The sequence below is a fragment of the Heteronotia binoei genome, chromosome 15 (assembly GCF_032191835.1).
Source record: "Heteronotia binoei isolate CCM8104 ecotype False Entrance Well chromosome 15, APGP_CSIRO_Hbin_v1, whole genome shotgun sequence".
Taxonomy (NCBI): Eukaryota; Metazoa; Chordata; class Lepidosauria; order Squamata; family Gekkonidae; genus Heteronotia; species Heteronotia binoei.
The window spans coordinates 41,397,910-41,469,998 of record NC_083237.1 but is presented as its reverse complement, the minus strand read 5'-3'; the positions used below and the strand labels follow the sequence as shown (position 1 = coordinate 41,469,998).

The window sequence follows — 72,089 nt, the reverse complement described above, 5'->3', positions numbered from 1 at the left end:
GTCAAGGTCTTTTGAATAAATAATGATGTCATCCAGGTACACGACTATCCCCTTGTACAAGTACTCTCTTAGAACCTCATTTATAAAGTTCATGAATACCCCCGGGGCCCCCTGTAATCCAAAGGGCATCATTAAGTACTCAAACTGTCCCATAGGAGTGTTAAACGCTGTCTTCCACTCGTCCCACTCTTTGATTCATATTCTAAAGTAGGCGTCCCTCAGGCCCAGTTTTGTAAATATGGACCCCTCTGACACCGTGCTTAAAAAATCTTTGATCAGGGGGATGGGGTAGGTGTTGGACATCGAGATCCCATTTATCCCATGAAAGTCTGTGCAAAGCCTGAGGTTCCCGTCCTTCTTCTTCCGGAACAGGACAGGGGCAGCGTGTGGGGCAGTGGTCGGCCTAATAAAGCCTCTTTTTAAATTCTTGTCTATGAATTTCCTTAACTCTGCTTTTTCGGCCCACCCCATAGAGTACAGTTTAGCTTTGGGTAGCTCTTAGCCAGGGATAAGTTCAATAACACAGTCGGTGTTCCGGTGTGGGGGGAGCTCATTTGCCTCCTCCTCACTGAACACCTTGCGCAGGTCCCGGTACTCCCTGGGGATGGATTGAACCTCTTCCAAGGATACACACATTTTTTCGTTCCTGGGGGGTGGGTTAGGTCCCCAATCCCCCAGCCACCAATGGTGGGTGCACCTTTTGTCGGTAAAGTCTATGGTTTGATTTCCCCATTGTATGTCCGGTTGATGCTTGGCTAACCATCCGACTCCCAACACTATGTCAAAGGATGAGGAGGGGGCGATCACAAAAACCTCAACTTCCCAATAGTCTTCTATCCCTACCGGTACGCCCTGGGCCTCCTCTACAAAGGGCTCCCCTCGCATTATGGACCCCTCCATTTGTTCAAATTGGACCGGGTGAGGCAGGGGTTTTCGGGATAGCCCAAGGGCATCTACTAGCTTTGGGGTGATAATTTCCCTTGTGCACCCGGAGTCAATTAGGGCTCGGGTGTTCATGAAACATTTGAGTTTCCGATTTAGCAAAGTCAATGGAACAAAAACCAGGGATCCAGTTATTCTCACCCATAATGGTGCCGTTAGATCCACGACCTGCCTCCCGGCACCTCTCAGTGCAGGTTGCTCTCATTTCCCACTGGCTCGGCTCCCCACGACTCCTCACTCAAGTCGTCCAAAATTATAGTATCCTCATTTTGCACCATCGATGTTGCGGTGCTTCCCTGACTCGATTCTTTGGGTCGTGTTGCTGTCTTCTTGGGGCCCGTTGTGGTTGGCTTTGGGGCGAGGGGGGGGCTCGAGGTTTCTCCAGCCAGTTGGCTGCCAGATGGCCCGGGTCGCCACAGCGGAAGCACTTACGACTCGAGGGAGGTTTGGCAGTTCCCCCTGGGGTCGATCCCTTCTTCAACTCTGCTTTGCCCCCTGACCAAGCCTCACCCCCCCCTTTCCCCCCTGCTGCAGCTGGCATTGGAGGGCCACTCGCTTCATGTTGGTGTCTACCTCCCCGGCTAGTTGTACCCATCCCATGAGGGTTGTGGGGCGAGCTTGTTGGAGGGCCTGATCCAGAAGGCTGGCATTCAGGCCCCGCTGGTATGCCTCGATCTTCATCATTTCGCTCCAGCCTCAGAAAGTCGGCCGTGTATTCATGTACCAATTTTGACCCCTGGTGCATGTCTCACAGGGCGGTGATGGCCCGGGTCTTTTGGAGGGGGGTCCTCATACTGTACTAGTAGGGCTTGTAGGAACCCTGTTACGCTGTCGAGTTCAGGACCCCATGTCTCGTGCAGACTCACGTACCGGCGTCTAGCAGCCTCTTTTAACTTGGATTCGAGATAGTCCACTCGTCTGAAATCGTCTGGGAACGTGTTCCCCCAATAGTGCATATAACTATTGGCTTGGATGGTGAAATATTCCACCTCTTCAGGGTTGCTGTCGAAGGTGGCGTCCAGCTCTCGGCCTCTCCCGTAGTCCCGTGGCCTGGGGAGCGCCAGCACTGGTGCTGGAACCCCTGGTGGGGCTGGGATTGCTGGGACCGCGGGAGCTGCCGGTGGGGCTGGAGCCACTGGCAATGGCGGTGGAGCTGGTGGAGCTGGTGGAGCCCTTCCAAAGTCATGTAGCAGCAGCCGGTCGATTTGCCTCTGCATTTCTCGTGCCATGAAGGTGTTTTTTGCTTGGATTTTGTCTTGCAGCTCTCGAGCCATGGCCGCCATCTCTCCCCTTATGGTCTTTAGGACCCCCTTTTCATTCGGGGGGCTCCCATTATCTTCCTCTGAGTGTGACCCCTCGCAGCAGTACTCGTTGGATCGTGGCCCTCCTCATTCCACCTCCTCTCGGCTGGAGCCTTCGTCCCCATGCTCCTTGGCAAAAAATGGTGGCGGCGGTGGAAGCCTAGACGCTGGGGCTCCCGCCGTTTAATAGCTATAAACAGCTAAATAGCTAATAAACATTAACACCAACAACAATCGAAATAATAATAACAACTACCTGAAACAACTATGGAACAGCAGTGGCGAGGAACAATGATAGAGCGATAGAGCGATGGACCGGGAGCAAAGGATAAACTCACCGACAATTGACGGGCCTGGCGCTGTGGTGGAGGTGAGGTGTGACCACGGACTGCCGTAAAGAGGCTGCTCCAGCGAGGCGGCAAGGGCGTGGAGTGAGACTCGGCCGAGAGCGCCGCGGACGAGCTGCGGGCGTTGGCTAGGGGGCCGGGGAGTGGCGGAGCTGCGTAGAGTGGAGGATTTGCAGAGGAACAACAGACGAGCAGCGAGCCACCCCAAGACAGAGACTAGGTGGGTGTCCTCTAGCCCCCGCCTTCTGCCCCCCCTTTTTCACCAACCCGCTCCCACCCCCCCCCCTCCCTCCCCCTCCTCTGCCTATAAATGCCACACAACACGGCCGGCTAGTGGCCTGGGCAACCCCAACAGAGAAGCCCTGTACGGGGCTCAGGGGAGCTCAGATCGCATGCCGAACGAAAAGATCAGAAGCGGCGTGGATGAGGACTGAATTTCTTGGCGGAGTTAAGAGGGGCAAACAGCTGATTAACTGAAAGATCATAGAAGGGACCTTGCCTTCTCCATCCCCCCCAGACTGCCAGGCCATAGACACCTCACATCATCGAATCGCACCCGAGGCTTACGAGACATCCGTAACATCTGCACCTGCACTTTAGTAACAACAGAGACTGACAAAACCACAGTTATGGATAACTCCCATGGACAATGTGCAATACTTACCCGATAGAATAACTGGACTTACACTCCAACGATTGACCAACGTTTTGACCACTAATAGAATTTATCATAATTTATTGTTAATTAATTTATTGGATAAACTTAAATCAATCAATTGGTAATTAGACCTTTTATAATATATATATTTTTATATATTAGAACGTATTTATATTTATGATCTCTTAGCTTATTAATAAGGACGGGGTGGGAGGGATTATATTTTTAATAATGCTGGGAAGGAATAAATTCATAGGCATTTTGTAACTAATTGATTGAAGTAGATAGGGAAGGGTAACTAAATTAATTAATTTAAGACATAGGTAGTGGGTCTAGCGGTTGGAAACCGGAGGGGTTGGTGAGGGGGGGTAAGTTAGAACGGCAGGTGGAGATAAATCGGGGAGTGATATCGGAGAATCTTATCTTGGGCAGGTGCAAATGCTCGGCCAAGGGATTCCAGTGCTCCTGGGGAGGGGAAGATATGACGGTGGGAGTAGACAGAAATACAAAGGAAGGAGACAGAGACAAAATGGGGCTCGGCCACCTACCAGTCTACTTCCCATCCCAACGGTGGCAGGTAGTGGGACCAAGAGGAATTGCTCGCCTCTGTCATTGGTGTTATGCAACACCAGGTCCATAAACAACAAGACCGCGACCCTGAGGGAGTTTTTGCTTCAGCAGGATGTGGACCTGGCTTGCGTGACCGAGACCTGGGTGAGGGACGGGGAGACAGTAGCTCTCTCCCAAATGTCCCCCCCGGGATACTCAGTCTTCCACCAATCACGGATCAGTGGGCGGGGGGGAGGGGTGGCGCTACTCATGCAGGAGGGTTACTCCTTTCGGGCCCTCCCGGACCCAAAGATTGATGGTATTGAATGCACCCTCCCGGACCCAAAGATTGATGGTATTGATGGTATTGATGGTCTGGCGTGGGATGTTGGAGAGGGGTTGGCAGTTTGGCTGGTGTACCGTCCACCTAACGCACCAGCCAACGCCTTACCATCACTATTGGAAGCAGTGGCGGGCTGGGCGTTGAGGTTTCCGGGGCTTATGGTTCTGAGTGACTTCAACGTCCATGCTGACAACACGGCCTCCACTCAGGCGATGGACCTAGTGTCTTCCATGGCGACACTGGGGCTCTCTCAATTTGTCACAACTCCCACGCATCAGGCCGGGCACACACTAGACCTGATCTTTGCGTCCGGGATTTTGGTGAACGATATCGCCCTAGAAGCGGTACCATGGTCGGATCACCTAGCCCTTAAGGCCCGTGTGGGAACGCCACCCCAACCCTGTATGGGCGGAGAGCCTATTTTGGCTTGCCCCCGGGGCCTATATATACAAACCCCTAAGGGAGAGATACATCAATACAATTTAACTACATGGGCAGATCAGAATTGGATAGTTACAAAATCTGAATTAGAAGTGCAGGGTCCCCCAGACTGGTTTATAATGTTAGACCATCTGTGCCCAGGGGAACCTGTAACTGCCATGAAATTTACCAAATTAGGAACTTTTAACACAGAGCTTTATTCTGAGGAAGGAACTACATATTAACCATAGGGATGGCCACATAGCTACAATTCCAACCACTAATAACTGACAGTGGGATTACATCAGATATCAGCTCTCACATAATTGGCTCACATGTAGTGAAACAAGACATAAGAGAGCAAGTTCTGATTCACCCGCAAATGATACCAAAAGAAATCCGGGTCAGTTTTACTGGGCTGAATACCACGAAAAGGCTACCACAATGTGCTCCATATTTGGAACCCAGTCAAAAAGGCTTGGAGGCTTGGTTACAGTTATGGGTAGGAAGCACAGATCCAAAAGGTCTGTAGGAGGCTGGTTAGCACCAGTCGCAGGAGGAGTGGCTGTTTTAGACTCTATGAATATAGAAACTTTGGCCAACAAATTTGCTTATGCCACTTCCTATATATCACAACTGGGAAAGCCCATTAATGACTCCTTCCATACCATATCTGAAGTCCAGCACTCTATCAGCTCTGTTCTTGTTAATTGGGAAAGTCAAATTGAACGAGAATTTGCCCTCCTGCTAAGAGGTACTCAATCCCTACAGGTTAATATATCTCTGGCACTAGCATGTACCCAAGCTCAGTCTATGAATTTAGCAATGGCTATGGGCATCATCAGGCAGGCCACAGAAGGACATATTCCTCTAGAGATTAAGCAATTAATTGGTCCCAAAATTTCTACCATGGAATTGGAATTAGAAGCATGGTGGACTCTAGTAAACACCTCTTTTTCAATGGACACACAGGAACTGAGACTCCTATTCCTGGTGTCCACTGCAAAAAGGTTCTTTTATGTGCACCCCATCATCCCACTAGGGTTACAAGTGGGACCCAATGAGGTATTATATTCTCTAGACTCAGATAAACGGGCTAGAAATAATGAAGGGAAATGGGAAGCAGTAAGTCTGCAAACATGTGTGCATAAAGATAACTTAGGCTTCATTTGTGAGGAGCAAACTTTGCAAACTCACCACCCCTGCGTAAACCCCTTAAGGGACTCCCCGCAAGATTGCCAGTACACGCTAAGGCAGGAGAACACATCCGCCTTTTTATACTGGGAAAAGGCTGCGCATGTGTGAGAACATATTGTGAATATGTAATTATCAACACCTTTCAAGTTCAGCCTATGCTGCCAGGAATCAATAGATGTTTTTGCAATTATGGGTTGTGACCTCCAGTTCACAGTTCCCATCTGGACTAGAGAGGAAATTCTAATAGCTCCTAGTCTATTTAAATTTGTTCAGCCAGTCTTCCTAGGAATGGGACTGCAAGCAATCCGATCATTGCTAGCCCATCCCCTATTAATGCAAACCCTACATGAAATTAAAAGGACTGGAGACACCGCATCCATGGTAATAAAACACGATGGGCAAGAGATCTCCAATCTATTAACTAAAATCAAGAATACCGGGAAACACTCGTTCCTTGACACTCTTTTAGGCTGCAGCCCGACCTCGAGTGCAGTTCTGAATGTGCTATTGCATCCCATTGTCATAATTTTGGCTTTTCAAATAATTTTCTGTCTAGCACTGATTGGCCTTGGGTGCTGGTTAAGAAAACAGCTTAGGAAAGTAGAAGACCTCCAAACATTGTGGAAATACCGACCCTTGGCCGCAGAGAAACAGTAACGCTCAAGTTCAAGCCTTGCTGTGTCTCCCCCAAAAACTTTTTCATGTAATTTCATTCTGTTTTTGGTATTCCCTGATTTCCCCCTTTTTAAGGTCTTTTCTTTTACTAGAATAAGGAAGGGCTAAAGAGCCCTAGAGATATGGGTCCGAACCAGAGATTATGTCAGCAAGAGGGAGCCAAACTCCAAATGTTGTGTCATAGAGCCAACACACAACAAACAAACATTTGCTGGGCTTCCAGCTGGGTGACCATGCAACGACTGTCCTGACCCTTTGAGTCAGCCAGAGTCAAGTATCTGAAGCTAAACAGTATCCCATGAAGGGTTTGACTCGGGAAACTAAGCTAACCCTTTAAGACCCTGGTAATGAAGCCCTTGAGTGCATAACTGCACAAGGGACCAGATTGGCCTTAGGATCAAGTCAGATAGCCAAAAATGTAGCAGCCTTTCTCAAGCGACCCTACTCTATCAACTGACTGTAAGGTCATAAGTAGGCCAAGGCTATGTCGATTCCTTATTAAGTATGAATTTTCCCTATCTTGCCTAAAGGTTTTGGGAACTTTCTCCTTTTTATTTTCACCCCAAAAACAAAATGTTTTTAGTGTAAAACTATTGTTTCACCACTCCCAAGTGACCACAGGTTTGAGGCATTTGCATGATCCCATTCTGCACATGCTCCAACTCTTGGCCAGGGTGCAAGTAAAGATGGGAAATGAAGTTCTTCTCCACTTTCCCTAGTATTGTGCTCTTCAGTCTATCTTTCACCAGGTGAAGGGTGGGCTTAATAACCCAAAGAGGGAGGGAAGTGGGAAGTCCACAATAGTCAGCACAAACCCCAGGCGCCATTGTAGTGAAATAGTTATGTTTGGTCTCCGATGGCAAAGTCGGAGACCCAACATCCAACAAGTAATCCATCACTAAAAGGTCTGGAGTTGACACCGGAGCAGAAACTGTTTTGGCCCTTTGAGTCACCCAGTAATCTGGCATACAACTCCCTAGTGTTCCATCATCCTGAAGTATTAGCGGGATCTGGAGAGAGGAAGAAGTTGCACCCAAAAGCGCCAACTAAAGGGACATGGTAGAAGTCTGTTCTAACCCATAGAGCCATCTGGATGTGTAGCCCTTGCCTGCATAACTGCAGAAGGTCCGGCCCCTTCCCAGCCGAGCCAGCTCGCTGGCGATAGGCTGGGGGCCGCCTTTGCATCCCCGGAAGGAGGGAGTGGCAGCAAGATCACCCGACATACGGGTGTTTTTTGCAAGGCGCGGAGTCGGGGCTATATAAGCCCCGGCTCCCTCCTTGCCACGCAGTTTGTTTTCGGCTCTCTGTGTGAGAGCCACGTCGTTTACTGCTGCAGGCGAGGCCTGGGCGACGGGGGTCTGAGCTTCTTCAAACAGCTGATCGGCGGCTGGGGTTTTGGCGGCGGGTGCGCTTGCGGAGGCGTGTTCAGCAGCGCGGCGGACTTCAGAGGATCAGCTGTTTGGCGCGGCGAGGCGCGCTTGCGAGGCTCAGAATTCTGATCGGCGCGGCGTGGAGGCTTCCGTTTGGACGCGTTGCGGGGCTGAGTAGCGCTGCGCACGGCTATCAGTGTTTGGGGGCTTGGGGGGGAGGCTGGGACGGGTTGGCACGGCCTTCCCTTTTTGTACAGGCCCCTTGGGCTTTCCACCGTCGTTGGCTCGCCTGGTGAAGCGGCCCCCTACTTATTGGGAACGGGGGGCTGGCTAGTTCCGAGAGGACCCTTCTTTTGAAATTGCTCCTTGGGAGGCTAAGCTGGGTTCCTTGGCCTGAACGAAGGGAGAGTTGTCTGGATTTTGGTGCTCGGGGCTCCTGCCTGTAGCAACCCCCCTCCCCCCCCTTCCATCTTCATTACCTCTTGGCAGTTTGGGGTTGCCCCATTAACAAAGGGCATACATCTCCTCTTATTTCCTTACCTGTGGGTGGGAATTCTAGGTGTGTGCCTGTCCTGGGTGGCTACTGGTTACCTGGTTTACCCCACTGACAAGGGAGTATACTCTTCCTAAGTTTGGGTGGGTAGGACCAGACGGGGCCTTGGGGTCATTTGTAAGTACTTGGCCTATTTTGTCACTAGTAAGGATGGCACCAACAAAGGGGCAAGGCAAATCTAAGGGCAAACAGCCCGCTCGCCCACCCCGGGGGCGAGGTCAGCAAGGAGCCCCTGCTGAGGAACAGGGCCAGAGCGAGCGGGTTCGTCTCGCCATTATTAGTCAATTAGATGCCCTGGAACAGGAACGGGTGGCCAGGGGTGCACCCATTTGGGAGGGCCACCGCCGTGCCACCGGTCGGTCGGCGCGGCTGACTTTCGAATCCGAATTGCTTGCTAGGCTGTCTGCTTTACAGGGTGGGCAGCCGGAGCCCGAAGCGCCGCTGGAACCTGACCAAGACGAAGATCCAGGTGAAGGCCCATCGGGCACGCCATCGGGCGGGGCGTCTGGAAGTGGGGGGATGCAACCCCCTGGAGGTTTGGGCGTCTTTCCGGGTGACGGCGGTAAGCCCCTTACTCTGCCTGTTCAAGGTTGGCCTTGGGGTCCTGCTCAGCCAACCCCCCACATGCTAGGGGCAAGCGGGGTAGGATGGGGGCCCGGGTGGTTTGGTGCCGGGGAACAGGTGGGCCCCGCTCAGCCATGGGCTTGGGGTGCTTATGCACCCAGTTGGCTGTCCAGTGTAGTTCCTACCCCTCTTGGTCAGCAGGTGGGCGCCGGGGCCCCCCCTGCAGCCTCTTCCTCACTGCCCACGCCGGGCATTTTGCCATGGGGTGGGCAACAGGGGGCGCAGTCACAGGGGGCACGGTTTGCAGCTCAAGGGGGTGGGTGGTTCTATCCACCAAACCCCTATGCAAGTATTCCCTTTCATGCTCTCCCTTATGGCGACACTTCTTTGCCTTTGGGGGAGCATCTGACGGCGGCCACGCGTGAAAAAATCCTCCGTGGGGAGTATGTTGATGTTTTTGGTCTCTTGTTTCGGGAGCTCGAGAAGAAAAGTAAGGATGAGCTCGACGACAGGGACAAGGAAAAGATAAAGCGCAGGAAGGTTGATAGGTCCTGGTCAAATTGGTTGCCCGGCTTCCTGATCTATGCCGGGGTCATCGCAAGGGCACAGCCGGCTAGGGCGGCCGCCCTTTTTCAATATATAGATATAGTCTACAGGGCTTACACGGACTTCGTCGGGGCAGCATGGCTGCAATATGACGAAGCCTTCCGGATGCGGGCCGCCGTCAATCCCGGAATGCCATGGGACCAGATAAATCAGCAGCTGTGGCTGCAGCTGATGGCCCCGGCAAAACCGAACTCCGGGGATAGGTCCGATAGTGGCCATCTGGTGCAGAGAGCACAGCAACAGGAGCCTACCCCGGGCGCCCGCGTTTCCGCGGGCCAGCCGGATCATTCACGGTTGTTGTGTTGGGAGTTTGCCTCCAAGGGGGTCTGCCCCAGGGAGTCTTGCAAATTCCGTCATGAATGTCCGCTGTGTAGCGGGCCCCACGCGCTTTCGGCCTGTAGTAGGTCAAAGTCTGGAGCGGGCGGTAAGCGCCCCGGAGGCGGCGGCGGCGGCTCGCAGCCACCGGGAAAAGGGGCCCAGCCCCATCCGCCTGCCGGCTCTCAGTAGGTTAATGGCGACATGCCCGCCAGGGCCGACGCTAGCCAGTTAGGGGCTATATGCCCTCTGCCATCCAGCATGTTGGCTGATGGCGGTCGGCGGCTTATAAGTTCTTTTTTGCCCCCCCCCCCCTTGGTCCCTTTGCAGGCTGTCGGGTGGTTGGTTAATTTTGTGCATGTTGCTGACTGTGGTTTGTTTTTTTTCAGGTGCTGTGCTCGGGGTGAGAGAAGGTGGGTTCTCATCTGCGGGCACGGCATGGTTTCTTGGGCTGCCCATTACGCTAGGCGGTCTCCTGTTGGTACCCAGCTCGGGCTCAGTGCTGGGTTACAGTGGAATTGCTGGGCTGGCCTGTGATCAGGCTTTGTTGTTCAGGGAGCGAAGGGCGTTGCCTCCTCACATTCTTGTCGTTCACTTGGGAGGGAACGACTTGGGGTTGCTGCGTGGAAGACTCTTTCCCAGCAGGCGTTGGCCGACCTCCGCGAAATTCGTCGCAGGTGGCCTGGGGGTTACATTGGGTGGTCGGCACTGTTGCCACGCAGGGTGTGTAGGCACGTCATTTCACTGGCCCAGACGTAAGGCCAATAGGGCCACTCAGAAGACTATAGAGGGTGGACTTGGAATTTTCCTCCCTCATCTGGCCATACAGGTCAACCAAATGGACCTGTATCGGCCGGATGGCGTTCATTTATCCAATTTGGGCAACCGGGCCTTTTTAGATGAAATTTGGCAGGGGGTGCGGTTGGCTCTGGGCCACCCGTTGGGGCGCTAATGCCTAAGCAGAGGCTTGGCATTGGCGGTGGCTGGATGAGGTTTGGCCACGGGTTTTCCAGGGGAGCACCTATGGCCTTGCACCGGTGGTGCGGTGGTCTGCAGGAACCGTAGATGGGCTAAACGGCTCAGTGCGGTGATGCAGATCACAAGAAGCCTCACCTGGGTGGATCTTTCCATGGGGATTGATGCCAGCCCGGTTGGTGATGGCTGGAGGCCTGGCTGCTCAGTTACAACCCGATGACGGCGGGTTTGTGCTGGGGGCAGGGTGGCTCGCCCTTTGGACAAGGCGGGGTCCAGGTGTTGACCCCAGGGCTTGTCTGGTCTGGTTTCCCCCCCCTGCCAGTTATATTTGTTAATCCTAATAAAGCGGCCCGGTTTAAAACCCAACAATTGTGTCTGCCTCTTCATTCCGACTGGGGGGGCAAGGTCCGGCCCCTTCCCAGCCGAGCCAGCTCGCTGGCGATAGGCTGGGGGCCGCCTTTGCATCCCCGGAAGGAGGGAGTGGCAGCAAGATCACCCGACATACGGGTGTTTTTTGCAAGGCGCGGAGTCGGGGCTATATAAGCCCCGGCTCCCTCCTTGCCACGCAGTTTGTTTTCGGCTCTCTGCCCGCCCACCCTTCCCATTGGCAGTACAGGTTCATGCCGGTCGCCTTTTGGGGCCAGGTAGGAATTTTTTCACTCCCGCACAATTGGCCTACGCGGGGGTGTTTTTCGCCTACCTTGTACTGCCTAGTAGGTTAGGTTTTGTTGAGTATTAGTTAGGTCGCTGGCTGGATGAGGTTTGGCCACGGGTTTTCCAGGGGAGCACCTATGGCCTTGCACCGGTGGTGCGGTGGTCTGCAGGAACCGTAGATGGGCTAAACGGCTCAGTGCGGTGATGCAGATCACAAGAAGCCTCACCTGGGTGGATCTTTCCATGGGGATTGATGCCAGCCCGGTTGGTGATGGCTGGAGGCCTGGCCGCTCAGTTACAACCCGATGACGGCGGGTTTGTGCTGGGGGCAGGGTGGCTCGCCCTTTGGACAAGGCGGGGTCCAGGTGTTGACCCCAGGGCTTGTCTGGTCTGGTTTCCCCCCCCCTGCCAGTTATATTTGTTAATCCTAATAAAGCGGCCCGGTTTAAAACCCAACAATTGTGTCTGCCTCTTCATTCCGACTGGGGGGGCAAGGGACGCAGACTGGATATAGGGAACCGAACCAGAAAGTTTAGCATAGCTGCTTTCTTCCGACGGTCCGTATCTGCCAACTAGCTTTTAGGTTAAAACAAGGTCACATGAAGGTAGTTCCTCTGCCTAACAGGTTTTACAGGTCCAAAGACTTCAGGGGAATGTTTCCTCCCTGAAGCAAGATCTAAAGGTATGTTCATTTTTGGGTGAAACTGCCATCTGCTCCTCGTTCCCGACCCACCTCAGTTTTGGCTCATCTGCATGATTCCACTCTGCACATGCTCCAACCCGACGTGAAGGAACAAGGGAAGCCGGGAAATAGAGTTCTGGCACCATGTGTAGTATTTGATTTTTGTTTTATTTCTATTTTTCACCAAGAAGGTTTGGGCCGTACCAGTGGCCCTGAGGGTTAAAAGAGGACAGGCAGTGACATTTGCCCTCCGGAGCATAGCACTCCATCTAAAAGTTCCGCTCCTCCAGGGTCTCAGAGGGCCAGAACAGTCTCTCCACAATTGCTGAACTGCAAGGGCGCCGGGAGTTTGGACTGGCACACGAGCCCTCGAGGGGGAATAATGGTTGGGTCCGGTCACTCCAAGGGAGGCCAAGCCATAAAAGGTCCTTGCCTGTCACAGTCACCCAGAACGGATGTTTAATGCTCTCTAAAGCCTTTCACACAAGTCAAAAATCACTAATTCATTCACAGCCTAGCTAGCAAGACTTTCTGGATGGTGTATTCCCACGTCTGGCTGTCTGAAGACACGTGTCGACTCACATGCGTTCACACAGTCAGGATTCTGCCTAATGCTTTCTCCACCAATATCTGTAAGCCAAAATGCCCTCAAAACGAGGTTGGGGAATTGACAGGTGGACACCTGGCTTAAAAAGGATCTTGACTCTATGTATACAGGATACATGTCCAGAAATTATTGCTTAAAATTGCCAAGGACACTAATTAAGTAAAAACTATTAAAATTTATTGGGAGCCTTAACAATTGTAGTGCATGGAGTAAATTTGAGAATTAGCAAGTTAAGAAAATGAAAATTGGTATTCATACTGGAGCATTGGGTGATTACTTAAGGAATAAAATAGTACCTAGAGGATTATGTATAAGGAAAACACCAGGCATGTTTCCACAAAATATGGAATTTAAGGATAAGTGATATGCGATCCTAAACAAATATTCAGTGGATCTCATGGCCAATAAAGAGATGTCTATTATGCAGCAGGAGATTAAATCTCTAAATATGGAAATTAAAAATGCAACTGGGGAGAAGTCTATGGCAGGTAAGATATCCATTTTAGATAGGAATTTGGAAAAAGAGTATATGTCCATTAAAGAGGATAAATTTATTAAATTTCAAAGGGACCTTAAGGATTACCAGGAGACTAGGGTATGTGAATGGTCCCAGGACACTAGAAGCAGCTCAAAAAGAAAATCTGTTTCTTTTAACACCACTCTTAATACCAGCTCTGAGGTTGAAGCAGCCTCAGCTCAATCAGTGCATAACAGTTTTCATAGGTCCAATTCTCCAGTGCCTCACACTTCCAGTGATACAAGTTTTTTAGACAGGCAACACAGAAAACAAGGCAAAACAGAATCCAGGATATTCCACAAGAAGAAAATACAAAAAACTCACAGTAAATTTGTCAAGGAGATTTTTTTCTCAATCAGAATTGGCAGTTCTTATGAAAGGTTTCTCCTTTGTTCCCACTCCCAAGCATAATTAATTTCAACTCATGATTGAAATTCAACACCTTTTCAGGAAGATAAGACTAGCTGATCACTTTAAGAACAATTTAGAACCAAGAATAGATACAGAGGTACAATTTAAGCTAAAATCCACCTTTAATCCTCCTTCACAAAACCCTAGAGTTATGGCATTCCAGGAGATGTATAATGAAATGTATAAAATAGAGGTGAGAGTATGGCATAATTTGACCACAGTGGAAGTAGAGGCTCTGAAAAAACTTATGTCTTATGAGGATGTAGTATATAAACCAGCAGATAAGGGGGGAGCAGTGGGTATATGGGATAGAGTGGATTATATTAAAGAAGCTGAAAGGCAACTGAACAATAGCCTTCACTATAGGATTAGCAAGGAGGACCCTACTTTGGAAATCAGGAAAGAAATTGTGAAGGTATTAGATGAAGCCTTACTTACAGGGTATATAACAAAATCCATCTATGATTTCCTGTTACAGTCAGATAACAGAATTCCACAATTTTACCACTTGCCCAAGATTCATAAGAGGACCATGCCAGTACCTGAGAGGCTCATCATCTCAGGATGTGGCTCAATCCTTGAACCCCTAACTTGTTTTCTTGATAGTTTTTTAAAACCTTTTATTTCCAAAACCAGTACTTATTTGAAAGATACAATGGATTTTTTAGGACATATCTGTAAAATAAGAATGGATTTTGAAGATATGTTATTTGTGACTTTTGATGTTAGTCTCATTACATACTAATATATCTCAGGGTGAGGCCATGGATGTACTGCAGATAACACTTGATGGGAGAGAGGATCCAACTAACCCTCCTACTGCATTCCTATGCCAAATAGCTGAGATATGTTTAAAGAGAAACTGCTTTCAATTTCAAAATAAGTTTTTTTGGCAAATATCTGGGACAGCTATGGGTTATAAATTTGCACCAGAGTTGGCAAATTTGTCTATGAACAATTTTGAAAACAAGTATATTCTGAATGATAATGATATTTATGTAAACAACATCATTATGTATAAAAGATTTTTGGATTATATATTTTTAATCTGGAGAGGCTCAGAACAACTACTGATGAATTTCAGCAATTCATCAATAGTATATATGATAGTATTAAATTTCAGATGAATTGTGATAAAAATACCATTAATTTTCTGGATGTGGTAATGAAGAGAGTGGGCAATGTGACTGAGACTGACACTTATAGAAAACCAACTGATGTTAATTCCTTACTTGTCAATGACAGTTTCCACCCCCAACATTTAAAGAAGAATCTACCATACTCTCAAATGCTGAGACTGAGAAGGAATTGCAGCCAATACTCTGATTTTGTTAAAACAGGCTTTTTTATTGATGAAACAGTTTAGGGAAAGAGGTTGCTCCTCCAGAATAGTTGAACAAGTTTATCATGAAGCAAAAAATACCTGCAGGTCATCCTTATTGGCACCTAAAACTAGGCAAAGTCAAACTGAGATGGCAGGTCAAGACAGGTAAAGGAAATTATTATGAAACACTGGCATCTCCTCACCAAGATTCCCAGATGCCACTCTCCTCCCCTTTTTACATATAGGAGATCTAAGAACTTGAAAGATGTTTTAGTTAACAGAAGATTAAAATCCATTCAAACAAGACAGATGGGAGTGAATGGCAGGGACAGACCAGTAGATAGCTTTCCATGTGGGGGCTGCTCTGTTTGTAGTTTAATGCATCACACTGATTCTTTTCTTGACTCTACCAAGAGAAGAAGTATTCCATTAAGTCATTCATTAATTGTAATTCCAAATCTGTTATTTATTGTATAATCTGCTGTGACTTAATGTACATTGGCTACCCAACTAGGTCTGTGAAAACCAGGATTGGTGAGCATAGAAGTAATTCTGTCTTCAAAGGAAGAATGCTCCCTTGGTGAAACACTGGACTTCATCAGATCACTCTGATAAGCACCTGCAGTTCTTTGTCTTGGAACAAATACATGTGCCAAAATTACAGCTTGTGCAACATCTGAAGGCCAGAGAAACATTTTGAATTCACACTCTAGGGACTTTAACACCTCATGGTTTGAATGAGGAAATTGATTGGTTTTGTGTATAATGTAGAGAAAATTTTGAAAATATTTATTGTAACTTTTTAAAAGTTTTCCATTTTACCTGTAATGTACCTGTAATTTCCAATTTATCTTCCCTCATGACCTTTGTTCTAATTACATCATGTGCTTTGATTGGGCCAGGATTGCACCATATGGTTCCTAGCATTTTTAAGCTGAGCACCAGCTCCAGTGCACTAAACATAACTCTTGGCACATAAGCTCTGACTTTACTTGATCAATTCTGGACCATGTGGTGAGGCAATCAATTAAAAATTTATGGTTTTATTCAGTATTATTTTTAGTATGGTTTAACTTTTACGTTTGGGCTAATATTTTGTTCTTAGGCATACAACAAAACACTGAATGCTACAGGTATGCCCTTGATTAAGACATAAGGCTATAAAACAAGAGGCCTCAAGAATATCTCTAAGCCTTTGTCACTTCACTGTAAGTAATTAATTCTAAATATTATCTTTAAATAGCATGAAAAAATATTTTTACAAATTTATAATTTTTCTCTTTTATATTACAGATATGTCCTTGTTGTCCAGCATTGTTCCATTGTTTTATTCTGTTCTGTATTATGAGCCAATATGTGTACTTACCTTTCTGACCTCTGAAGAAGGCCAATCTAGGTCAAAATGCATCAGGTCAAGTTGAGTGGGTTCCCATTGTGGTTTTATGATATTACATAGGATAGAGGCTTGTTAGGGAAACTGCTCTCAAAATAACTTGGGGAATTAGACTGAGAGACAGCTAGCCCCAAAAAGGAATCTTTGTTATCTGTGTATATGAGGCTCAACCATTCAGAGAGTCAATGCTCAATAAAGGACTCTAATTTAATAAAATCAATTGTAGTTTATTTGAAACAATAGTTCTTTCATTCAAGGTACAAAATCAATCACACATTCACACAGGTCTAAGAAATATAGAGAGATCGATAGGGGAACATAAAAGGATGGACATACAGGGTAATACTACCTCTCGCAGACTCCAGGGAAGGCTCCGATGGCGACGAATGAGGAAATGGGGGAAAGGTCCCGAAACTGATCAGGAATCGGGGGTGTAACTACACAGCGGGAATGGGGGTTACTGAGTAGAAGGCACACCTGTGGGTAGCTAGTCCACAGGTTATATAGAGTCACCTTAGTCCTGAGGGGATGGGAGGTGACTGGGAGTGGTAATGGGAGGTTCTGCTGATGACCAAGAAGGCTGGACATCGGCTGGACCAATGGCGAGTCCATGGCGACACCTGATTGGGTGTATGCTTCAACCAATGAACATCACCTTCATCCTGGGCATCCTGGAAACTTCCAGGTTGCGACAGGGCCTGGGGCGGCTCCAATGATATCAGTATGTAGATAGTTGGGTGATTGAGATGAGATGGGATTAACTGGGAATGTGACAATAGAGAATCAGATATGGACCTAGGTATCCCGGTGTAGACAAAAGGGCTAGGATGTATCAGGAGAGATCCTTCCTCTTTCTCATCACCTCCTGGGCGAAGCCTGTTGTTCAGGATATTACTTGGCAATCAGGATTAATAGCGGAGCCATTAATCCATTTATAAACTAGATAGGTTGCTTGCGGGTTAGGAATGACTCAAGGTGTGTACGTGAGGTTCCCACTTAGAAGGAATGAAACCCCACCAGGCAGGAAGATGGCTACATGTGGTGTAAGCGAAACACAATGGTTTCCATGCTTAGCGCTTCAACACCGTTCGCCTGGACAGCTCCGTTGCGGCGTAGCCTCCTCCTCGCCATGGCGGATTCCACGCGGTAGCGGGGAAATGTTTGTGTGCGGCTGCAGACACTCTGTGCCCGTCTCAAGCACTTGTATACTTATTAATAGGTACACGGGAGTCTTACACAGTCCCTGGATAGCTTGGCTCGCATTCACTGGCCAGGCGGATGCAAGCTTACTTCTCCAGGCGCCCTGGCAACCATGTTTGTGACAGAGGGGTCATTTTCTCACAGGCTTATGATGGACCCTTATATGGTTTTAGCTTTCTACAATAAATACATGTATGTTGATTTACTATTTTTTTTACACTTTGTTTTTAATGTTCAGCTCTTTAACTGCATATTAACTTTTTAGGTTTCTTACTTATTGCAGAATCTGATTGGCCATCCATCAGCAGACAGAGCTGGGTGTCATCTGCATATTGATGACAACCCAGCCCAAAACGTTGAGCAATCTGGGCAAGGGGGAGCATATAGATGTTAAACATCATTGACGAGAGAATAGCTCCCTGTGATACACCACATTCAAGCTGGTGAAACATGGAGGTCTGCTCACAAAGAACCACCCTTTGTTCCTGACCATGGAAAAAGGAGGAAGACCACTGTAAGGCAACTCCCTGTACGCCAATGTCAGCAAGGCATTAGATCATAATTGACCATGTCAAATGCTGCTGAAAGATCTAACAGTAACAGCAGTGCTGACCTGCCTTGATCCAGATGCCTTCTGAGGTCATCTGTGAGGGCAACCAAAACAGTTTCCATCTCATGACCAGGACAAAAGTGGGACTGGAAAAGGTCAAAGATAGAAGTATCCTCCATGAAAGCTTGAAACTGCTCTGCCACCACTTTCTCAATTACCTTGCCCAGAAACGGAAGATTTGAGACTGGGCGGTAATTGGCCAGGACCATAGGGTCCAAAGATGGCTTCTTTAAAAGTTGATGCACCACTGCCTCCTTGAGCCTAACTGCAAACATCTCTGATGACAGGGACAGATTGATCATGTCATCCAGTGGGCTCCAGCATCAGCATCATCTGCTTTACAAGCCAGGATGGGGACAGGTCCAGAGAACAGGTGATAGGCTTCACTGCAGCCAAGATCCTGTCATCATTCAGAGAAAGTTGACTGAAGTGGTCCAAAAAAGGGCTGAAGGATGGACAATGGGCTTCCAGTTCCCATCCTGTATCAACTGTGGCTGGGAGATACTGGCAGAGAGTCAGAACTTTATCTGTGAAATAAGATGCAAAAGCCTTGTAGCCAATTTCCAATTCCCTAACCTTTTGGTTGCCTGTCAGCACTGTAGTTAATGACTTAATTGTCCTAAATAATTGGGCTGGGAGCAATTTTGCAAACAAAATGGAAGCCACATAGAATTCCTCTTAGCGGTCTTCACTGCCTTCTCATAGACCTTCATAAACATTCTATAAGAAGTTCTTGACTCCTTGTCATAGGAACACCACTACACTCATTCTAGCCATCTAAGTTGCCTCTTCATCCTCTGCAGCTCCAGGGTATACCATGGACCTGCTTTGGCGTGGCAGCAAAGAGGGCTCTGGGGAGCAATGTCATTGATGGCTGTAGAGAGCCAGGCGTATCAGTCCTCCACATGCTCATCTAGTGACCCGCCAGGGGGCATTGCATCTCACAGAGCTTTCCAAAGCCACTCAGGGTTCAGTTGGCTCTATGGGCAAGCATAAATCCACTCGCTGTCCAAACAGGAGGAGGGCTGCAGGTCCTATCAGACTTTCAGGGCATAATGATCTGACCATGAAACTGTATCAACAGCTATCAGATCCAATGTTATCCCAACCCTAAAGACCAAATCCAGCGTGTGACCAACCTGGTGAGTGGGGGCTGAAACAATGTGGATGAGTCCTAGTGTCTCCATGGATGACACTAGATCCATAGATGATGCTAGGTATTGTGCCTGGAAACTACTGGGCAGGTAGTACTCACCTTTCATTCTCTAACCAGTGAGATCAACCTTATTGCTGCTGCTTTTTAAACTAATTTAAGATTCTGGACAATCTTCAGAGACAGAACCCAGGCCTACAACATACCTCCTCTATTATCTCTAAATAAATCTGCAGATAATGGTTTATGCCTGGAAACATTGGGCTTTTTTCCTCCTCTGCTTTTTTTGTTGGTTTGTTTTTAGCAGCCTGGCTAGCCCATACTAGCCTAAGCTCATCAGAGTTTGGAAGCTGAGTAGGGTGAGTCATGTTCTGTACTTGGATGGAAGACCACCACTGGTGTTGCTATGCAGAGAACAGCAATGACAAACTAGCTTTTTTATCCCTTGAGAAACCCCATGAGTTTGCAACTTGATGGCTGATATTTTTATTTCAGCTGGGTAATTCAAAAGTTTGCTTGCTAGTTTGTGACTTACAACTTAACAAATGCATTATATTAGGATGGCTTGAGGATTTTTTTTTAAAATGAACCAGCATGTTTGACAGCTGTTTTTAAAATCTATTTATTAAGGCTTTGGAATGAAAGTAAAAAATCAGAGCTTGCTAGACTTGCAAAAATTAGAAGCTTTCACTGAATTGTTATCCACTTGTGCTTATTGTTAATTTATTAACCATCAAAGAACTTTCAGAAACCAGATTTTTTTTTCCTGATAAGTAACTAAATTGTAACCCTGAAGAGAGATCCAATAGTTCAGTTTCTTCAAGAGAGAGAAATTATGTCATCTAAACTTTTGTTTCAGGAGCTTATGTTTTTTTTAAAAAAGAATAAATTACTTTTAAATGATAATAGATCAATGTACAATGAAAAGGAGAATAATGGAATATCGAATTATAGGGGAAAATGTGCTTAGTTTTTCAGATTGGTTGCAATTTTGTTTCATATTTTATATTGTGTTACTAATAGCATCTTTTGTGTTGCTAATGTTTCAAATATTTTTTTAAAAAAAATCCATCACAGGATAAGTTATTTATTTATTTATTTATTTATTTATTTATTTATTTATTTATTTATATTAAGATTTATACCTGTATACCATATCTGTATATGAAATACAGAAGGTGTCAGTTGACTAACCTTGTAACGTATTGTTTGAATTTAATTTTATTTCGTCACAATATTAATCTCAGAGTCTTAGAAGAAGAAGAAGATAGAAGATTTTGGATTTATATCCCGCCCTCCACTCCGAAGAGTCTCAGAGCAGCTCACAATCTCCTTTACCTTCCTACCGCACAACAGACACCCTGTGAGGTGGGTGGGGCTGGAGAGGGCTCTCACAGCAGCTGCCCTTTCAAGGACAACCTCTGCCAGAGCTATGGCTGACCCAAGGCCATGCCAGCAGGTGCAAGTGGAGGAGTGGGGAATCAAACCCAGTTCTCCCAGATAAGAGTCCACACACTTAACCACTACACCAAACTGGACATCCTTTTTCATTCTATTCAATTTTCATGCCACCTTTCCTCCAAGAAGCTCTGGGAAATTTATTTGGTTCCTTCTTCCCCATCCTGTCCTCACAACCACTTGTGAGGTAGGTTAGATGCACAGGAGGGTGACAGATCCTTGATCATCCACTGACCTTCATGGCAGCATGAGGATTTGTTGGACTAGTTCTAGGCTGACATGCTAACCACTAACACCATAAGAGCTCTTCAATATCAGTTCTCCACAAATTCATCCTACAAAACACTGGTTTTTTAAAAAATCTATAGATGCTTCAAGTATCAATCTGCTGGCTGTAGATGTAGGCTTTTTAAAAATATAACCAGAAAGTAGTAGGATATACCTGAAATATCACGACAACCAGGAGCTCCTCCTCTGAAGAGAACCCTACATGCATTAGATTTGAGTCCAGCACCTTAGAGGCCAATAATATTTTGGAGGCATAAGCTTTCAAGATTCAAAGCTGCTACTGGACTCAAATCTACCTGTTCTACATGGCTTTTGAAACTATCTACAAGTGTCAGAAGCATGGCAACAACAAAGGGTTGCATTTACTTCTTGAATGAGAATCAGGCAGATTTCCCCCCACTGAAAATATGTATAGTTACCCTTTGAGTATACAAAATGATTATGGATCACATAGCAGGAACCCAATGGATAAAAGCCATATGGGACAGATATTATAGTGAGGCACATTGGCCATGCTCTGTCCCCTCACTTTCAACATAAAGTGGCTAGAATTCCTGTTTATCTCTTTTCATAAGAATTTTCAGCTTTCAAGAGGCAAACAACAATGAACATTTCAATCCAAACACTGTAATTCTTTTACATACTAACAGCAGAAAGCCCAAAGAGTTCTTCTCCTGCATACCAACCCATTAACCTTTCTCTTAGAGTATTGTCAAACTCTCTGGGTTGGATACATCTAGTGTGGGTTTTTGTTGGTTTCATCTTGCCCAATTATCCTTTTAAATTATTCCTTCTGATCCACATGTGTTTTTGTTCTATGATGTCTAATATAGCCTTTATGGATTGTCTAAGACAGGGTGGCCAAACTTGCTTAATATAAGAGCTTCATAAAATAAACGTTATATATTTGGGAGCCGTGAGACATGAACGTCAGATGTTTGAGAGCCACAAGGTGGAAGGCAGGCAGGCAAGCAAATAGATGGGGGGGAAGGAAAAAGAGATGTAAAGAAAGCAACTTTAACTTTAAATGCATTCTCCAAGCTGCCAGCTGGCTTGGAGAAATGATTTAAAGAGAGATATGCCTTCTCCAAGCCAGCTGACAGGGCAGTGCGGGCTTTGAGAGCCACACAATATGTGTTAAAGAGCCACATGTGGCTCTCAAGCCACAATTTGGCCACCCCTGGTCTAAGAGGGCTCCCTCCTCCCCTTTTTACTAGGAGAAACACTCATTGTGGAGCAGCATTCCATCAAACTCATAAGTTTTAACAAATGCAAAACACAGCAGTTTGCCTGTTGATCAGTATTAAGTAGTATGAGCATATTTCTCTTGTGTTTAAACAGCTTCCCTGCCTCTTAGTTTGCTTTTGGGTTCAATTCAAGGTGTTTGTCTTACCTTTGTGACTGGGAAAACATACATTTTGCCAACAGCAATTATCCTTGGAGGCCCCCTTGTGCGTCTCATCTATGATTCTTTGAATCCCCAAAATAATGTGCTTTTCCAGTCACCATTGTCCTTCTTTGGAACACTATCAGAAGATGCTTGCAAAGACCTCATTGACTTTCAGGGTCTTGAGCAGGATTTTTTTTTTTTTTTGTAGCAGAAACTCCTTTACATATTAGGTCACACCCCATCAATGCAGCCAAATCCTGGAGCTTACAGTAGGCCCTGTAAGAAGAGCCCTGTAAGCTCTTTGAGGATTGGCTACATGAGGGGTGTGGCCTAATATGCAAAGGCATTCCTGCTACAAAAAAAACCCTTGCCTTGAGTAAAACTCTTCTATTTTTGAGGACATTTTCCAATTGCTGATTGCTGATTGCCAATTGTCTTGCTTGGTTTTCCCTAATAATTGGGTGTTGGCAGAAGAATCTCTGTATTATTATGCAATGATTCTAGTAATTTCTATATAGATATATAACAAAGCAGAAGTCAAGGTCTTAAAGGTGATACTTGACTCCTGCTTTGTTCTACTGCTTCAGACCAACATGGCTGCCTACCTGGATCTATCTATATAGATATATGTTCATAATATTGTGGACAGATACTGCAGATATGAAAAACAGTAGAACACTATTGCTTTACTGTTTGCATGAGCTCTAAAATATTATCTGCCCCATTAGTTACTAAAGGAGAGCTTTAAGACATTGCAATTTTTTTTTTGGGGGGGGGGGTCAAAGCCATAGAGAGTGAAATCCTGTAAATCATTTTTAAGAAATTCTGGTTGGATCCAGCTAGATATTTCACTCAATCTTGTCTATTACCATTCTTGCCAATGCATGTTCCATGATCCATGTTCCATGATCCCCAGTATAGCTTTCTTGGTGGTCAAAAGAGACTCCCATCTCCTTCATTCACCAGCGGAAAATCTAGTTGGATTGAATTCCTTTCCTTTAATTTTAAAGTTTTGAGATTTGAAAGCTCTTGGACATCCCAATACATTTTATTTTCCAACTCAGCAACCGATTCAAGGCAGCCTTCATTTCCTTGTTCCTCAAGCTATAGATAAGAGGGTTCAGCATGGGTGTTAAAACAGTGTAAGAGAGAGAAAGTAACTGTCTGGTTCCTGGGGAATAGCTTGATTTAGGTTGAAAATGAGTCAGACTAGTTGAGCCATAAAACAGAGTCGCTACAATGATATGTGAAGAGCAAGTGGAAAAGGCTTTCCATCGTCCTTCAGCAGAAGGCATTTTGAAGATCGTGTTGATAATATGAGTATAAGAGACCAGAAGCAGTAAGAAAGGACACAATATAATTAGAAGAGTACCTATAAGAGAATAAAGTTCAAAGTTGGAAGTGTTTCCACAGACCAAGTGTAGAATTGGTGGACCATCACAGAAGAAATGGGGAACTATAAGGGATCCACAGAATGGGAAACTAAACAGCCATGTAACCTGCAGTGTCCCAACAGGGAATCCTGAGGTCCACACTGCTATTACCAGAAACATACAGAACTTCCTATTCATTATGACAGTGTACCTTAGAGGATTGCATATGGCCACAAAGCGGTCATAAGCCATGGCAATGAATAGGAAACACTCCATGGTGACAAAGTAAACAACACCAAAAATCTGTGCCCTGCATCCTGACCAGGAAATGGTCTTTTTCTCTACAAGAAGGTTCACGAGCATTTTTGGGACAATAAGTGTTACGAAGCCAACCTCTGCAAAAGCAAGATTTTGAAGGAAGAAGTACATAGGGCTGTGCAAGGCAGTGTCTATTTTTGTTATTAAGATGATAACAGAATTACCCATCAAAGTCACCACATAGATAAGAAAAAACACAACAAAGAGGATAATCTGGAGCTGTCTTAGGTTAGAGAACCCCAAAAGATTAAATTCTTTTATCCCAGTTTGATTTGACCAGACCATTGTTTATGTCCAAATTAAAAATTGTTTATTTAGAAAATGTCCATGTCCCCTCTCTGGAGAACCTGCTCGAGGCAGATTCTATCAGCTCTTCATTTGATGAAAGATGAAGTCCCCCCTTTTGACCATCAAAAGGATTTTTGTGGGAATTGTGGGATCTGTAAAAACAAAAGCTGTGTGTGATGATGGGATGCTGTGAAGAAGGGAAGTGCAGTGAACACTTCAAGCAGAAGAGCAAGAGAATCCAAACACAAAATTACAGACTTGACCAACACTGGCCATTATATCCTTTTCTCAGCATTGTGCATCTGCTTTGACTCAGTGTAGAGAGCATTCTTGGTATTCTCCATGATGGCAGTGCATTGTTGATTTCTGAGCAATAATTGGTACAAAATCATGATGTTCTGTTAGATTCATAGCGCGATCAAAGAGTCCTAGAAAACACAATAGCTGGTCAAAATTTATTTCAGAGATATTTCAAATCAGAAGAAAATCAACAATCAGGACTTCTGTCAATCATAGTTCTGTTGTGTTCAATGGTATTACTTTGAAATCAAGCTTTTGGAAGACAGCAACTTAATTGCTTAGCACTCCAGTACTTGGCGTTTTGATTCTACAAATCCACATGGATTTTTTTCTCAAGTTCACTGAGATACCATGCATATGAACATAATTTCCCTATTGGTGGTCAAATTTCCCACTTTCAGAATCATATTACAAATGGAACTGATGTTTTGGGGGTACAGCTCTTCCCTGTTTTCTTAATTTTTGCTCATTGTAGCTTAAAAAATGTACAAATGGCATAAGAGGGAAACAGCTCAGTTAGGACATCTCTGATATTGCATAGCTCCTTCTTTGCCTCTGAAGTTCTGAAGCTTCCTGAGCATTCCGCAAAGCCATTTCAGGCAGTTTGTATAGTTATACTTGAACTTGTATATATAACACATTCTACATATATGCAGCAGTAAAGTGGAACTGTCCAGGAGAGCAATTGCAACAAAAATGAACAATGCACTACAGGGAGATTCATATTTCAAGACAAGCAATAATGAACACATGAAGCTGCCTTATACTGAATCAAATCATGGGCCCATCACTTTTAGTATTGTCAACTCAGAGTGGCAACAGCTTCTCAGGGACTCAGTAAAGATCTTTCATATCACCTACTGCTTGGTCCTTGTAAATGGAGCTGCCAGGGGCTGAACCTGGGACATTCTACATAGCAAACAAGTTCTTCTAGTAAGCTACTGTCCTTCCCCGATTAATCTCCCCAATGAGGGTAATGAATCTTGTGAACACTAATTTTCCCCATTCCATTCTTCTTATATAGTTCTCAGAATTCTCCTTGAACTGATTTTTACTTTAGCAAAGAGAACTTCAAAAATCAGTTTTCAAAATGTATGCACATACCATTTACATTAACTTTAAATTCCTCTAGTTAATTCACATTTTCTCCACCACAGTAATGAAACACAATAATGGTCATGAACATTGATCCGATGCAATGAAAAACATCTTCTTATAATCCATAATGCTGGGTGTGTAAGGGGGTCAAAGACAAAATGCCAAAAGCCTGGTGGAACTAGATTTCAAAAGTATGACACATTTAAATTGTATCAGTGCCACTTAAAACATAGTGTTTTGGAATCTCAAAATCCATGGGAAATTTAGAAAGTAGAGTATTTTTAAAGCTTCCTTAGAGAAGATGTAAGCAATATAGTACATCCACTCATTTATGGCCACTGATATAAAATTTCCTTCCTACATATGTTTACCAGTGATGTGTCCAGACAAAAATATGCCAAGAAGACAGAAAATCATTGCTTCAGTTTTATGAAACAAATAAAAATACTAATTATTTCTGAAAAACATTCCTAGAAATCCATTAATATTCTTTTTTCTCTCTCTGTCTCTCTCTCTCTTACACACCAAGAACTGCTGTCCAGGTTGTAGAAAAATGTTTGTGCCTTAACTTGATTTTATGTTTTGGAGACTCTAGCTCCTAAATCATGTATCTTATATAAAGTTTAAGAGCTTTGAATTCATTACCTGGCTTTATCAGTGGCTCCACATGGATGTCTAATGAAAGAAGCTTTTGGAATGCTACCTGTGAATCCCTATTTATTACTTCTCTTTCCCCATTAAAAACCTGACATCTCTCTTGGATCTTAACTACTGTGAGATAATTGCTATAAGGATAACAAGAAAGACAAATCAGAGGACCATTGCCAGCAACCAACAAGCACAGGCTAGAATGTACACTTAATTATGATCCCCATCAGAGGGTTCCTTCGCTTTCCTGACTATTGTAGCAGATTCTTGTTTCTCATATTATAAATGAATCTTAACAGGATAAGCACTTCTTCTTTTTCATCATCATCATCGGTATTTTATGTCCTGCATTACATTGTATTAGGCCTCTTGAGAACTACTGGGGCATAAACAATGGGTCTGCATAATAGATGGGCAACTTGATTATGATTAATCTTGCTTTAGCAAAATACATGTTAATTTATGAGATGTGATTAACAATAAGTAGGACACACTGGTTATGGACGGCAGCTTATAATTTCTATGTTCAAAAATGAGATTGACAGACCCAATTCTAATCATTAGGAGTCTGATGCAGAGCTGTACTAAAGTTCTCTTTCATGATTTGGAGGTAGGTATATTTTTGAGTCAAGATTCATGACCAAAATCTGGGTTTGATCCAATCAGCTGTTTTCACTTAATCTCACTCATTTACCATGTGTCCTTCTAGTCTACAGTCCCTGCCTCACATGTCTTTTGTGCATGCAGGACTTATGATCCACAACATGGGGTGGGTGGGTTTGATGGTCAAAAAGGACTTCACCTTCACTTTTTATCAGCAGAAATGATTACTGAATTCAACCCTTTATCTTGCATCATGTTGATGACATGATTTTAATGGCAGAACAGAATGGGCTCTATTCTGCATTGCATTTGCAAGAGAAATTAACTCTGAATAACACAAAGATCATGGTATTTGCCCACAACCTTCCCCAGTATTAAATCAAATGTGGATGGATACTACAATTAGCCAAGTCTTTTCCTTTACATTTTTAATGGGAAGCAATAAATGAGAGAACCAAATTTAAGAGTTATAAACTCAACTCAAAAACAATCCTCTGCTTCCCTGGCAGTTTCTCTACTGCTCTTTTGCTTTCAAGATCACATACATTGGGATGATCCAAGTTTTCTCTTCTGGTTCTGGAAGCAGAAGAGGAAACTTAACCCCTGCCAATTTATGTGGTTTTTACAACTCAGAGTCATGCCTGGTGCTTATTAATTTATGCTGTGATAAATCTAGGGTGTGTGTAGGAAATTGAGAACCACAAAATTGGATCCAAAATAACAAGATTCTAAGATCATTAAGGCTGTGCTTATGAGGAAAAGTATCATCAATACTTTGATGTGAAGTCAGTCTAATTTCTATTACCAGTAATGTGATGAATACTGTGAGAAACTTCTCATTCACAGGGAATGGGAGGTTTTTTCCAATATACACTTGAAGGCTATTGCCTGTATGGGTTACATCATATCATTGGGAGTTTGGGGAGTTTTAGAGGCTACAAAACCACACATTCTTTGCTGGTATAAGTAAAAAAAAAATTAAGACAACAGTTAATTGTTCTTAGGCTTCCCCATCCTGCTGATGGCTCTCTGGGTGGGTGAAGTTGCCACTCAGCCTTCAGTCTCACTCTGTGTGACTTTGCAAAAGCCATTTAAAGAGAACATGTAAGCTAGATCACTGGTGACTACTAGATCACTGACTGCTAGATCACTGGAAGGGCACAAATTATTTAAAAGTTGACCCCACAAAGTCTAATTGGAGTGAAAGTGGGTGACATGGGCATAGCCTGTAAATGGTGACATGGATGTAGTACTAGGAGTGCTGACCCCTTAGCAGCAAATACTCTAATAGACCAGCTGGTAATGGCACAGATACCCAGAGAGAAGCAAGGAGCCCTCTAGGAACTGGGTACATTCAGGAGAGCAGAGCACTGTGGGTTGTAAGCCAAATCGCTCTCAAAACGAGGTTGGGGAATTGTCAGGTGGGCACCTGGCTTAATCAGGATCTTTTTACCTGTGTATATAGGATTCCACGTCCAGAAATTAATGCTTAAAATATTAGGGACGCTAATTAAGTAAAACAATTAAAATTTATTCCAGAAAAATATAGGCTTCCATACAAGATAAAATACTCATAAAATCATACATACAGTCCTAAGAAAAATAGAGAGAGAGAGAGACAACACATGGGTAGACAAACAGGGTGATAATTACCGATCGTAGTCTTCAAGAAGGCTCCAATGGCAATGTAAGAGGATGGGGGAAATGGACCCAAAACTGTGGCCAGAATCGGGGATGGATCTAGACAGCGGAACTGGGGTACTGCTAGATGCACACATCAGTGGAGTTGGGTCAGAGGTTAAATAGACTACCTTGGACCCTTAGGGGATGGGAGGCACAGGGGTGGATGACAGGTGGTCAGCTGGTACATGTCCTCAGAAAGGGGGAGGCTCTGCAGTGACCATAAGGGCTGGACTTCTGCAGTAGCCAATAGCAAGTTAATTGGTGGCACCTAATTGGGTGCCCATGACTAACCAATGAACAAGCTTGGTCCAGGGGTATCTGGTAGGACTTTCAGGTTGCAATGGACCATGGTGAGGCTCCAAAATGGGAAAAGAATGGGGGAGATTACTGGGTGGAGGTGTGCTTGAGTTTACCAAACTTATCTAAAAAGGTGACAATAGATGGCCAAATTGCTACCTAAGGTAACACCCAGTTTACACAAAGGAACTTGGCTCTGCTGAAGATGGTCTTCCTCTTGTTCCGTCTTCTTCTTGGCACCAGTCTTTGTCTTGGGTTTCGTTGGACAAAGGCTTGGGTGGTCTGGCAGGATCCATGTCTGGATAAGCTTGATGGTTCCATGGGTGGCTCACATCTGTTGTGTATGTGTGTTTCCCACTGTCCTGAAATGGAGTCTTGGTACTGCTGGAGAATAGCTGGTGTTAGCCTCCCAAAGTGGGTTCTATGGTGAAGGCTAAAAACCGCTTGGTCTGGATAGCTCCTAATGGCGTGCTTTTCTTTCGCTCCAAGATAGAGATGGTGTTGCTAGTACTCTTCCCAGAACACGGAGTGCTGCTGTAGCATTGTGGCTGTTAGTAGTCACAAGTCCTTTCCATTCTGGTAGGCAAACCCACGTCCTTCTGTCAGATGTGTGAGAGCTCTGTCTCCAGACCCTCTGGCACCCAGACGGGTGACTACGATGTTCTGGAAATTAGCAGCATTTCCTTACAAGGTAGGGAACTGGGACAGTTACTGAGTGTCAAAACATCTCAGAGAGTCAAAAGTGGAATATCTGGGGCATTCTGCAGCATTAGTATGCTTCAAGCATGGGTTTATCCAAGAACAAGCTGACGTTTCAGACCATTCAAGAGATATCCATAGCAGCAGAAAAAATAACAATATTTAAACATTGCAGTTAACTTCACCCCATCCCTACCCATATGTGAGAATGCATTTAGTCCTGATTTTTCATATCACTTTCAGAAGTATGACGCACAGTGAAGGAAAGTGTCAACAGAGTCTTCAAGGCAAGCGACAGAAATTGTTTGCCATTGTCTGCCTCTGCCAGGACTTCCTTGGTGGTTTCCCATCCAATCACTAATCAGGGCTGACCCTGATTACTTTCCAAGGTTTGACAAGATTGGGCTAGTTTGGGCCATCATGCTCAGGGCTTACAACATAATACAACACAACCACTTCCCTCTTCAGAAATTTTTCACTCAGCACTCCCTACCTATACACTGGTAAACATAGCAGTCAAAGAAATTCCACTCAACAAGAGATCCACAGAGGAAGGCTTATGTACTATTATCTTTCCTTGGGTAAGGAGAACATGAAAACTACCATTGCTGCATTTATTATAAGACACTTGTAAAAAAAAATCTCTCACATTATCTTCCATCAAAATTCTGATACTGATTTCCCCAAAGGACACACACAAACACACAAAATAATATTCGTGGTTTCTTATAGCATCATTCTTTTTTAATACAACCTTTTGTAATATGAAAAACTGTTGTACATCCATCAATTCATTTTTCTGCTCAGCAGCCTACTGAATGCACCCCTCATCTCCTTGTTCCGTAAAGTATAGATGATTGGGTTTAACATGGGTGTGAAAACAGTATAGGAGAGAGAAAGCAATTGTTTGATCTCTGGAGTATAATTTGACCTCGATTGAAAATAAATTAAGCTGGATGTGCCAAAAAACAGAGTCACTGCCATAATATGTGAAGAACAAGTGGAGAAGACTTTCTGTCTCCCTTCAGTAGAAGGCATCCTTAAAATTGTGCTGATAATCTGGCCCTTTCCTGCCCGCGCTGCCGTCAGGCAGTTTAGGGCGGGGGCCGCGTTTTGCCTCCACGGATGGAGCGAGGCAAACGGTCCCCGCCCATCCGGGTGTTTGGCAGGGCATGGTTTGGGGCTTTATAAGCCCAGCCACGCCCTGGAGCACGCACTTCGCTGCGTTTGTCGGAGGAGCGAGTGCGTGCTCTTCAGTTGTGCCTTTGTTAGGCCTGCGGCAGTGAAGTCGGGAGGCGCAGCGCCTGTAGGCGCGTGGTCTGGATGGCTCCCCTGATCGTCGGTATCTTCAGCTCGGTGCTGGTGCGAGCGCCGGAGCGGGTGGTCGCTTTCAGCCGGCTTTTTCAAGGCGGTAACAGCAGCCTGCGAGCCGCGGGCAGGGCCGCGGAGCGCAGCGAGGGTTCCCTTCTTTGTCTTGGCCTTTTGGCCTGGGGGGCATTCCAGGCTTTTGGCCTTTGCAGCCCCAGAGGGTGGTAGTCCCTAGCGGGGGGGTGGTTGTCTTCAAGCCCACCCCCGCCTCACCCCTTATTAATACTGGGCCTGTTGGGCCTTGGCTGGCTATCGGCTGGGTCGTTGCCCCCTTCCACCCCCCCTTTTTTTACTCCTCATTCACATTGGGGAGGGTTGGAGGCTCAGAGGCAGTTTATCTGCTGGGCGAGCAGTGAGGCCCAGGTTCAATCCCCCGGCTTGTCCAACTGAAGGCCTTTGGCTAGTTGAATATAAAACCTCACTGGGTTGGCAGCTTTTCTGGGGTTGTGAGCTTGTGTTTTCATGATGGCTCCCAAGGCCAGGGTACGTCCAAAGGCAAGCAGCCTGCTAAAGCCCCTAACAGGCGGCCTGTTCCAAGTAAGCCTGGTGAGGAGGAGGAGGCTCGCACCAGACAGGCCATCGTGGAAAGATTGGAGGCTTTGGAGCATCAACAGGGGTTAGACCCTGGCACAACTGGGCTACCTCGTGGGCGGAAGGCTGCGCGTGCATCCACCAGGGCCTTCGAACAGGAGGTCCTGGCTCGACTTTCTACTTTGCTGGACATGGCTGCCCGCCCTGGCCCGTCTGGTGAGCCTAGTCAGGCGCCTGCTAAACCCATATCGGACTCTGAGAAAGGGGGCATCCCCACGGAGGGCCCTGCTCATGCGGATGGTCGGGGCGGATATGCACCCATCGTGCTCGCGGTGGGCATGACCGACCAAGAAGGTAAGCAGGGTGGGACTGGGTCCTCCGGGGCGTGGCCTTGGGGTGGCTGGGGCCCACTTTACCAGCCTGCAGCCCCCATGCCATCCTCGCTGGTTGGCCCGGCATCGGCAGTGGGGTCGTTGACCTCAATGGCACCTTCGTGCAGCTGGGGTCCTTGTGGGCAGGGCCAGATACTGCCTTGGGGTGCCACGCCCACTGTGGCGACTGCTTGCGCCCCCTCCACATCCCAGGGCACTGTAGGTCAGTCGCCACAGGGTGGATCGTTGCCGTGGGGACAACTTTGGGCGGGGGAATGGCCCATCGAATGGCCCAACACACAGTGTGGTGTTGGAGGTTGGGCCCCAGCCTCTTTGGGGTCGGTCCCTTTTCAGTGCCGCCCGTTTGGCGACACAGCCATGCCCTTAGGTGACCACTTGACGGTGGCCACCCACGAAAAGATACTCCGGGGCGAGTATGTTGACGTCTTTGGCCTTCTCTACAGGGAGCTGGAGAAGAAGGACAAGGACGAGTTAGATGAGAGGGACAAGGAAAAAATCAAGCGTAGGAAGGTAGAAAGAAATTGGGCCAATTGGTTGCCGGGATTTTTAATCTATGCCGGTGTGATAGCGCGTGCACAGCCTTTATGGGCGGCACCGCTATTCCAATACTGCGATATAGTCTACAAGGCCTACACGGACTTCTCTGGCGCTGCATGGCTGCAGTTCGACGAGGAGTTCCGAATGAGGGCTGCTCTCAACCCGGCTATGCCTTGGGACCAAATAAACCAGCAGCTGTGGCTGCAGCTTATGTCCCCCGCTAAGCCCAATGCGGGGGACAGGTCTGACAGTGGTCACCTGGTAAGTAAGCAGGCAAGCACGTCTGGTCCTCGCACTGGTGCGGGGCAGCCGGTTCAACCCCGGCTTCTGTGTTGGGAGTACACGTCCCAGGGAGTCTGTAACCGCAAGACTTGCAAATAAAAGCATGAGTGTCCGCTATGCGGAGGCTCGCATGCTTTGTCTGCGTGCAACAGGTCCAAACCTCGAGCGGGACCCAAGCAACCAGGGGGAGGGGCCGGCGCCCATGGCGCTAACAAAGGGTCCCAGCCCCATCAGGGTGAGGGTTCTTAAGGAGATGTTAGCTGGTTGTCCCAGAGTAAGGGACCGGGCATACTTGCTCGATGGTTTTCTTTTTGGTTTTCGTATCCCATTTCAGGGACTGCATGGACCCTGTATGGCTAAGAATTTGCTGTCCATCAAAGGGATGGAACATGTTGTCAAAGAAAAGATCTTGAAGGAGTGCAATGAGGGCCGGGTCTTGAGCCCTTTTGACTCTCCTCCAGTTCCCAATCTGCGGGTATCCCCTTTAGGGCTGGTGCCTAAGAAGGCGCCGGGGGAATTTCGGCTGATTCACCACCTCTCTTATCCGAAAGGGGGGTCCGTGAATGATGCCATTCCGGATGTCCTGTGCACGGTCCAGTATACATCCTTCGATCAGGCAGTCAGGGTTGTCCGAGGTTGTGGGATTGGTGCTGAGATGGCGAAATGTGACATAAAGTCCGCATTTCGCTTGTTGCCGGTGCACCCGGACGACTTTGAGCTCCTGGGTTTTTCGTTCGAGGGAAAGTTCTACATGGATCGGGCCTTACCTATGGGGTGTGCTATTTTGTGTTCAGCTTCTGAACGCTTTAGCACTTTTTTGGAATGGTCTCTCCGTTGAGCGGGTTGGTTCCGCCAACACCATTCATTATCTGGATGATTTTCTTTTCGTGGGCCCCTGGGCTTCGGGGTTGTGCGCACGGGTTCTTTCCTCCTTTTTGCAACTAGTGGAGGACCTTGGTGTCCCACTTGCCCACAAAAAGACAGAGGGCCCCGCACTGGTTTTGACTTTTTGGGGCATCAAATTGGATACAGTTAGGCAGGCTTCTCGCTTGCCGGCTGAAAAGATCGATAGCCTCCGTCGGAAGCTGGCTGAGGTGAAGGGTAAGCGTAAGATTTCGCTTCTCGAACTTCAACAGATTGTAGGCCACCTCAACTTTGCGTGCAAAGTGGTGGCCCCCGGGAGGGCATTTTTACGACGCCTGTGCAATGCTATGGTTGCATTGCGGCTTCCCCATCATCGAGTCAGGATCAATCGGGGTATGTGGGATGACCTTGAGGTTTGGGAACACTTCCTTTCCGACTTCAATGGGGTTTCATTTTGGCGTGAGGACATGCGGATCGAGGCCGATCTGCAAATCACATCCGACGCCATGGGCTCTATTGGTTTTGGGGTCTATTTCCGCGGACGGTGGTGCGCGTAGAAGTGGCCAACTGAGTGGCTGGATACGGACCTTTGCCGTAACTTGACCTTTTCGGAATTTTTTTCCAATAGTGGTTGCAGTTCACTTGTGGGGTAAAGATTTAGCAAACCACGTTGTGCACTTTTGGTGCGACAACATGGCGGTGGTTCAGGTGATTAATACTCTTACGTCTAAATCAGTTCCGGTTATGCGTCTGGTGAGGACTTTTACCTTGTGTTGTTTACGATTAAATATTTTGTTCCTTGCCAAGCATGTGCCCGGTGTGTGCAATGGGGTCGCAAACGCTCTGTCTCGCCGGCAGATGGAGCAGTTTCGACTTCTCGCACCGGAGGCCGACCTCCTGCCGGCTCGGATGCCCCCAGAGATGTGGCGGCTTGGAGAGTCGAGGCTGACCGGGCAATGAGGCTGGCTTTGGCCCCCTCCACCCAGAAGGCCTATGATCGCTCCGTTGAACAGTTCGCGGCTTTCAGGGAGCAGGTAGGATTGGCCGATCTGTGGCCGATTCCGGCAGCACATCTTATGCAGTTCTGCGTGGAGTTGAAATGTAAAGGACTTGCAGTTAAGACCATCAGGGCGAAGCTGGTGGCCCTGGCTTTTGCCTGCAAGGTACGGGGGCTAGCGGACGCATCCAACGACTTTAGGCTGCGTAAAATGTTGGAGGGATGGTCCCGTGAGCAGGGTCCGCGGCCTGAAGCTCGGCACCCCTTTTCACCTGAGGTATTGAAAGGTTTTCAGAGAATTTGGCCCATAGTTTGTTTTTCTAAGTTCGAGGCTTTGTTGTTTCAGGCAGCTGCCATGGCTGCCTTTTTTGGCGCGCTTAGAATCAGCGAGCTGGTGGTAAGCTCGCGGAAGGACTGTTCGGGTCGTGCACAGCACACGGGAGATGTAAAAATTGTAGGTGATTGTGCGACCATCAAGGTGCGCAGGTCTAAGACTGATCAGAGCCATAGGGATGTAATGATCAACTTAGGTCCATGCCACGACTGTGAAATTTGTCCGGTTGTGGCTCTGAAGGATTACATCTCCGTCCGGGGTGATGATGCCGGCCCCTTTTTCCTGCATAAGGATGGGTCCCCCTTGACCAAATTTCAATTTTGGTCGGGCACCAGCCGGGCCTTAGATAAGCTTGGGCTGTCTGGTTTTCAGTTTGGGACCCATTCATTTTGCATTGGGGCGGCATCGACAGCAGCAGCCATGGGATACCCGGGGCCGGCCATTCAACAGGTCGGGCGGTGGCGGTCCTCAGCATACAAGGGCTACGTCCGTCCTATGTTGCCCAGCAAGTGTTAGCTAGATTGGTTTATAACATTGTTTGTTTTGTTCTTCTGTTTTAGGTGCTGTGGTGCATGGTGAGAGGCAGAGGATACTGATCGCCGGCCACAGCATGGTTTTTTGGGCTGCCCACCAGGCCCGGGGCTCACACATTGGATCGCAGTTGGGGCTCAGTGAGTGGGCAGTCGTCGAGTGGCAGGGACGTCGGGGCCTTCGCTGGGACGGGCTCCTGCCACTCCTCTTTCGGGGGAGGATTGGTCCTCTGCCCCATGTTTTGGTCATTCACCTTGGGGGCAATGATTTGGGCCTGGTGCAGGGGAGGGCCCTGTCACTTCAGGTGATCGAGGACCTCAAGGTGATCGGAGCAGGTGGCCCGAGGTGCGCATACTGTGGTCCGCCATCCTTCCTCGCCGGGTGTGGAGAGCGGCTTGGGACCCCGCGGGGTTGGAGAGAGCCAGGCGCAAGGCCAATAGAGCAATCAGGAAGGCTCTTGTTGGGGGCCTTGGCGTGTACTTACCACACCCGGCTATTAGGTTGGATCGGACGGACCTGTATCGACAGGACGGAGTCCATCTGTCCGTGTCGGGCAACAGGGCATTTTTGGCTGAGCTGAAGCTGGGGCTTCGGCGGGCTTTAGGCCAGCCGGTGGGCCCAATTGCCTAAGCTGAGGCTTGGCTTTGTGGTGGCGGGTGTTTAAGTAGGTGTACAGGTTTTGGTGAGCACCCACGGTTTTCCTGGGTTTAAGGGAAGTAGCGGGATCGGACGGCAGCAGGGCTGTACAGCCCTCTGCTGTCTTGCCCACTATCGGGTCACCTCTTCTGGCGGGCCGTTCCTGGGTGGGCGGCCGTGCCGTTGGGTGTATACCTGGCCTGTGCCGGCCTGGCAGCAGCCGGCTTTAGCAGGCTGCTGCCGGGGGCAGGGTGGCTCGCCCATCCAGACAGGGAAGGTTCCGGTGTGTTCCCTTGGCCTGTCCGGTAGCAGTTTATTTCGCCCCAGGCTGTTCAGTTCAATAAAGTTGCCCTGTTTTTCACCCAATCTACTGTGTTGTCTCGTTCTTCCAACTGGGGGGGGGGGGGGAATCCGGCCCTTTCTTGCCCGCGCTGCTGTCAGGCGGCTTAGGGAGGGGGCCGCATTTTGCCTCCCCGGATGGAGCGAGGCAAACGATCCCCGCCCATCCGGGTGTTTGGCAGGGCGTGGTTTGGGGCTTTATAAGCCCAGCCACGCCCTGGAGCACGCACTTTGCTGTGTTTGTTGGCCCACCCTCCCGCTCTATAATAGTACAGTTTTTTTTCTGGTCGCCGGTTTTCGGGGCCAGGTAGGAATTTTTTCATCCCAACTGATTGGCCATTGCTGGGATGTTTTTCGCCTACCTTGTACTATTTGTTTTTAGGTTGGGTTCCGGTTGGTAACTTTATTGGCGGGTGTTTAAGTAGGTGTACAGGTTTCGGTGAGCACCCATGGTTTTCCCGGGTTTAAGGGAAGTAGCGGGATCGGACGGCAGCGGGGCTGTACGGCCCTCTGCTGTCTTGCCCACTATCGGGTCACCTCTTCTGGTGGGCCGTTCCTGGGTGGGCGGCCGTGCCATTGGGTGTATACCTGGCCTGTGCCGGCCTGGCAGCAGCCGGCTGCTGCCGGCTGCTGCCGGGGGCAGCGTGGCTCGCCCATCCGGACAGGGAAGGGTCTGGGGTGTTCCCTTGGCCTGTCCGGTAGCAGTTTATTTCGCCCCAGGCTGTTCAGTTCAATAAAGTTGCCCTGTTTTTCACCCAATCTACCGTGTTGTCTTGTTCTTCCGACTGGGGGGGGAATCTGAATATAAGATATCAGGATCAGTGTGAAGTGAGACAATATGATGATAAAGGTGTCTATGAGAGAAAATCGCTCAAACTTAGAAGTGTCTCTACAGGCCAACTCAATAAGTGGAGGAGTATCACAGAAGAAATGAAAAATTACATTGGTCTTGCAAAATGGAAAACTAAAAAGCCATGCGCTCTGTATTGTCCCAACTGGAAAGCCTGAGGCACATGCCGCCAATGCCATCAGCCCACAAAACTTCTTGTTCATTAAAGCTGGATATCTCAGAGGCTTGCATATGGCAACAAAGCGGTCATATGCCATGGCTATTAAAAGAAAGCACTCCATAGTCCCGAAGAAGACAAAATACGTCTGCACTCAGCATCCCAACAAAGAGATAGTCTTTTTCTGTGAGAGGTGGTTCACAAGCATCTTTGGGACAGTAGATGATACGAAGCCAACTTCTGCAAAGGATAGATTTTGGAGGAAGAAATACATAGGACTGTGTAAAGTAGGGTCCATTATGGTTAACAAGATGATGAGGGTGTTTCCTGTCAGAGTTGCTAGATACGCCACAAGAAATACTCCAAAGAGGAGAATCTTGAGTTGTCCTAGATTCGAAAACCCCAAAAGAATAAATTCACTGACCACAGTCCCATTAGATCCAGTCATTCTTTGTATAGGACAAAACATTTAAAATACTGTCTTGGAAATAACACACAAACCAATACTATCAGCAATTACAGATTATGTTCAGGTGCAGAATTCTTTCCTCACATATGTTGCTTTTTCTGAGTTTGGTGCAGAGAAAATTCTTGGAGCTCTCTATTTTAGCACTGTTGATTGTTTCAGGGGAAATATGTAGAAATCTTTCTATCTTGCTTGCTATTTTGAAATATTCATTTTATTCTGTTTTCCATGTTGTCAGGCAAAGACCTCTGAAAAACAAGCTAATTCAACAACAACAAATGAATGCTGGTTAAATCTGAAAGAGAAAAGAATTCACTGTTAGTGACATTAAAGTTAATAAACCTTCAAGCTACGTACTCTACAAATATAGCCCTGACAGTTTTATAGTTATCCTTCCAAAGATACAAGGATAACACATAAATTGTTTACAGTTCTACTACAGGGCAACTGGCATCTGCTACTCAAACTTCTCAAAATAAGTTATTTTGAATTGCCATCTTTTGACTCTTCATAACCAAAATTCTTTAAATAGTTTACAAATATACAATACAATAATATAATCAGATTTTTGCACCCCCAAATCTATTATAAAATTACCAGATTAAATCTAAATTAGTAAACTAGTAATAAAAATTGTCCAGTTCCAGTAAATGCTTTCACTTAACCTCAGCCATATTCCTTTCAGCAGCCCCAATCACACTTGGTTTTTGTCCATGTAAGATCCCATGATCTCCAGCATAACTAGGGTTGCCAGGTTCTACCTGCCTGCTGCTGGGGGGGGGGGGGTAGGGATGTGCAAAAAAAAAAAATTCGGAAGTACACGGATTCGGAAGTATACGGGGGGGGGGGATTTTGAATCCCGTATATTTCTGAATTCCGTAGTCGGAATAGTCGGAATATATTCCGTAGTCGGAATATACAGTAGATGCGCGGCTATTTCCGAATATACGGCCCCATTATACCCTATGGGCCATTGAAATCAATGGCAAATAGGGTATATTTGGTTTAAACAATTTTATTAATAACATATGGTAACAATGTCTGTTTATATCATTACTATCCCTAACCCATATGATATTTTCTAATCCCCCCTCTTTCGGTTACTAGACTCCCGCCAAAGTTATATACTTAAGTTCACTTATAAAGGTACCCTTAACTATCACAATCAAAGTTCAATTTCTCCCTTTTTCTCATACTCATTATTAAAAAATTGTCCAATGTCTTTTTACATTCCACTCTTTCTCTATATATCCTCTAAATTTCTTCCACTCCCTTTTAAACAATTCCAAATCATAATCTCTTAAAGTTCTTGTTAGTTTGTCCATCTCACTCCACAATAAAACTTTCACAATCCAGTCCCATTTCTCTGGTATTTTTTCTTGCTTCCACAACTGCGCATACAGTGTCCTAGCAGCTGAGAGCAAGTACCAAATTAGAGTTCTATCTTCTTTTGGAAATTTTTCCTTTTGTAATCCCAACAGAAAAGTCTCTGCAACTTTCTTAAAGTCATATCCCAGAATTTTAGATATTTCTTGTTGTATCATCTGCCAGAACTTTTTTACTTTTCCACAAGTCCACCACATATGATAAAAAGAACCTTCATGTTTCTTACATTTCCAACATCTATCCGACATCTTTTTACTCATCTTTGCCAGTTTTTTCGGAGTCATATACCACCTATACATCATCTTGAAACAGTTCTCTTTAATACTCTGACATGTTGATATTCTCATAGAGTTCTTCCAAAGATATTCCCATGTATCTATCTGTATTTCCTTATTTACATTAATTGCCCATTTAATCATTTGAGATTTTACTACTACTTCTTCTGTAGACCATTTCAACAGTAATTTATATATTTTCGAAATTAATTTTTCATTATCTCCAAACAGAACCTTTTCCAATTCCGTTTGCTCACATCTGATTCCAACAGATTTAATATCATTCTCCATCAAACTTTTTATTTGTTGCATTTGAAACCAGTCATACTTGTTGTTTAGCTCTTCGGCAGATTTTTATTCAACTTTATCACCTTGGATCTTTAGCAGTTGATTTTATGACAACCCTCTCTCTTCATCAGATTCAACTGTAATTTTTATTACATCTACTGGCACTATCCATAATGGCTTTCTTTCATCACCATATTTCTTGTACTTTATCCATGTATTTAACAAGTTATTTCTAATATAATGGTGAGAAAAAAAACCATCCATCTTTTTTTCCCCATAGTACATATAAGCATGCCAGCCGAATTTATTTCCATGAGCTTCTAACAATAAAAGCTTTTTATTTAACAGCATCATCCAATCTTTTATCCATGTCAAACAAACTGTGTCATGATATAATCTTAAATCTGGAAGCTGAAGTCCTCCCCTCTCTTTAGCATCCATTAAAATACGTTCATCTTTGGTTTTTTCCCAGCCCATACAAATTCTGAGATCTTCCTTTGCCATTTATTAAATTGTTTACTATCTTTCACAATTGGAATAGTTTGGAACAAATACATTATTCTTGGCAAAATGTTCATTTTAATTGCAGCAATCCTACCCAACAAAGACAGATTAAGTCTATTCCATTTCATCATATCTTTATCCATTTTACGCCATAACTTTTCATAGTTATTTCTGTTTATTTAGTTGCATATTTTTTACATAAAAATTTCGATTTCTCTTTATTTACATAGAGTCCTGCCATTTCTCCATATTCTTTTATCTTAGCTAGCAACAAAGGTATCACTTGTATCGGATTTTCAGTTATAAACACAATATCGTCTGCAAATGCTCTATATTTATAAGAAAATCCTCTAATTTTCAATCCTTCTATTTCTTTGTCATCTTGTATTTGCATTAGCAGAATTTCAAGAGTCATTATAAAAAAAAATGGTGAAAGCGGACATCCTTGTCTTGTACCTTTGCTCAACTTCATTTCATTTGTAAGCTCTGCATTTATACACAATTTTGTGTGTTGTTCCATATATATCGCTTTTGTCATTCTTATAAAATGCTCTCCAAGATTTATTTTTTCCATTACTGCAAACATAAAGTCCCAATTCAGATTACCAAAGGCTTTTTCTGCATCTACAAAAAATAACGCCACCTCTTTTTCTGGATGTTTCTCATAATATTCTACAATATTTACAACAGTTCTTACATTGTCTCTTATTTGCCTTTTAGGGAGAAATCCCGCTTGATCTTCCTTTATAAAATTAATCAAATATTGCCAAGATTCTTGTATATATCTTATAGTCATTGTTTAATAATGAAATTGGTCTATAGTTCTTTACGTTTGTGACATCTCTATCTTCCTTGGGAATCAACAAGATTACAGCTTCTTTCCAAGTATTTGGAATTTTCCCTTTTATTCTTATCATGTTCATCATTTTTTGCAATTTTGGTACCATCTCATCTTTGAGAGTTTTACAAAATTTGGTTGTATATCCATCCGGCCCAGGAGCTTACCTACCTTCATTACATTTATTGCTGCTTCAATTTAATTTTTTTCTATTGGATCATTCAAAATCTTTTTCATATACTCAGTCAGGGGTGCTATTTTAATATTTTATAAATACTCTTCCATTTTTTTCTTTTTTTATTTTCACACCCTTGAATAAATTTGCATAATATTTTAAAAATTCTCTTTTAATTCCTTCTTGGTCTACTATCTCTTTTTCGCCAGCCACAATTTTATTAATAATTTTATTTTCTTTCATTTTCTTCAGTTGCCAAGCTAAATACTTCCCAGGTTTATTTGCACCTTCAAACGATTTTTGTTGCAAACTTTTTAAATTCCATTCTCATTCTTTATTCAACAAATGTCTTACTTGGGCTTGTAATATAGGAATTTCCCTTATTATTTTCTTTTTCCCTGGTCTTTTTCTTAGTTCCCCTTCTTTTTTCTTTATTTCATTTTGAATGTCCAACATCTGCTTTTCTTTTGCCTTCTTATCTTTATTATTCAATGTAATCAATAGTCCTCTCATTACTGCTTTGTAAGTATCCCAAACCATCTGGAATTCTATATCATCAGTATCATTTATTTGTAAAAAAGCTATGGTTTCTTTTTCTAGAAATGTCACAATATCTTTATCTTGTAACAAATCCTCATTTATTCATCTTGTTTTCTTTTGCAATTTTGTAGCCCAAAATATTGGATTATGATCTGCGCATATCTTTGGTAGAATCTCTACTTTTCTAGTTATGAGGCCCAAACTTTTAGAGCCCCATAACTTATCAATTCTAGAAAAAGTATTATGTCTTGCTGAAAAGAAAGTATAGTCTCTTACTTCAGGGTTAAATTTTCTCCAAATATCCTCCAAACTTTCTTGTTTAACCAACTCAAAAAATGATTTTGGCAGTCTCCCTTCTTTATTATTGCTCGTTTGGCCAGACCTATCTATATTATTTTGTATTGTTCCATTGAAATCACCCATCATCAACATCTGGTCATAGGAAACTTCATCCAACTGTCGATTAATGTCTTTAAAAAAAAATCTTTTGCTCCATTTGGTGCGTATAGTCCTAGTAACAACATTTTCTTTGCATCCATCATCACTTCCGCTGCTATATATCTACCATCTTTATCTTTCAATATCAATTTTGGTTCTAATTCAGAATTTGCCCTGCCATATCTTTTGTCCTTAGTTTTATAACTATATCTTTTGGTAAGCCTTTATCTTTTGCATATGATGAATTAACTCTATAGATACTGTCAAACATGTTTCTGAACCTTTCAGGATCTTCCTCTAAATAGTCAGTGATTATTTTCACCATATAGTCCATTAAATCAGTTCCCTCTGCTTCAGGTATTCCTCTCAGACGCACCTGAGTTTCCATTAATCTGCAGTCATGTACTGTTACCTTCTCTTGGAGCTTTAATAAGGTGGAAGCATGTAAATCAACTTTCTCTTCAACATCCTTGACTCTGTTTGTAACTATAACCAACTCATTTTTGAAATCTTCAACTTCTTTTTTAAGGTCTCCAATATCCTTCTTAAGCTCTTTTTTACAAGCTGTTAACATCTTCTCCACACACTTAATGATCCTGGCCTCCATGGCATCAAACTGACTTTTCATTTTATCCAAAGAGTGGGCTCTTGCACAAGTTTGTCTTTTTTCTGACATGAAAAAAAACCTTCAAAAAATCCAAAGACTCCAATTCTAAATCCAACACCTAGTCTAGTAGCTTAGAACTTGCTCTTTAAAATAAGACTAATTTCACCATTCTCCAACCTTCCTGGGCTTAAATATTGATTTTTAACAGTTTTTGGCAATTTTCCCTTATTCAAAATGGCGATCGTAATTTCTCTATGGTTAAAATTCCTAGCATAGGCCTTCTTCTTGCTCCTCTCACCTTCAGCTTTTACTTCCTGGTTCACTAAGCCCAGTTCATGTTCTCCAAATATCGCGGTCTTTAGAATGCTTGTGGTGATTGCAAGTGCAGAGCCATAATACCAAAGCATACGTCAGTGACCTCAGGTATTCAAAACAACTCTTTTATTTCCCAGATTCTATCAAAGTCTTTGATTTAACAGAGTCCAAATTTCAAGTTTCCTCTTTCTCCCCTCTCTTTCTTTGTTATTCGATTTTCCCACCTTCCAATGTTATTTAGATTAGCTTAGAAAAGTCCCGGAGCGAGAGATTGTAATCAAATACCTTTAACGGCTATGTCTCTTAAACTTCGGTCTTGTCACTTTTCAGATGTTTATCAGTCCCAAAAGAGAATGAGATCCAGACAGGCTTATGCCAATTAAATGGCTCTTTAATCCTTTGTAGATGTTGAACGATGCCACTTTTCTCCGCCAGTCCTCAAAGCCTCAGAAAGACCCCCTCCGAGATCTATCAACAGCTGAGGTTAACCGCCTCAAAGTTTTCTGTACATAATCCTGGACAAATCTCTATCTGAGAAATGTAGGCAGGAAGCACAAGAAAGGCTTCTTACTACCCTGAACAAAGAATTTTTTCCCCTTATTCAGGCAACGTCAGCTCAGCTGGAATCTCAGACCGAAAGTCTGCAAATAGGGTATATTTGTCGTGGAAAAAGTGGCTCTGGGGAGCAAGAGGTTTTGAGGAGAGCACCCCAAACTGCTGTGCAGCTTCAGGGCACTGTCCCACACAAAACCCACAAGGCCAAAAAAAATTGGACCAGGGGGTCCAATTCCTGGGGCACCCAAAGCCAAACCTAACTTCACACCAGATAATCTCCATAGGACCCAAATGCACTACATCCCTCTATCTACTCTATGAACCCTGCAGGCCTGGAACCAATATAAACCCAGTTGCCAGCATCACTGCCACACAAAACATAATCTGCTCAAGGCTGCAGCAAACCCAGATGCCAGCTCTCCAGCCCTGCCCCAAACAACACGGGGAGAGCTGGCCAAGCACAACAAGCCTGCTGGTTCTGGGTCTCTCACCCAGAACCAGCTCCCCCCCCCCAAACCAGAACCAGGAAAAGAGACAACAGAAGAAGGCCAAGAAACTCAATTGTTTAAAAAGTGGCCTTTTAAACAATGAAAATTAGGCCAAACAGCCAAGAAATTCAAGCCACCTAAATCAGAAAAAGTAAAAGGACACTGCATTTTTAAAGTAAGATATGGGCAAATTGGCAAAAAAACCCCACCCCAGCAGAACCCCCTAACCCCAAATAAGCTAGTACCCACCACCCAAATCTGGACAAGGGACTCTGAGTCTTAAAAAGTCCTTTTACCAACTAAAATAAAAACAAGAACCCCAAGACTGTCTTACCTTGTCTTCTCTTACTCCAAGGAAGTCTGGTAAGGCTGAGAACTGCAGCAGCAGATGCCTGAGGCCAAGGGCCAGCAAAGTACAACCACTCTCACACACAGACAAAAGATCAACATTGTTGCTGATGGCTGGAGGATCAGCTACACAAAAGCCCTTCAAAGCATGCATTTGCAATGCATTTTGCAAATGCATGCTTTGGATTGGCTGCTGGGGCTCCTCTTCCCCCTCCCCCCCTCCCTGATCCCAGGGAGGCTATGGGAGACGCGGCAAAAGGCTACCAAAGGCGGGAAAGGAGGCAAGCAGCTCCCCTGAGGCTTCAGAAGCCCCTTTCCCGCCTTTTGCATTGACTTCCGTATACTTCCGAATATTTATACGGAAGTATACGGGGAGCTATACTCGGCTCCCGCATAATGGACCCCAATTGGAATCGGCTGTATGCGATTCCGCATACAACTGAATCAGGGGTGATTCAGCGGTTGATTTGGTTTGGCCAAACCAAATGCACACCCCTAGTGGGGGGATCCTGGCATTGCTCTTGGAGTCTTCTGGGTTTGGGGCAAAAACTTTCTACAAAACCATAGCATCACTGTTTCAGGGTGGGGTTTCCTCAACTGGCCAGCTGGGGGGGGGTGGATTGGATCCCCCTAAGTGGGGCAACTCTCACTGGGACCTGGGGGTTAGGAACCCTAAGCACAGCCATTTCTGGTTATCAGAATCACTCCTCCATTTTTCTTCAGAGGAAAAACTGGCTGGATTCCACTCATAATCAATAGGACCAAGTGACTCTAATAAGACACATGCCTGCCTCCAACTTGTTTCTCCCACATGTTTTATATATGTAGATATTTTGTATTGTCTCCCATAATTAATTAAGGATTTGTCCAAAACACAAATGATCTAAAACACAACTACAGTATAATACCAAGCAAAACATGACATAAAAATTGAAAATAAGAGGTTATGACTCAGTGGTACATCACATGCTTTGCATGTCAGTCACAGAATCATTTTTTTCCAGTTAAAGGATGTCAGCTAAGAGATTTTCTTGGATATCTGCTGCCAGCCACAGAAGACAAGACTGACCTAGGGACCAATGGTCTGACTTAATCAGGAAAGTTCCCTAGCTCAGTGGAGAAAAACATGCTTTGCATGTAGAAAGTCTTGATGTCAATCCCTGTCCTCTCTGGTGGTAGATGCCCAAAAACTCAACCCAGAAGGGAGATATATTTTTATAAAAGGCAAAATTGGCTTGCAAGAGCTAACACTAGCTTCAATTTATGCACCTAATATAGCTCAGCTATCCATCTTAGAACAAGTATTTGAGACTTTAAAGACATTTAGTGTGAGTCATTTAATTTTAGGGGGAGATCTAAATGTAATCTTGAATAAGATTTATTTAAAACATCCAGCGCCTACTTAAAGTTTTAAATAAATCAAGAAAAAGAAGAAACTTTCCAGAATCTATAAAGCAATGAAAAATAAAATCAAACAACAATAACAAGCAAAGGAGAGAGCACGCATCCACATACCCAATAACGATCACCAATGACTCTAGAAAATACAACAGATTCACCCCTTTCCTTGCATTTGTGAAAGAAAGGAGTTTTTACCTCCTCTAGCAAATTGTTCCACAGTGAAAGTGCCATAACAGAAAAGGTGTGGGCTCTAACAGAAAGGGTGGACAATGTGAAAGGGGAAATAGAGAGTATGTCGGGTAGATGAATGCAGATGGTGCACAAGTTCTTCAAAGAGCTAAAGCCTTTAAACACATGGCTCCCAGGTTGGGAAGACAAGGATCAGTAACATAAATTGACCACAGAAACCAATTAGCAATAGATTCACCTTTCTTTTTAAACACAATTGTAACATGTCCATGCTTGCCACCTTTGACAACAAATGGATCACTGTACTGTTACTGGAGTTCCATATCTACTGTGTTATAGTAGCACAACTGAAAGGTTACACAAGTATCTATCAGAGCAGTCAGAAAAATAAGTTCCAGACAGTTTGTTTTTATGTACTGAGAAATGTGTTAACTAATGAGCTCATGGTAATAAACAAATTATCGGCAGACTATGTCATCTTTCTATTATGAGCTGCACAAAACCAGTAGTCCTTTTTTACAGTTCACCTTGGGGAAAGGCATTTGCATTGGACTCTATTAATTGCTAAACATTTCTATTACAGAAAATTGCAAGGGCTTCAGAGTTGTGTTTTCTTTTCTTTTTGAGGGGGTCTGGCTCAGAAACTGGTTGTGACCCCAGAGGAATGTCTGCTGCAAACTCTCTATGAAGCAGCTATTCTGTCTTCATTTCTCCCATGGGGAAACTCGCAATGCTGCACCCTTGAATTTTAATGCTTTTCCTGATGTATATGTATGCAATCGTTCCGTTTTATCTTTTTTTTTAAACCAATTTGCTCTGATATATACATCTATATATTTTATGCCAATAAAGGCTGACTTGACTTGACTTGAATTTTAATGACTCCACTTGGAATTTAATCAGCAAAATTACAGCAAAGAATAAAAATTAGCACACAATAATTTTGATGACTTTTGCAATAAATGATATCTAACTACCTGGTAGCATCTCATCAGCACTGACCACAACACCTCTGTCCTACTAATCATTCCTAATAGAATCCTAATAGAAACTGCTTCCTGCAGTAACAGCCCTAAATCATCATCTGCTTTTTAATGCTCACCTATCCAACCCACCCTATTCCTGCCATCATTAGTTGTGACCTAATCAGTCCAATTTCATCAGAATTCAGAAGCTAAGCAGAATAGTCCTGGCTGTTATTTGAATGTGAGACCTCCAAGGAATACCAGGAGTATGACATGGAGGCAGGCAATAGCAAACCACCTCTGAACTACCTCTCTTGCCTTGCCTACAGGATTGCCAAAAAGTCAGCTATGACTTCATAGCACTTTCTGCCACCAACCAGTGCAAAGATTAGGTCTATTTGTAAGCAACATGAAGCAGAAAACTATATGAGAATGACCATCTTATAAACTCAGTGGACCTAGGTGATATTCTAGGGAGAGGTAGTCCAGGAGAGACAAAAGAGGCTTCCTGGTGGCAAATAGTCCTGAACAGTGCTTCCAGAATTGCTACCTAGGTGTATATCATGATCTACAGTGGCACTGGCTGCTGGGACATGTTCACCCTGACTGATTTCCCCTGCCCTATATTCACGAAGAAGGAAGGAAGGCAAAGAAAGAACAGAAGAGACAACTGCAGGCTCTCAGTTGCTGTGTTGCCTTCCCAGTTTGCTTAACCACCTGACTTTCCCTCCCTAATCCTGAAAAAAGGAGGAAACAGAAAGAAGAACAGGATACTGTCAGTACCTTTGCTCCAATCACAGCACACTCAACCATGTGCTTTCTCATCCCACCCCCAATAAGGGTGGGGGGAACAGGCAGGCACCAGCTTACCTGGGTCTGTGAGAGCTTGGGTTGCAACAATTTGGGCTGTACCCAGATTGAGACAGTTCACATCTACCTGCCTGGGAAGGCACATTCAGTTTATGGCTGGCCTAGGGTGCCAAATATATTAGCTCTGCTTTAAGTGTCCCTGCCTTCTGAGACTAAGCCAGTATAGTGTTGTCAACTCTGGATATTTGGGGGTGGAGCCAGAGAAAGGAGCAGTTTGTGGAGGGACTGCAGGAGAGCAAAATGCCATAGAGCCCAGCCTTCAAACAGCTATCTCCACCCCTGGAGGACTGATCTCGGTAGTCTGGAGATCAGTTGTAGTTCTAGGAAATCTCCAGGCTCTGCGTGAAGGTTGGTGGTGCTAAGTGGGTGGTGTCATGACTCCCTTCAATCACCCCAGCAATGTGGACACAGAATCCTCAGGGGAAAGCCCAAAAATACAAGGCTACTGGCTAAGGATGACCAGCAGGACCAGGAAGGAACTGACATAGGGTTGCCAAGTCCAATTCCAGAAATATCTGGGGACTTTGGGGGTGGAGCCAGGAGACTTTGGGGGTGGAGCCAGGAGACACTGGGTGGAGCTAGGAGCAAGGGTGTGACAAGCACAATTGAACTCCAAAGGGAGTTCTGTCCATCACAATTAAAGAGACCTCAAAACTTTTAAAATGCCTTCCTTCCCTCCACCCTCCCCTTCTCTGATTCCACCTCAGAGGCGGAGCGGGCGACACCGCTACGCAGCTGCCGCCTCTTCTCCGCTTCACCGTAGCTGCTCCTCTAAGATGGGCTCAGCCTGAGCCCATCTCGGAGGAGTAGCTACGGTGAAGCGGAGAAAAGGCAGCAGCGCAGCAGCGTCGCCCGCTCCGCTCTGCCTCTGAGGTGAAATCAGAGAAGGGGAGGGTGGAGGCAGGCCAGGAGCGTGGCGAGCCGCGAGTCCAGGTCCTAGAAGGACCCAGATTCGCGGCTCGCCATGCTCCTGGCCTGCCTCTACCCTCCCCTTCTCTGATTTTACCTCAGAGGTGGAGCGGAGTGGGCGATGCCGCTGTGCTGCTGCCGCCTCTTCTCCGCTTCATCTTAGCTGCTCCTCCGAGATGGGCTCAGCCTGAGCCCATCTCGGAGGAGCAGCTACGGTGAAGCGGAGAAGAGGCGGCAGCCGCGCAGCGGTGTCGCCCGCTCCGAGATGGGGTGGCTCGCCACGTTCCTTGGCACCATTTCCCCCTCCCCCCACTTCCTTTTTTTGGGGAGCGGGGGAAGAGGCTGGAAATCCTGGGGTCCCTTGCCAGGGCGGGAGGGTTGGGAAGCCTAACCTGACAAGGCAGATGCTCCAGAGGACCTGTCAGAACCTGCAAGGGGGACCTTGCAGCTGGCTCCTGAGATAGCTACAATGCCACCACTGTGCAGATCTCAAACCTGGGTCCACAGCACCCCTGGGCCCCATCCCTTCTCTGCTAGAACAGGAGCAACAAAAGGCCCTGGCTAAAGCAGCCAAAGGAGGTAAAGTGCCAGACTAGCTGCACACAACCCGATGCCAAAGCCATGCAGCAACACTTCTACTTCTTTGCAGGATCCTGGCCAAAGCGATGTGCTTTTTCATGGTAAGAATATGATTCTAGCTATAGAAGCTCAACACCTGCCAGCAGTGCAGCTGAACCTGATTGCCTCCAAACCAATTTAAGCTGAAGCTAGGGAAAGTTACCTTGCTGGTTCAGCTGGTCCATTTGGCGCAAGCTTGTGTTGCAGTTTCTTGCCTCCAGTTTCTGTCAACCATTCCAAACAGTGCTACCTAGACGTGAGGGTGCTGCTCCAGAGAAGACCTGACTGGGCATGCTTATAGAGAACAGGATAGGTGGCATCCTGCAAGATGACTTTCTAGGTCATGGTACCCAAATCAGGACTTTTTAAAAGCAGAAATGCACAAGACTGCAGTTCCAGCTGGCTTGGTGTCAAGGGGTGTGGCCTAATATGCAAATATTTTCCTGCTGGGCTTTTTCTGCAAAAAAAGCCCTGACCAAAACTGAAATTCTTATGGTTGGGACGCATCCACCTGGGATGCCCTAGTTTGGTGCTCTTTGCTCTCCTGTTTAGGTGTAGTGAGACTGCTGTACTGGATGTATTCTAATCATATTCTAATCCTACATATGCTAGCGTGCCATTGGAGATGATGCAGCTGGAGAAAGCGAGCAACTCTCAGGTGTTTGCTCTACTAAGGAATAAATATATTCTTTAATGGTACATGGGCCACTTGGGATTCATGCAACAAAGCTCTGTTCTTTAAAACACCATAGATGAGTTTCTAATTAAAATCAAAAAGAAACCCTGCCATCACACCATGGCTTTTCCTAAGTACTTCCTGAAAGTAGCAGTCATGCTACCATTGAACTAAATATAGCACTTTATACAGAAGCAAGACATTAATTTTCCTCCATGCAACAACTGTTCAATGCTTGGGAAGCATCACAGTAGTAATTTTTTGCAATTTTCATTATTGTAAAATTTGTTGGAAATTACATTTTCAATCACCACAAAAGTTAGCATACCTAGCCTGTATAATCACCGTTGGAGTGTACACCATCTTAATTTTTGAGGTAGGTGTGAAATTCTTTGAATAGGAGACCTGACATGGAGTTTCAAATATTGGGGAAGGGAGATGTTCAATAAGAAAAAAATAGTTTTTCTGGTAAATCTCAATAGTTTTACTAAGTAGGTCTGTGTTAGTATTTATTTTAAAAGGTAAACACCACTTTTCTTAGAAGACACTCTTCTTCTATGTGAGACCATGGTATAGGCATACCCCACAACAAATACAATATAGTATCTGCAATTTTTGATTTTTTTTTCATTCCCTTACACTTGGAAAGCCTCAAAGGCTCCCTTATTCAAAGCTTTTTTTGTATGCCTATCCACAAAATGAAGGGGAGGGATCTGAAAGAAGCCCAGTGCAGGGTGTAGGAGCAATTACTGAACGCCTCATGCTCCTCAGCTGATGATCAAAGGATTGAGAAAGTTATTTAAGCTATATTTTCCACCCTTTAGCAGGCTTTCTACTTGTTGAGTCACTGACAGAGAGTAGTAGTTGGTTACCTTTAATGGATTATAGTAAGAATATTGGGGATTCATTCAGATTGGCACAAGAATCTTTCTTCATTTGATCCTGATGCAAAATTTCATTCAGCCTGGTTTTTAGACTAGTTAGGCACAATAATCTTTTCTGTGGGTTGTTTTTATAAGATAGGATAGACTTTTGGCAAGCATCTTGAGGCATCTATGGACAAAAGTTTGATCTCCAGATATCCCATCACTGACCTGAGTGTCCAGGCGGGTGGGAAGAGAGGGACCTCTTTGGTACTGCGCAGCATCAACCAAGCCCTTACTAGCTAGAGTAGCATGTAGAGGAAGGGAGAAGTGATATAACATCACTCAGAACTGTTTTGTGTACAGGCTAGGATTTAAAAGGCCAGGAGTAACATTTGTCAAGTTTGAAGACACTGTAGGTTTACCCCAAATGCTGGTAGCTATGGTAGGCAGTCCTATTAACTTACAACCCATATTCAAAAGTTACAATTTTTTTGTGCATGTCCTTATATCGAACAGCCATTACTAAATCTTAGCTTAACCCAGAAGCTTGTGTCTCATGGAACGGGAGATTCTGTGCTGGATCCAATCCATTGCTATCTTCACTGACTGTTATACATAGCATGAGGCATTTCTTCTTGTACAACTTTAAAATCAGATTAAATAAAATTTTATTGTTACATCCCATTATTCTATATGCTCATTGTAATTTTGTTAAAGATCATATTGAAGTTATCTGTGTTACTGCAATCACCATATTTCTGGTTGTGCTAAGTAAATTCTCTTTTACATTCACATATCACTGTAGGGTTATATTAAAAATATTTTATGCGGTATTCTAAAAATGCCCCAGGAGAGTGTGTGCTAGGGTTAACAGATGGGGCTTAGAATTATCTAGGCATGCAGCAGACCTCCAAATGACAGAGATCAGTTCCTCTGAAAGAAATAGCTTTGGAGGGTAAACTATGGCATCAGTTCACTGCTAAATTCCCCATCCCAAGGTACAGTCCCCAATATCCATTAATCTGCCGGTCATGGCTGGTAACCTTTGTGTGTGTGCATCGAAACCATCTAGATGTAATCATACAAAAAAAAAATAAATATCAAGGTAGTATTTTGTCCATTCAAATCTTAGCATTGATAAAAAGAAAGGGAATAACAAATGTTACTGAATTGAAGGAACTAGAAACAATGGCAAACTGCATCCTCCAGTGATGAGATTACATTTCTCTCTTTCTAGGAAAATTAAATTTCATCTTTCCTCCAGTGAACTCATGGTATAACAACTCTGTGAGGTTAAATGTGCTGATGGACATTAACTGCCCAAGGTTCTGAAAGAGGGGATTTGAACAAATTTCCTATATCTTCGTCTTAATACTCTAACCAGGGCCCTTCAAAGGGGAGCAGGAGGGCCATTTGGCCTCAAAAGTGCTAACTTGTTAAATTTCACTGATATTTTCTAATGAAAATCACGTTCATATTTTTTTCAGCTAGAATGGAGACAACAATCTAATGTTTTTTTTTTACATATTTATTTATTTATTTTACACTATATTAAGACATACAACATATAACACCCAGTGTCACTTTTCTCCACACCTCGTGCATTTCGCCATTCGTAGACCTTTAGTTGTCCTTCTCATATCCTAAATGCTATTTACAAAAACTGACCACACTCGCTCGAATTTCGTCCCCTGTCCTTGTCGTACACAAAATACTTTTTCATGACATGCCAGTTGTAACATTTCATCTTTCCATTGTAGCAGAGAGCCAGAAAAAGGACCTTTCCATTGTCTTAAAATGATTCTTTTAGCTGTTATCATTGCCCGACATAACAACATTTTCTGTTCCCTTGTTAACCCCCACAGTGCCGGAACATAATTTAAAATATATAATGTCAAAGGAAACCGACACTGTAGGTTCAACACACGTTTAACATATCAAGTAATCTGATACCAAAATTTTGATAATATTGGGCATTCATATAACATGTGTTTTATGTCTGCCTCTAAGTTATTACAGCGCCAGCATCTCGAATTCGGTTTCATACCACGTTTATATAGCCGCATCGGCGTCCAATAAGTTCTAAAAATAATCTTTTGATGTATTAATATTAATCTTAATTCAAATGCCGTTTTCTTTACATTTTGACAGATCGCTTTCCATTGCTGTGGCAATAAGGCGCTATTCAGCTCCACATTCCATTTATGTCTTAATTCAGCCAGCTCATGTACATTTTTTATTAACAGCTTATTATAAATCTTTTTTCGACCATCCTGTTCATGTATTTTATCAATTACTGCCTGTAGTATCTCTGGACACTCTGGAGCAGCCAGTGCATCTGGTCCATATTGCGCTCTTAATAAATGTTTCAGTTGATAATAACCCCAAAGCTGGTTATTCTTCAAATTAAATTTCTGTAAAAATTCCTGATTAGCTAGAAACTCATCCTGAGAATTTTTAATTTGATCTAATGTAAGTATACTGGCATACATCCATTGCTTCCATTTAATTTTCTGACCCCCAATTTTTACTAAAGGATTGTCCCACAATGTCATTTTTTCATGTGAAAATCTTTCAAACTGTAATCTAGCACTTAATCTTTCCCAGGCCGTCCTAGTTGCAACAATTGCAATTGGTATTTCATTGTCCCTATTTACAAACTGAGACCCCAGAGCTTGCCAACCCAATATTGGATTAATAGCCGCAGTTTCCAATTCACCCCAACTTGTTTCGAGTAATCCAGTTCGCCAATGCTTAATCATAGATATCATATATGCCCAGTGATATAACTGTAAATCTGGAAGCCCAAAACCGCCCTCTGAAATCGGAATCTGTAATCTCTTTAAAGAAATTTTCACACTTCCTGCACCCCATAAAAACATTCTAATTAACTTGTCAATTCTCCTAAACCAGTAAGCGTTAATTACAACATGTAAACCCCTAACTATATAAAACAGACGCGGGAGTACATTCATTTTTAAAGCATTAATCCTGCCCCATAATGACAGTGGTAGCTGTCCCCGTCGTTGCAAGTCCATCTCCACAGCAGACAGTATATTTTCCATGTTAATTTGAACAAACTTCTTAACATCCTTCGGGATCTGTATACCCAGGTATTTTAAACTTTCCGATTTAATTTGAAATTGCACACTAATTTCTTGTGATAGTGGGGTTCCCTTACCAATTTGCAATAGCTCTAATTTATTCCAATTAATTTTGTACCCTGCCACTTTACCAAATTGGTTTATAATTTTCATAGTTATCCGCAGTGACTTTTCTATGTTAGTAAGCATTAATAAAATATCATCTGCGTATAGCAAGATTTTATATTGGTATTCCCTAAACTTAAAACCCTGAATCAACCCATTCTGTCTAATTGCTAAGGCTAGTGGTTCTAGGGCAAGATCAAATAGAAGTGGTGAGAGCGGACAGCCCTGTCGCACTTCTTTTTGCAGTGAAATCACCTTAGATATCGCACCATTAACTTTTATTCGCGAGGTAGGGTCATGATATAATACCCGAACCCAGTTAATAAAATAATTTGGAATAGCCATTTGTTCCATTATAGCTATCATATAATCCCTAGGGATTTGATCGAATGCTTTTTCAGCATCTAGGGACAGGATTGCCACTTGCTCCTGAGTATCATTATATAAACTAATCAAATCCGTAACTAACGTAATATTATTAGTACCTTGCCTATTTTAATAAAACCTGCCTGGTCGCGATGAATCAGCGTAGGGATGACACCTTGCAACCTCGTTGCCAAAATAGTAGCAACAATTTTTAAATCTACATTCAACAATGAGATTGGTCTGTAATTAGTACATTTTGAAGGTTCTTTCCCAGGTTTTAAAATAAGCGCTATTAATGCATCACCCAGGTGATTTCCAGGTTGATTCACATGAATCCAATATATATATAATTTGAGGAGTTTTGGAGCTAGTATATCACTAAATTTTATGTACAAGTTAGTCGTGAACCCATCGGGCCCCGGGGAGGTCCCTGGGGCCAGTGCGCTAATCGCAAACTTAATTTCTGCTAACGAAATTGGGGTGTTCAGCACTTGTTGTTGTTCCTGTGAAAGTCTAGGGATTGTTATATGTTGTAAAAATTGATTGAGATTCTGCTCATTTATTGGTATTGGGGCTTTATAAAGCTCTGCATAGTAGTTTTGAAACTGCTCTGCTATTGTTGAGGGGTTTTTATAAATCTGGCCTTGTGCGTCAATAATCTGTGGTACCCAGTTACTTTCTATCTGTTTTTTCAGCTGAGCCACCAATATGCGACTAGGTTTCTCTGCTAATTCCCACCTTGTCTGTTTCATGTTAAACAGAATGCTTGATGCCTTATAAGTTCTGAGGGTATTCAACTCTAAACTGACCTGCTGAATCTTCCTATATTGATTAATAGTCGGGGCTTGGTACATAACTTCCCAAAGGTTATTCAGTTGTGCCTCCAGAGTTACCTCTCTGTTTGCTGCTTCTTTCTTTTTAAAGGCAGAGTAGGCAATAATCCAACCTCTCAAGGTTATCTTTAAGGCTTCCCACAATGTAATGTAGCTTGATACTGTACCTTCATTCAACTCCCAAAAGTGTTGTAGTTCCCTTATAAATTGTAAGCAAAATTGTTCATCATTCAATAGCTGGTTATTAAACCGCCATATTGCCTGACTTTTAAATTGTTTGTTGGTTTCCATTTCCAAAATAATCATATTATGATCTAAGAAGGAGCTGGGAACAATCTCACACTTCTCTACCATACCTCTCAGTACTTTAGGAATCAAAAAAAAGTCTATACGACTTGCCGTGTTATGCCTTGGGGAGTAATATGAAAACGCTTTCATATTTTTATGGGTTTCTCGCCAAGGATCTATTAAATTCAATTCCTTCATAGCACTTAATATTGCTTCTCTATTACTCCTAAGGCCTGCACTCATATTATTACTTTGATCTAAAACAAGATCTAAGGTTACGTTGAAATCACCAGCCATATAGAGAAACATATATGATTTTCCTAACAAATATCCAAATATTTTATGAAAAATGTCTGGGTCCTCCACGTTCGGCCCATATATATTGATCAGAATGATCCTCTGTCCTTGGGCATACGCTTCTACTATTACAAACCGCCCATCTTTATCTATCTCCACATGTTCTTTTACAAACCCAACTTTCTCACCTATTACAATAGCAACCCCTCTAGCGTTAGTGCAATAGCTTGTCATGAATACCTGGTCTGTTTGTTTTCTCTTAAGCCATTTTTCTTCCCCTGTGACCAGATGCGTTTCATGGAACATCCGAATATCTATAGTTTCCATTTGTGGTAAGGCTGCTATCATAACACGTTTTTGGGGGGAGCGCATTCCCCTAACATTTAAAGATAATAATTTAAGCATTTGGGCACATAAGCTTGTAATTATAACATTGTCTCGGTATAGCGAAATGTGACATATGTGACCCACCACCCATCTTTACCCTCACCCAAACTATAGGCTCCCACAGGTCAAACGTGCTCTTTAATTCGAACCTCACTCCGTATCCTAACTCTCAGGGGTATCTAGATAATTATAACATATTATTCCTATTTATATCTCTATCACTTTAATTCATTATACATAATTCTATAATTTGTAAAGACAGAAAAGAAAAAAAGAAGGCAGAAAAACCAAAGAAAAAAAAAGAAAAAAATACCCCTCCCCCTCCAAACCCTATCTATACTAATGTATTATTCACTTATATATATGTAGGTAATTTTTTTTTAACTTTCTATTTCTTAATTTCCTCATAATAATTCTAAATACACTCTAAGCACTACCCTTATTCCCTCATTAGGTAACACTTCTACAATATGTCCACAACAGAAAGATATAGTACTGAATACACTTTACTCCCTCACCCCCCCTCCCCACACACCAGCTGTAATTTGATCCGGTCTACCAAGGCTGTTCCTTAACCATCGCCATCTGCAACAAACTCCGTACTATTACCCGGCCATCTAGTCTTTCAACAGTGCTAAGTGTCCATCCGGGAAGGCAAAGTTTTCTCTGGTAGAGGCAGTTTCTGCAGGAATTCCTCCGCCGCACGGGGAGTTTGAAAAGAGTGCCTAATGCTGTCTTTAATTATAATACACACTGCAGGATAACGAACAAAGCACTGTAAGCTTCTCTCGCGTGCCATTCTCTTTGTTTCTTTATAAACCAGCTGTTTTTTTAATATTGCCGGACTGTAATCTGAGGAAATAGTCATCTTGGTAATATTTCCAGGGACACAGGCAATTGCTCTAGCGGCGTGAAGAACCTCATCTCTGTTAGCTGTTCTTAAAAAGACAACCACCAGTATAGTTAATGGGGGGCCATTACGTTGGGGGCGATTCCATTTATGTATCTCCCGTATGTCGAACTGGTAATCCCCCGGCATCTTTAACTCCTTCCTAAACACGTTCTCAACATGAGTAATTAGTTCCTTCCCCCCAATGTTAGGTACCTCCATTCCAACGACACGTAGATTGTATCTGCGTTGCCAGGCTTCAAGTGCCTCCACCCGAGTGCCTGTTTCTTCCATAGTTTTTTGTTGTTCTGTTAGGCTTTTTTCCGTGTCAGCTATTTTTGTTTCATGTTGCTGTAATAAGGCTTGGGTATTTGTTGCAGAGTCTTGCAATTTTTGCACCATTTCTGGGAGTGGGGTGAGCGTCTGCAAGCACGCCACCACCTGCGTCATTTTTGACACCAGCTCGTTTAATGTCGCCGCCATTGTCTCCAGTGTTGGAGGGGATGCCGGGGTTGTCTGGGACATGCTCGTACCTTCTCCTGCTGTTGCTGCTGTTGCTGCAGAGGCTTCTGCTACGGCTCCTTGTAATTCCTCTCCTTCCTCCTCCTCTGTTACAGCATTTTTATCTGTGGTTTGCTTCTTTCTTTTCCTGTGGGAAGCTGACATAAACGCTTTCCCACACCGCAGCAGCAGGTTTCTGTTTGTAAGACCACTTATCAGAAGAATGATAAATAGCTCGTTAACCCCCGCGTTTTCTCGCTTGCCAGTTACTTAGTAATTAATCTTATATATAATCTCAATTGCAAGCACGCGGCGAGGAGCTATATTTCCTAAATAACGGGTTTCTCTTGAAAGTTTGCCGGAGCGACTGCCGGAGACTGCTTACTCACTCCATCACGTGACCGGAAGCCCCGACAACAATCTAATGTTGACTTGTTTTTAGAAAAAAAACTATTTGTTCTGGTCCAATAGAGCATTGGATTGAACCCAGTTGAGAAGATGACTTTCTAGGTGCTTAGCATATAACATGCACAAAATAGATAGAAGGCTGATAGGGTGGACATTTTCAGGTAGGTTGAAATCTCCTTTTTTTATAAATTGTAATTGTAATCGAGTTTAACCATATGTTCAGAAGGATACCACAATAATAATCAATGGATGTAAACAACTTAGCCAAAAGAGGGCCCACCAATCAGCATATTTCTTTAAAAGCTCAGCTGAAAGTCCATCTGGTCAGGGGCCCTACGCAGATTCAAATTAGTGATTAAATCCTTAATTTCATTTCTATTGACTGGTGGCCATCTAGGAATATCATGATGACATTTAAAAAAAAAAAAAAAACATTTTATGGTTAAATGTCTTAAAAGCTGAAAGTGGCCTGAGTTCATCTGGACCTCTGAGAGGCCTGAGTCTAACTAACACATGATAGCAGTAGTTACAGTTACATCAACAATTCAATAAGGAGCAGAACACAAAACACAGCAAATGTGGAACAATAAAGGAACCGAATGTGGGCCAGGGGGCGGGGGGCGGGGGGAGAATTTATTTTGCTATTAGAGTTATATAAATGCTAACTTTCTGAATGGTTTTCCTTTTCTATCTCCTTCTCACAGTATTTTCTCATAGAAATCCTTTAAAAGAAATGAAGTGGAGAAACCAAACTTTGGTGAAGGAATTTATCCTGGTTGGCTTTTCCAGCATACCAAATTTAGAGCTGTTTCTGTTCCCCCTAATTTTGGTAATGTACATTGCAACGGTGACTGGAAACATCCTCATTATTGTCATAATCATTGTAGATGCTGCCCTCCAGTCACTCATGTACTTCTTTCTGAGAAACCTGGCTTTCATTGAGATCTGCTTCACTTTGGACACAGTCCCTCAAATGCTCATCAACTTGCTGGTGAAGGACAAAACTATCTCCTTTGTTGGCTGTGCCATTCAAATGTACTGCTTCTTTCACTTTGGATGTGCTGAGTGTTTTCTCTTAGCTGCTATGTCCTATGACCGCTACGTTGCAATCTGCAACCCCCTGCGCTATGCCACTGTCATGAATAGGACCTTCTGCTACAAGTTGCTGGGTGGAGTCTGGGTGATTGGAATCCCTGTCTCACTGCTGCAGGCAGCTTGGATCTTCAATCTTCCTTTTTGTGGTTACAACAAGGTCAATCATTTCTTTTGTGATGCATCACCAGTGTTGAAATTAGTCTGTACGAATACCTACTCATATGAAATGCAAGCCATAGGCTCCACACTTGTGTTCCTCATGTTCCCTTTTGTGCTCATCCTGATCTCCTATACACATATCATAACCACCATCCTCAGAATGTCTACAGTAGAGGGTAGAAGCAAGGCCTTCTCAACTTGCTCGTCTCATCTCATTGTGGTGACTTTGTTCTTTGGAAGTGGGAGCCTCATCTATCTAAGACCAAAATCCAACTATTCACCTGAAGTCAAAAAAATACTATCCTTGTTCTACACTGTTGTTACTCCCATGTTAAATCCCATTGTTTATGCTCTGAGGAGCTATGAAGTGAGGGAATCTCTGAAGAGAACTCTAAGATGGAAAGTCTTCTCACACAGTACATAGATTTTTTTTTTTACATGGATGTTTTAGCATGGAGATTTCCTAATGGGGAGATCCAGCCAGATTTTTCACTTGGTCTCACCGAATTCTACTCCTTACTCCAATTCTCTGTCCCACATGGCTTTTTTTTTGTCAGTGCAGATCCCCTGATTCCCAACATAGTGTTGTTATTTTGGTGGTCCCAGTGAACACTTTCTTTCTTTTTCACCAGAGCAAAAGCTGGTTGAATCCCACTCCATGTCAGTGATCAAATGTATAGCCAGCGTTGATAATGTTCCTGGCTTCCAGGAGAAGAGACAGGGCATGCTAGGCAATATGAAGAAAGGAGCATTTTTTAAAAAGTGAATATTTATTCCAACATAATAGTGGCAGAGATAATGTTTATGAAATATTGCATTGTAGCCAGTGTTTGTTGAGCAAAACTGGAAATAATTCACTTGGGTTTGGGAAATCTAGATATTTCTTTTGACTCACTTTGGAACTGGAATCAGAAAAAAACCTAAGTTATTTAGTCAGTAAATACCTATTTGTTTCTGAGCCCAAGTTCTAACTTGATAGAAAGACTGCCCATTCTTCCCTTCTGTTCTCCCTCATAGGTTACTGTGCAGCAGCTGTGAGACTGATAGGATTGCCAGAGACTGGGGGAAACGACTATGTATGCAACTAGCTGACCAGCTAGGCAACTGATAGGTAGATGGGCAGAAGGAATCTTTGACTCTCATTCTCCCTTTCCTTCCTTAACACTTAGGGCCACCACAGGACTCACTACCATTTTGGACTTTAATAGAACACTAGGAGCCAGATCTGGCTTGGGAACACAGCATTGGTGAGGGGTGGGGGTGGGAGGCTCCATGCTGTTTTCCTAGCCAAAGTGGTGCCAGGGTATTATGAAGTCTCTCCAACAGGGTAAATAATAACACCTTGGTTTTATTTCAGTTCAGGAAAACAGTGTGGAGAAAAATAAGGAAACCCTTCTCCACCATGGTTGCGAGCCAAATTGGGGTCTCATATTGCTGTTCAAAGATTTTCACACTGGGGAATCTCACCTACAAATGGTGGCAAGTCCCTTTGTTACACTGGCAGATGCTATAGCATTAAGTTCAGTCCTTAGGTTCACCCTGAGACGTATAGTCCTCAAGTTGCATGTCTTTGTAATAGAAGGCAACCTGAGGATTATGTTTCCCACAGTATCCTGAAGGCCAACATCCCAGAGGCTTCCAAAACAGAGCATATGGGAGGAAGGAATGATTCTCTCTGCCAGACATCTAGTGGTAGCCTGACTGGCAGATCACGTGCTTAACAAACTAACACCAGCATGGCCAGCTGTCACAGCCTGGTGCAACACAGTGGCAGGAAGTGTAGTTGGAAGAAGGAAGAGAGAAGGGGTTGTGGGAAGGAAGGGTATTCTGCTTTGGTTACTTCTTCACCCAAAGGGTGATTAACATGTGGAATTCACTGCCACAGGAGGTGGTGGCGGCCACAAGTATAGCCACCTTCAAGAGGGGTTTAGATAAAAATATGGAGCAGAGGTCCATCAATGGCTATTAGCCACAGTGTATGTGTGTATATAAAATTTTTGGCCACTGTGTGACACAGAGTGTTGGACTGGATGGGCCGTTGGCCTGATTCAACATGGCTTCTCTTATGTTCTTATGGTTCAAATAAAGTAATGCAAACCAGAGAAATGAGGCTATTATAAGCTGCCAAAGATTGTTCTGTGACCACTGACATCACTTTTTGTTGTTGTTCAATCGCACAGTCGAGTCCAAGTCTTTGTGACCCCATGGACAAAGTCATGCCAGGCCCTCCTGTTTTCTACCATCCTCTGAAGTCTGCTCAAATTTGTGTTAGTTACATCAGTAACACTGTCCAGCCATCTCATCTTTTACCATCCCCTTCTTCTTTTGCCTTCTATCTTTCCCAGCAACAGGGTCTTCTCCAGTGAGTGCTCCCTTCTCATTTGGTAGCCAAAGTATTTGAGCTTCAGCTTCAGCATCTGACTTAAAAATGCATAATTAGGAATGTAATATAATTTCTCATGTTCAATTACTAGATGTAGGATATTTTAATTCAAATATGAAATGTGGAGTAGACTTCCAGCCATCAAATATGTTCTACATTGAATAATGGAAGGTAATTTGGATTAAATAGCCAACCATTAAATATGTTCTTCATAATCCAGTGGAAGATAATGTGAAGGATGACTGTCTGCTTCAATGTCTGTTTTCTCTTTTTGGTTATTTAAAACAGATCACTTAATTTCTCAAAACAAATCAGATTAACTCAGAATATTATTTCCCCCTGTGATCTACAATAGTATTTGTAAATTATTCTTAAACTTTCAGGATGAAATATTATTGCCCCCCCAGTCGGAAGAACGAGACAATACAGTGTATGGGTATAAACAGGGCAACTTTATTGAACCAACAGCCTGGGGCAACCTAACAACTACCCAGGCAGGCGACGGGAAATCCAAAACCCTTCCCTGCCCGGGGGAGGGCGGGCCACCCCGCCCCCAGCAGCAGCCAGGTAAAACTAGCTGCTGCCAGGCCGGCAACGGTCGGGAATCCCCTCCAAATGGCGCTGCCGCCCGCCCAGGGACGGCACGCAAAAGGAGGGACCCTTGTAGCGGGAAGGACCGCAGAGGGCCGTTGAACCCAGCTGCTGTCTGTCCCCCGCTACCTCCCTTAACCGGGAAAACCGTGGGTGCCCACCAAAACAAACCTGACTTCCAGTACCGCCCCATAAAGTTACCTAACATAAACCCAACCTCGAAGCAATAGTACAAGGTAGGCGAAAAACATCCCAGCTCGAGCCAATCAGCTGAGATGAAAAAATTCCTACCTGGCCCCGATAAACGGCGACCGGAGAAGCCTGTACTATTGCAGGGTGGGAGGGTGGGCCGAAAATGGCCAGCCGAAGTGTGTGGCCGCGGGCGTGGTCGGGCCTATAAGGCCCCAGCAACCACGCTTCCAGCATCCCCGGATGAAGGGGCCGTCTTGCCTCGCTCCATCCGGGGAGGCAAACTCGGCCCCCGCCCTAAAGCCGCCTAAAGTCGGCGTGGGCGGGAAGGGGCCGGATTGCCCCCCCAGTCGGAAGAACGAGACAACACAGTGTATGGGTATAAACAGGGCAACTTTATTGAACCAACACCCTGGGGCAACCTAACAACTACCCGGGCAGGCGACGGGAAATCCAAAACCCTTCCCTGCCCGGGGGAGGGCGGGCCACCCCGCCCCCAGCAGCAGCCAGGTAAAACTAGCTGCTGCCAGGCCGGCAACGGTCGGGAATCCCCTCCAAATGGCGCTGCCACCCGCCCAGGGCCGGCACGCAAAAGGAGGGACCCTTGTAGCGGGAAGGACCGCAGAGGGCCGTTGAACCCAGCTGCTGTCTGTCCCCCGCTACCTCCCTTAACCGGGAAAACCGTGGGTGCCCACCAAAACAAACCTGACTTCCAGTACCGCCACCACAATGCCAAGCCTCTGCTTAGGCACTTGGGCCCACCCGCTGGCCTAAAGCCAGCCTAAGCCCCAGCTGGAGGTCCAACAAGAACGCCCTGTTGCCTGCTACGGACAGGTGGACGCCGTCCTGCCGATACAGGTCCGCCTTGTATGACCGAATAACCGGGTGTGGCAGGTAAATACCAAGGCCCCCGGCGAGCGCCCTCCGCATCGCCCTATTGGCCTTGCGTCGAGCCCTCTCGACACTGGCTGGGTTCCAAGCCGCCCTCCAAACCCGCCGCGAAAGGATGGCGGACCATAAGATCAACACCTCGGGCCACCTGCTCCGTATCACCCGGAGGTCTTCGATCGCCTGGCATGACAGGGCCCTCCCCTGCACCAGGCCCAAATCGTTACCCCCAAGGTGAATCAACAAAATCCGAGGCGGAGGGCCGTCCCTCCCCCGGAACAGCAGCGGCAAGAGGCCGTCCCAACGTAGGCCCCGGCGCCCTTGCCATTCAACCACTGCTCGCTCACTGAGGCCCAACTGCAAACCAAAGGGCGATCGTCGAGTGTAGTGGGTGGCCCAAAATATCATGCTGTGGCCGGCGATCAAGATCCTTGTCCTCTCTCCCCGTGCCACAGCACCTGAAACAAAGAAACAGATTGAAAACATCAACATTACAACCAAAACCTCAGTGAGTAATGGGCCGAACGTAACCTTTATAAGCCGCAGACCTCCACCTTCCCACTTTTTGAATGGCAGGTCCCGGGTACCCCATGGCCGCTGCCGTCGATGCAGCGTCAATACGGAAAGAATGGGTCCCGAACCGGACCCCCCCCCCCAAGCCAAGCCTGTCCAGGGCGCAGCTTGTTATAGACCAAAACTGGAATTTGGTCAACGGCAGCCCGTCATTGTGCCGAAATAGTGGACCCAAATCATCCCCCCGGACAGCGATATATTCCTTCAAGGCCAACACCGGGCAAATATCACTATCACAGCAGGATCACAGGGTAATACACACACCTCGTTGCCTCTGGTCAGTCTTTGACTTACGTAATGAGATGACAACGCTGTCCCCCTGGATCTTTACATCACCCGCTTGTAGGGCCCGCTCGGAGCGGTCCTTCCTCGAGCTGACCACCAGCTCGCTCACTCTGAGCGCCCCCAAAAATGCCGTCATTGCCGCCGCATGAAAAAGTGTGGCCTCAAAACTAGAAAAACAAACTGAAGGCCAAATGGCCCTAAGTCCCTTCAACACAGCGGGTGAAAAGGGGTGCCGGGTGTCAGCTCGAGGCCCCTGTTCCCGCGCCCAGCCCTCAAGCATCTTACGCAGTCTGAAATCATCAGATCTGTCTGGGAAGCCCTTAATCTTTCCATGAAACGCAAGGGCTGCCAACTTGGCCCTAATCATCTTAACCACTAGCCCCTTACCTTTCAGATGCACACAAAACTGCATAAGGTGCGATACAGGAACGGGCCATCGGATGGCCAACCCCACCTGCTCCCTAAAGGTCTGGAACTGGATGACAGCATGATCGTAGGCCTTCCGGGTGGAAGGCGCCAGCGCTAGCATCATAGCTCGGTTGGCCTCGAGTCTCCAAGCCGCCACATTTCTGCGGGCATCCGAGCCGGCTGGAGATCGGCCTCTGGTGCGAGAAGGCGGAATCGCTCCATCTGCCGACGAGACAGGGCATCCGCAACTCCATTGCACACGCCGGGCACGTGCTTAGCCAGGAACAAGACATTTAAGCGTAAACAACGTAAAACAAACGCCCTAACTAGGCGCATAACCGGAACCGATTTGGAGGACAATTTGTTAATCACATGGACAACGGCTAAGTTGTCGCACCAAAAGTGGACAACGCGGTTAGCCAAAGCCGGCCCCCATAACCGAAGTGCCACCACAATCGGAAAAAATTCCAAAAAGGTTAAATTCCGGCAAAGGTCACTGGCCATCCACTCAGCTGGCCAGTCTTCAGCGCACCAATGCCCTCGAAAATAAACACCGAACCCAATGGAACCAGCGGCGTCGGAAGTGACCTGGAGCTCAGCCTCGAGCTTCAGCTCCTCCCGCCAAAAGGAGACCCCATTAAATCCGGACAGGAAGTGCAGCCACACCTGCAAATCAAGTCTCATGCCCTGGGTGATCCTGACCCGGTGATGGGGCCGGCGCAAGCCCGACATAGCGTCACATAAACGCCGCAAAAAGGCTCTCCCCGGGGCCACTACCTTACAGGCAAAGTTGAGGTGGCCGACTAGTTTCTGGAGCTCTAATAGCGACAGCTTGCGCCGGCCCACAGCCGCAGTAAGCATCTGCTTCAACTGGTTAATTTTTTCCCCAGGCAACCTAGACGACTGTTGGGCAGAATCCAACTCGATACCCAAGAAAGTCAAGGTAGCCGCTGGGCCCTCAGTCTTCTCGTGCGCGAGCGGAACTCCCAACTCAGATGTTAAATCCAAAAAGGTCTGGAGCAGGTGGGCGCACTGGCCCGCCCCCTGGTGGCCCACAAACAAAAAATCGTCAAGATAATGCACCGTGGTGGCACAACCGGATCGAACCCGCAGGGCCCACTCGAGGAAGGTGCTAAAACGCTAAAACGCTGAGCACGAGATAGCACACCCCATGGGAAGGGCCCGGTCCATATAAAACTTCCCTTCAAACGCGAAACCCAGGAGCTCAAAATCATGCGGGTGCACTGGCAACAGGCGAAATGCCGACTTAATGTTGCACTTCGCCATTTCAGCCCCCACCCCGCAGCTCCGGACGATCCTGACTGCCTGATCAAAAGAAGTGTATTTCACTGTACAAAGGGAGTCTGGAATGCCATCATTGACTGACCCACCTTCAGGATACGAAAGGTGGTGGATCAGGCGGAACTCCCCCGGGGCCTTCTTAGGCACCACGCCCAACGGAGATACCCGCAAATTGGGAACTGGGGGGGCCTCAAAAGGACCTAAAACACGGCCCTCCCTGCATTCCTTCAGAATTTTGTCCCTAACAACTGGTTCCATCCCTTTGATGGATTGCAAATTACTGGACATACAGGGGCCCCTGGGGCCCTGAAAAGGAATGCGAAAACCGTAACTAAAACCATCCAACAAATAAACCCGGTCACGGGCACACGGGTAGGCCGCAATCAAGCTTCTAAGAACCGTCACCCTGATGGGACTGGGGCCCTTTTCCAGACCCCGGGGCGTTACCACTGCCCCCTGTCCGCTTACCCCCAGATCGGGGCTTCGTTTTGCTGCAGGAGGACAAAGAATGGGAGCCGCCACACAACGGGCACTCATGCTTGTATTTGCACGGCTTCCTGGTGCACCCCACCTGGGAAGAGAAATCCCAACAGACCAGCCGGGGTTGAACCGACTGCCCCGCCGATGGGCGGGGACCTGACGCCATTGCCTGTTTACTGACTAAATGGCCACTATCCGACCTGTCGCCACTGTTAGGCTTAGCCGGTGACATGAGTTGCAGCCAAAGCTGCTGGTGAATATGGTCCCAAGGAATGCTGGGGTTCAAGGCAGCTCTCATACGGAACTCCTCGTCATACTGCAGCCAGGCAGCGCCAGAGAAGTCCGTATAGGCCTTATAGATTATGTCAATGTATTGAAAAAGCGGTGACGCCCGTACAGGCTGTGCCCGCGCAATGACCCCGGCATAGATCAGGAACCCTGGCAACCAATTGGCCCAGTTCCTTTCTACCTTGCGACATTTGATCTTTTCTTTGTCCTTATCATCTAATTCGTCTTTGTCCTTCTTTTCGAGCTCCCGATAAAGAAGGCCAAAAACATCAACATATTCACCATGCAGGATTTTTTCCCGAGTAGCCGTCATCAGGTGGTCTCCCAGAGGCATGGCAGTGTCTCCAAAGGGGCGGCAGTGAAAGGGAACTGCGCCCCATGCACTCGGGGGGCAACCCCAGTTCCCCCACTGTGGGAACGGCCAGCCCGATGGCGGCATGCCGCCCGATTGGTGCCCCCAGGGTAAAGAGCCCCCCGGGGCAAGCTGACCCGTAGCACCAGAAGGCGCAGGAGGAGTAACTGCCGCTCCGGCTCCAGAGGGCAGGCCCCAAGGCAAAACTTGCCCTTGGCCAAACGAACCTGCTGTAGCGGCTAACCCGGGCGCCAACCCCTGACCAAAATTGACCGGTAAACCCGCCATATTCAGTGAATACCAGGGGTTCCAACCCCCCAAGGCCACGTGCCAGTATCACCTGGCCGCCCCAGCTTACCATCAGGCTCCACGCCAGCCGGCACCCCGACAGGAATAGCACCACCTGCACCGCCCAGGCGGGCCAGCCCCTCAGAGGCGTTACCTTCCTCTGCATCAGAGTTGTCAGGTGGCTCCTGGCCCGACCCGCCTGAAGGCCCTGGGAGGGCTGCCATTTCCTGCAAGGAAGAAAGACGAGCCAGGACCTCCTGTTCGAAAGCCCTAGTCGAAGACCGAGCTGCCTTACGCCCCCGGGGTGGGATGGTAGACCCCGGATCTAACCCATGATGCCTCTCCAAGGCCTCAAGCCTATCGACAATGGCCTGCCTTGTTAGGGCCTCCTCTTCCGATCCCAGGGGGCCACTGGGGATGGGCCTCTTTTGCCCCTTCCTTAAGGGCTGCTTGCCCTTTGATTTGCCTTGTCCCTTGGGCATGTCTCGGGCTAGGCCCAACACAATGAGTAGAAAAAGGACTTGCCCCCCTTATGCACAGGGAACCAAAGAAGGAGGCCCCACCCACCCAGCCGTGCTGGGGACACAGGCCCAGGTTCAGCTCCCCCCTGAGGAGGCCCAGGTCTGAGGCCACACCGTGGAATGTATGGGGGGGGGTTGCTCAGTTCAGCCCACCCACTTCCCAAGGAAGTCCCTGAGCCCCGTGGTCGCGTGCGGGAGGCCCCGGCACTCCCAAGAGACAAACAAAGTAGGCCGCCGACCACCACGGGAGGAGGGGGCCCTACCACCTAAAGCGGCAACGAGCCGCACGTATCCGCGCCGCCGCAATCGCCCGCTGCTCCCAAACAAACCGCGCTGCCAGGTGTAACGCGGCCAGGCGCCGCGCAGAACAGCTGATCCCGCCGAACAAGCGGGCCGAAGAGCTGCGCCGTGGCCGCTCGCCGCCCTCCGACGAGGCTCCCAGACTTCGGCCGGTGAGACGCGGGCGAGCGCCAGCCGGCTGTTCCCGGCCGAGAAAACGGGGGGTGGGTGGGTGGGGAGGGGGCGACAAGCGCCTCCGCAGCCAGTCCCACTCCCGCCGACGGAAAAGAACCCCGCCTTTCCCCGAGGCCCTGCAGCCGCGCCTCAGAAGGGGCTGAGGGAAGACGTGCTCTCCCTCCGAAAACGGCCAGCCGAAGTGTGTGGCCGCGGGCGTGGTCGGGCCTATAAGGCCCCAGCAACCACGCCCCCAGCATCCCCGGATGAAGGGGCCGTCTTGCCTCGCTCCATCCGGGGAGGCAAACTCGGCCCCCGCCCTAAAGCCGCCTAAAGTCGGCGCGGGCGGGAAGGGGCCAGAAACTTTGTGGACCAAAAGTTCAGCTATAATATTTACTAACTGACAAAAATTTAATACTTCTTGCATTCTTTCCCCCTAAAATGTGTAATCTAAGAACATCTTTACTGAGGATGCTTTAAACACATGCACACTGCTTCTATGATAAAATCATATTTGAACTGGAAAATATTGCCCTCTCTCTTTTTTCCTGTATGATGCTAAAGGTACTTGTTCAGGGGGAAAAAATGACTTTTAAAGAGCTTTCCTGATGTCCTTGTGTCTCAGACTGTAAATTACTGGGTTTGCTACTGGCAACACCATAGAATACCATAGAATACTAACAAAGCCACCATTATACTAACAAAGCCAATTCATTGCCAACTTCTGGCAGGAGTTTTGCAAACTGATGGGTATGGAGCAGGGGTTGAGTTCCGCCTACCACCTGCAGACGGACGGACAGACGGAACGCGTGAATGGGCTATTAGAGCAGTATTTGAGATGCTATATCAACCATCAACAATCCGATTGGGTAGATCTACTGCCCTTTGCTGAATACTGCTATAATAACAGCGTTCACAGCTCCACCAAAGCCTCACCATTTCAAACAGTGAGTGGGTATGAAAGAAAACCCCTCCCTTTGCTACCGGGGGGGATGCAAAAAAGGAGCCAAGCCCGTTCGATCAGTGGTGGGGCACACTGACTAAGAGTTGGAAGGAAATCCAGGAGAACTTAGAAGCAGCCAAGGAGGCTTACAAAAAGCAATATGACAAAAGCCATGTTCCTGCCTGGGAGTTCATAGTAGGAGACTCGGTATTTGTGTCCACAAAGAACCTTCCACTCACTCAACCATCCAAAAAATTGGCATACAAGTACCTGGGCCCCTTTAAGATCAAAAGGGTGATAAATAAGGTTACAGTAGAGCTGGAGTTACCAAAGATGTTTAGTAAAGTCCACCCTGTCTTTTATTGCAGTCTTCTTCGGAAGGACCCTGGGTGTTCCCCTTGGCATCCTTGGCCAGAAGCACCTCAACCTATCCAGATGGGGAGCCACAGTCACCATGAGATCCAGGAAATCCTGGACTCAAAGCTTAAACACGGGAAGCTGTATTACCTAATTAGATGGAAACATTTCTCTCCTAGTGAAAATGAGTGGGTAGCATAAAAGGATGTGTCAGCCCCTTATCTGATCAAAAAAATTCTATCTAAGCACCCTCAGAGACAGAGAGGGTCAGCTTAAGGGGGGCAGTATGTCAAGATCGACTGATTATGACTAAAGACTGAGGGATCTTGGCCTATGTATTAGGCCTCGTTAAAATCATAATGGATCCACTGCTGCTAATGTTCCACCCTTAGTTACTTCCCTTCCCCCCTTTTCTTATTTTGATTTGCAACTGTGTGAAAGAAATAGTTGGCGCCTTCTCAAGGCCTGAGGTGAGAGGAATCCTTGCATGATAATGCCAAGACAAGAGGCCAGCTATCACCTGAGAAAGTATCTAGTAGTTGTGTGTGAATGTTTCCTCCTGAACCCCCCCCTCCCGTGGGAATGTTTTTGAAGTGTATCTTAAAACCCACGTATCAATGTATTGGTTTCATTCTTAGCAAGCTAGAGGCTTGCGCCAGAGTACCAGTTATCAATAAATGTAGTCTTAGTATCAACTTTGACTCATTCTTGAATCCGTTGACTTGACACTTCCCATAACTGAAAGGAGCAGAATAATTCTTCTTTGGTTAAATTAGAAGATATGCAACAGCAACCAAATTAGCACAGTTCCCAAACAGCATTTCCAATCGTACTATACTCCTCCAAGGAGGGTCAAAGCCCTGTAATAGTTTCAAAAATAATCCAGACAAAAGAGATAAATCAAAGAGGCTCCTACAGCTGTTATAAAAATATAACAAAATGAGAGTGAGAGCCACAAGACAATGATGCTGCCACTCCGAGTCTACTCACAGTGTAAAATACAAAAGTCACTGTTACACTAAGCAGACCAAATTCCGGCAGCTGATTACAGGCACGTTTATTTTCAATATTTCAGTATTTCACTCTTTCTCACTTGCCAACAAATTCTAGTCCACTATGATAAGGTAAAGTCAATAATTGCCGGAGAGTGAAAGTTCAGGTCTAGTTGCCCTTGGAGTTGTAAATTAGGCAAGTCTATAATTCTCTCCCTGGAATCTTCATGCTTCACACCAGCTGCCCATTGATAAGATTTAGTATTCAAAATATGATAAAATAAGAACTTGGCGGCTGGCCAACCACCAAGCCCAGGAATGCTGAAGACGCCAGCCAATTATCCAGTTAAGTCGGTGGGAGTTATATTCTTTAATCATACAGCCCGCAGTTGGAAAGGTTAAAATGAAAAAAAAAGAGATAAAATCCTCAAATTTAAAACAATAGTTAAAAGATTAAAACCAGTTAAAACCAAGTTTAAAAAGACTTATCGTAGCAGAGATGAAAGACTACGTGTCTGCCTCCCTCCGACGCCTGACCGGAAGTCTTTATGTATGTCAACATCCCAGTTAATGTCAACAAACAGCACACACCCAGAGAGGTGGAAAAAGCTTTGAACTTTCCAAGTAAAAAGGAACTCTTCAGACTGTGGGAAAGATATGAACACTGAAGAGCAGAAGATTAACATAAAACAACGCCACATAAAAGGATCCCCATTTCATTGCCAGATGTTTAACAGAAGCAAACTTTAGAAGGTGCAGGATGTCACAAAATAATTGATCAATCTTGTTTGACCCAAAAAAGATAAGCAAATTATGTTCACAATGTGCTGTGATGCATAGGTAACATGGATAATCCAAGATCTTCTAATATAGAGGGACATTTTGTATTGTTCTTTATCATGTGGTAACATAGCGGGTAGCATATTGCAACATAATCATAACGAATCATGACAGCGAGGCCAGTTTATTTATATATTTTATTTCTGCTGAAGCAGAGGGGAGTCTCATAAAGATTTGGAC

General features: G+C 45.5%; 2 protein-coding genes and 1 pseudogene across 3 annotated transcripts; 1 reads left to right on the top strand and 2 right to left on the bottom strand.

Moving 5' to 3' along the window:
• Nucleotides 1-23,506: 23,506 nt before the first annotated feature.
• Nucleotides 23,507-24,478, bottom strand: LOC132583562 (olfactory receptor 10A2-like). The gene has a single exon (XM_060255186.1). It carries the CDS (start codon nt 24,476-24,478, stop codon nt 23,507-23,509), a length of 972 nt encoding a protein of 323 aa, XP_060111169.1.
• Nucleotides 24,479-30,595: 6,117 nt separating this feature from the next.
• LOC132583561 (olfactory receptor 10A5-like) lies at nt 30,596-38,075 on the bottom strand (annotated as a pseudogene).
• A 15,632-nt stretch (nt 38,076-53,707) lies between these two features.
• Nucleotides 53,708-60,200, top strand: LOC132584025 (olfactory receptor 10A7-like). 2 transcript variants are annotated; one of them, XM_060255796.1, is made up of 2 exons: nt 53,708-53,733; nt 59,267-60,200. In XM_060255796.1, exons 1-2 carry the CDS (start codon nt 53,708-53,710, stop codon nt 60,198-60,200), a joined length of 960 nt encoding a protein of 319 aa, XP_060111779.1. The 2 variants fall into 2 exon arrangements, with proteins under 2 accessions (XP_060111779.1, XP_060111780.1); XM_060255797.1 differs by lacking the exon at nt 53,708-53,733 and having other exon boundaries at nt 59,256-60,200.
• Nucleotides 60,201-72,089: the final 11,889 nt, after the last annotated feature.

Bases quoted from the DNA above. Each gene is read 5' to 3' on its own strand.
- LOC132583562 (XM_060255186.1), bottom strand. From the start codon at position 24,478: ATGGTCTGGTCAAATCAAACTGGGATAAAAGAATTTAATCTTTTGGGG.
- LOC132584025 (XM_060255796.1), top strand. From the start codon at position 53,708: ATGTTTCAGTTGATAATAACCCCAAA. The intron at 53,734-59,266 runs GCTGGTTATTCT...AATGAAGTGGAG, and splicing joins CAGTTGATAATAACCCCAAA to AAACCAAACTTTGGTGAAGG.